This window comes from Vicugna pacos, chromosome 24 (genome assembly GCF_048564905.1).
Source record: "Vicugna pacos chromosome 24, VicPac4, whole genome shotgun sequence".
Classification (NCBI taxonomy): Eukaryota; Metazoa; Chordata; class Mammalia; order Artiodactyla; family Camelidae; genus Vicugna; species Vicugna pacos.
Window position 1 is genome coordinate 6,907,373 of NC_133010.1, and position 72,089 is coordinate 6,979,461.

Here is a 72,089-nt window from a genome sequence, read left to right on the forward strand (position 1 = left end):
TGCTTCCATTTTCACTCACTTCATGAGTGAGATACATTTTTTCCTGGACTTTTAACACATAAAGATAAAATTTAAACCTCAATGCCATTCAATTCAAGATTCTCCTTGGCCTGAAAATCTTGCTCAATATTCCTCAAATTACACCACTGATATCTTGACTAATAATTTGGGTCCCAATTTCCATGGCTCTTTGCAGTGTCACTATAAGGTAGACACGTTCTTTTCAAGGTCAAATTACATTTATTTGATACAATTACCATTCATTCATTCATGTATTCAAATATGACAACTTTTATTGCATACCCAACTACATCCCTGGCAGTATTTTAGGTATTGAGGATTAACAGTGGAAAAAAATAAATTTCTTGCTTATATAGAACTTACCTTCTAGTAGAGTTGATGAGGAAAGACAGATAATAAATAAATAAATAGACAGTAAATCAGATGATGACAAGTGCAATGGAGATAAATGTAGCAGAAAAATGAGCATATGAAGAAGCCAGAGTTGGGGAGATAATATTTTGGGGAAGTTAGTGAAGAAAAGGAAGGGAAAAAGCAATGGACCATTTATGTATCTGGAAGAAGAGTCTTCTTGGCCATGAAAATTGCAAGGGAAAAAGTTTTGAGACAGAAGTGGACTAAGGGCATTTGAAAAATAGCAGAAAAGCCAGTACGGCTTGAGCACATCAAAGAAATAGAAGGAGATAGGAGGCGTGCCCAGTAAGGTAATGGAACCTCAATTATGTGGAGTCCTGCAGGCCATGGCAAGACATGCCTTCTACTTGGGTGAAATAGGAAATAGAAGAATTTGAGACATGGGGGCTTATGGTCAGACTTAAGTCTTTAAAGATTACTTGAGTTTCTTTAGGTAGAAGTATAGAGACCAATTAAAAAGGCATTGCAATGTTCTTGCTAAGGAATGATGGTAACTTGGACTAAACTGTACTCGGAGGTCGAAAAAAAATGGTTATACTCTGTCCCTATTTTGAAAGTGGAGCTAATGGGATCAGCTTGGGGATAGAGAAAAGTTGTGAGTTAAATAGAGGAATGGAGCTTTTAGACCTGAGCACATGGAGAAATAGAACTACCACTTACAAAAATGGAGAAGGCGGCAGGAGGAGCAGATTTGGGGTGAAATCAAGAGTATCACTTTATACAAGTAAAGTCTATTGCCTATCAGACATCCAATTAGAGATGCTGAGACGGTCGTTGGTTATAAGATTATGGTGTTGAGTAGAGAGGTCTGGGATGCAAACCAACAGCATTTAGACAGTATTTAAGGCCACAGGGCTGGATGCAATGACTCAGAGCATGTGCACACATGAAGAAGGTATCTAAAGTGTAAGTCTTGGAGCAGCCCAATGTGTAGAGTTTGGGAAAATAGGAGAAGATAGAAAAGGAATCTGAGAAGCAGTAGCCAGTATGCGAAGAGGTAAAATAAAAGAACAGTGACTGAAAGGCCAAAGGAAGGAAGGACTCCTAGGAAGAGGCAGTAAGTAGTTGTGTCAAATGCTGCTGCCAGGAGGGGCCAAATGAGAACTTAAAGTTTCATCATTGAATTAGCAATGTAATGGTCATTGGTGACTGACAAGAATCATTTCAGTGGGATATCAGAGGTTTCCAAAGTTGAATTCCCATTTGTAAAAATAAAAATTTCGCTGTCTTAGACAGCTAAGTGAAGAAGATGACTTCTTCTGGGTCTTTCAACCTTGGATTTTACTGCTGGCTCTTCTGATACGTTGATTGTTTATAAGGGATTTGGGTTTTTGTGTTTAGTAAGAGAAATGAACTAACTTACTTGATCGTGGAAAATGGACGACGTCGACAAAAATACGTTGAAAAGTTAAGATGCAATCAACTTGTTGGTTGATCTGTATTATTCCAAATAACTGAACTGCAATTTACCCTCAATAATCATTCACAGTGGCACGACCCAGACTCAAAGTGAAGGCCTGAGAGACGAGGTTTCTAAATCTAAAGGTTTGAAGTTACTCAAAATTTTCTGAACACTTAGATAAGAAAGGGAGAAGCCATGTGGAAGACCATCACTGCAGAGCTGGGAGTTTGCCCACATGCATGATTAATTCTGGACACTTTGACTGTGGTAATGGAGACAGGCTCCAATGTTAGCCAGGCTTGAGGTACAGGTGAAACTTTGGTGCTGGGACATGGAGCATCCTTCCCGAGAGATGCTATCATGGTGTCGCTGGGATTCATCTTGGTTTGGAGGAAAGTCTGTGTGATCCAATAGTCTGTGCTCCTAACCATACAGCGTCTTCCTTTCTGTGTGTGTGTAGGATGATAAGTGTCAAATAATGGTTTCTCTCAAACCATCTGAACTGAGCAAGCAGATCTCTGAATCAAAGACTGATTTCCCTTTGGTTTGACCCCTGTCTCCCCTCCGCCTTGTCCCCCACACTCAGGATGGCCCTGCACTTTGTTCCTCCATGGAGGCAGCTGTTCCTGTTCATTTGATTTAAGTTTCCCTTAACCCAGAATTTCCATGTTAGAAGGAGTCATTTAACTTTTCTTGACCTTAGTTTCAGCTTTTTAAAATGGAAGTTTGGGTTAGCTGATCCACACGGTCCCTTCAGGTGCTGAAAAATTACACATTTTATGGGCATATGTTAATAAACATGAAATCACGCTATTAGATAGGAGTAGTGACTCGAACTGCTTTTTTCCCACAAGGGCAAGAATAGCTCGATGATGGTGCTCAGTCACATTAGAAAAGGAGGAGAAAAGGTTACACAGTATCTCATAATCCTGAGATGGGGTGTGTAATTATCCATTTGCAAGAGGCTTCCTTTATGTTCTGTTTCACTGGGAAAGTTACAGCAAAGTGGAAATAAAGTCCTGCAATTATGGAATCTGCTCACTTGGCTTTTTCTGCTCTTCAAAGTGAATTCGGTGTTAATCGAGAAAAGTTAGTTAGTGTAGCAGGCCCCTAATTTGTTACCATTGCAATTATTTTTTTTTCAGACCCATTAACATTTGTGAATGAATTTAATGCTCAGTAAAACGACAATCTCAGCTGTGGTCTGATCCAGACGTGGCAGCAGCCTGCTGGGATGAGAACCTTTTAAATTGCTTCCAACATACCTAACTTTCACTTAAAGAGTGTCCTCCTTTAAAGCTTTGGAGATGTGCTTACCTGAGATTAAATGCTCTGGATGTCACCAAGTGATCATTCAATGTTTATTAAGCACTTTGTGTGTATGTTTTTCTAAGCATTCGGGATAAAGCAGGGCACAAGTCAGACCTTCTGGTCCTTTGAGAAGGACAGCTATTTAAAAACATTACTATGAAGTGTGGTGCATATTATGATGGAAGAAATAGGATGCTATGGAAACCAGGTGAGGGAAACTCTTGAGGAAGTGGGATTTAAGCTGAAATCTGAAGGTGGATTGGTGCTAGCTACCTGAAGGATGTGTATCTGTATTGTCCCTACAATAAAGATTCAAACAGGGAAACAGCATGGGCAAAGGGAATAAAACATGGCATAGGCAGGGATCCAGCAGAACCCACTATGAATGGAATATTAAGATGGGCAGTACAAAGGGAAAGAAAATTGGTAGGAAATAAGGCTGGGGATATGAGTAGGGGGAGAGTGGGAAAAAAACAAAAACCTTTGTAACATATTAAGCAGCTTTGTATTTAATCCTAAGAGCAATGGTAAGAGGAAAACACAATTAGATGTAAATTAAAGAACAATCATTTAGGTTCTCATGTGCATCCTGGATTGAGGGGAGATGCTAACGTTAAGGAGACTAGTTAAGACACTGGCACTGTGGTTCAGGGCATAATGACATCTTGGACTAGGTCACTGGCAGTGAATCTTGAGAAAAATAAACATGTTTTAAAGCTATTTAAGAGGCAACATCACCAGGAATTGATTGAATGGAAGGAGTGTAGAAGAGGGAAGATGCCAGAAAGACTCACAGATTTCTGGCTTGAATAACTGGGTAGCTGGGGTTGCTATGGTGTTGCCATTTACTAAGGTGGGAAACTGAGATGTGTCGCTGAGATGAGAAACTCAGGAGGACAACTGGGGACGAAAGATGCAGGAAGTGGGGGGGGCAGTGATAAATTCAGTTCTGGACTTTGGTTATGGAAGAGAGCAGAAGACATCCAGGTGGAGAAGCCAGCAGGCAGCTGGGTGGATGAGTCTGGAACGCAGGAGCTGAGACTGGATGAGATTTGATGGTCTCGTGCAGGTGCTGGCAGTCCACCACGCGCTGTGATTGCCCCTCCATCATGGTGCTCACTGTACTTTGGGTTTAGGTGTCTGTGAGTATTTCTCAACCCCTCACTCTAGAGAGGGTTCCTTGAAGGCAGAACCGGCATAACTTGCTTATTTTCATATCGCTCCCTGCACAGCATCTTGCATAGTGCCTCATGCAGTCATTGTGCTCAGTGGCTGGCTGGAGCTGTCTTCTACGATCATCTGACTTCCTTTGCAGTCGAGCTGGTCATGGCCATGCATCTTGGTTCTTCTCCTGCACTGAAGGAGCTCTCTTCTGTCCTTTCCTAGTTTAAACACTGCTTTCTTCTCAGAGGCTAGTTCTTCACAGTCTAAATGAGAGAGCAAAATGTACAAAAGGGCACTAAACTAGAGGGGGGCGCATGGGACAGTAGCAGGAATGCTGCTTCTGAGCTGGGCGATCTTGAGCACATCACATTATTCCTCTGAGCCCCCACTTACCCATCTGAGAAAGAAGTGGTGTCTACGGTCCCTTACAAGTAAAACTTTAACATTTCCCTCTTTTCACCTAATTTGTCTTTTGTTTATTCTCTTGTGTTTTGAACTGTGCCTGTTGGTGCTTATATCCTGAAATGTGTAGTTATTCGTGTATGTTGTGGATTTTTTCTGCTCATACATCATTCAAAGCTCATTTATTATCTGGTACTCAACACAGCCTGCCTTCCGATGCCATGGTAACCGTAACATGATGTTCAGTAGAGACTTGTTGAATGCAGTGGGGTAGGAGAAGCATCTGAAACATGCATATGATCATTCTGTCTTTTTGGTTCTAACTTTGCCTCATGCAGCCCCAAGTTAACAGGGTGAAATAGAACAGGAGTTAAATTCTGCTGTTTTTTCCCACACTTGCTTAAGGGAAAATTAAATGAAAATCTCTTGGGGATGTTAAAGGGAGATTTTTTATTTTTTTACCCTTAAGTAGTGGAGAATTTTTTTCAAACAATAACCTCATCTATAATCTCACAAAATATTTATAAATTAGAGTGGATCTGGGTTGAAACTGTAGTGGAATATTTCTCTATTGTGCACTCCCTTTCTGGACATTGGGGCAGACATTTCTCTCAGATTTCTGAGAAAATTAGGTGGTCTTTAAGCTTCTGACTATTTAACCCTATAATTCTAATTACCAGTCAATGGCTTGTTTCTCTTCTCTTGCACTCTGGCTCATGCCAGTTGCTGTGGGGCTTTTAGAGATGAAGAAAATGTGAGCCCTGTCATCATTTAGAAAGATGATCTGCCCCACGTGCACGAGTCAAGTAAAGGACCCCATATTATAGCATATTACTGCATATTTTTCTGTCTATGGAGGAGTTGTAGCAGGCCATCCTCACAGCCACTTCCAGTTTTCACATTCTATGATTCTAAGTGTTAATGATGTGGCCACGTGCGCTAAGTGCTTTGAGCTCAGGAGTAATGCACTACATAAATTCAAGGACCATTACGTGCATAATCACAGCTGCTAGGCAGGGACAAATTCCCTGTTTGCATGATCTCCTCAAGAAATCCCAAGGGAAACCCTGTTTGGGACCAAAACCCTGGTACCTTTTTTTCCTAAAGGTTAAAAAAAAAAGAAAAAAGAAAGAATGAAAGTAATGAAATGCTGGCCCCCACTGCTCCCCAAACTTCCTCAACATGTCATTCGTTGCAAACAAATCACTTAGTTGTCATTTAGGAAAATATCCCAAATAACATTCCCCCTGATTCACATAAAACTTCCAGTGCTGGGCGGTGCTGGTTGCCAGAAGTGTGTCTGGGTTAATTGCACACCTGCATTTTATTTCAAGTAAATTGCATGGAGCAAACCCCCCCTTCTGTGCCCCTCACAAAGCAGGAGTCCACCTGTCTGGGGGCTCTTTGGGCAATGAAGGGCTGCAGGAAAAAAAAATTAGTCATCCTCTTTTCTTCCCTGTGACTTCTTTGACCTTGAGACTTCTAATGGCATCTCAGACAAAATGAACATAATCTAATGGACAGCGGGGAAGAGGGAACGGCTGGGTACATCTGTCGTGTTACTGGGCTGTCTGAACAGTCAATGAAGCAGGGCCAAACCATAAGAGGCCTGTTCAGTTTAGCTCCAGGGTCTGCAGAGAAGGAGCACAATCATTTATCTTTATTTACTGAACTCTGCTTTCTGTTTAAGAAAAAAAAAATTGACAGGTTGACAAAAACCCGTGTTGGCGCTGCCCGCTGCCCAGAGATAAATGCTATTTGTGCTCCGGAGAGTCAAGGACAGCTCGCGATGCCCTTTAGCTGGTTTCAGTAGGTACCTATTATATGGAAACAAGAAATGCCAAGGCACCTGGAGGTCCTCTTCCCCACCAGCCCCTCCGCATCTTCCTACAGGGGGATTCAGGAGATGGAGCTGCAAAGAAAGAAGAAAGAATGGGAACCGTGATTCCCCCCAAGGAAGCAATCTGAATGGGAAGAATGTGGGCAAGAGAACCAGGGGACACAGATGACTGGGAAATGTTGCCTATCCTGACGATTTCTCTATGATGTTGTGGTGAGACACCTACCATGGTATCCAGAACAAGTGCATTCTGACTTCTGCCAGTAAAGGGAGACACAAACGGTGCACATCCCAGCTGCAGAGACAACTTTTACTCTGAGCTGTAGAGTAGGAATTTAAAAACAGGATTTGTAAGTCCTGTCCTTGCTGGATGGTGCTGGTCAGGTCACTGATGCATTCAATGTAACATCTCCAACTCGCTATACTTTTCGTAAAATAGCCGTGGCCATAGTGGGGTTGTCATTCTTCAGGGAGTATATAAAACTCCGTACTGGGAGTGGAGGAAATATGAGGGCTTATTTAGTTTTTCCTTCTCTCTTTCTTTCATCTTTAAACATTTCTATTTGTGGTCGATGTGTTACAATATTCATAATGTATTCATGTAATAGTATACAGGTATAATTTGTAAATATGAAAAAGAGGAGATGTGTGCTCAACAACCTTTTACAGATGGGGAACACAACTAAACAAATCTGAGACCGTCTTTAAGAATGTACCATGTATTATGCCCACGGAGGGTCATCCCCCATGCTAATTGCCTAGACTCAAGGTGCCCTACCGTACATGAGACATTTTTCCAGAACGGTCACCTCATCACCTCTCCTTGTTCTTGAAATAAATAACGCTGCACATTGCAATTGGCATAATGTCACTCTTTTTCTCTCTGCCAGGACAGTTCATGTGCAGTTTAATACGATCGTTTCTGCACTTGTCACTGGTCTCATGCTACTTACGTAAAATCTACCAGGTCCCTTATGGGGCAGGATTTGAGCTTGGGGTTGGGGGCCACATGGGGAAAATGTGGAAAAGACTTTGAGGCTGTGGCTTCCTGCCTTTGGGCTCAGGGCAATGTCCAGGACAGCAGCAGAGATCCCGTATGCCCCAGTGAAACTGTTTGCAGCACTGAGAAAGACAGCCTGGAGAAGTCCCATCACTGACTAGCTTTACTGCTGCACGTTCTCAGGGTTTGCTTTGGTTACATCCAGAAGAAGCAAGATGAGTGCCTGTGAAGCGTCCTAGTGTCAGGAGAGGAAGGGGAGGTCCGAGTAGAGGCAGAACCAGGATCCTGGAGCCCAGGCTGGCTGGACAGCTCCCTGCAAGGGGGCTGCAGCGCTGAGAAGCCAAGGCACATCGTGGGAGGGCTGGGATGCTGCAGGCAGGGTGAGGGTGGAATGTAGCGTCAGGGCAGGAAGGCTGGAAGAGACTCTGCTGATAAAAAGCCATGATCTCATTACGCAGATGTTAATGAACCAGATATCGTGGGATAGGGGCAGAGCAAAAAGAGACCACTCGGAGGGTGTGAGTGCAAGGAGGTCAAATGATAGGGACCTGGAATGAGTTAGTTTGGGTTTGCTCCAACTGATGCTTGAATTCTCAGCAGTAGGACTTGGAGAAGGAGTCTGGTACATTCTGCTCAGACAAGACTGGCAGCGTGGAGGCCAACAGAGTGGCGTCGGCTATGTTTCCGAAAGCCACTTAGAAAGTTTGTGAACTGTGGTGTCCGCTGGCTTGTAACACGGCCCTGTGTCAGGTTTTGCCATGTTCAGGGGACTCACCTTGACTGATGCAGCAGGATGGGGCCACCAGGACCCGACACTGCGAACCACAGTCGCTGAAGGAGCGGTTTAATGAACACAGTACCGAGGATGCATGAAGCCCACAAGCCCGGCTTGTCTTACTCCGAGCTGTTTGCTAACATTGTTTACTAGCTACTGTTTTCTACCTTCAGGGAATAAATCACCACCAGGATTTTCTTATTGCATTAACTAAGAAAACAATACATTTATGTAAAGAGTATAGCTTATATATCTTTCATCCATTTACTCAATGATTTACGTAAATAAAAACAATCTGGGGTAATTGTGATGAGTATTTCTGAAAATGTCTCAATTAGTTACCGTTTTCTGTTCACCTTGCTATCATTGAACAATTTGACTCACAACTGTTAAGAATAATTATTTTGAGCTATTAAACATAATCACCAGTTTCTTCTCCATGTTTATTCCTTATATCATTTATGTGGTGATTGTGTACTAGTATCCACGAATGGCTGTGTACTTTTTATTCACTGGTGTCAGTTCAGGAGTTGAGTTTTTGTTTCTATTTAATTTAATAAGCACTGACTATTTCGCCGTCTCCGAGCACTCTGCCAGGCGCTAGAATGGAGGACGTAGTCACTGCAGGCTTTCAACTAGGACGGTCTGGGGCACACTTTGGCGTCAAAAACAAGCGGCACTGTCTCAGGGTTTCACACAGTAACAGATCATCTCTCTTTCATTTCTGAGGCCAGTGCAGGCCCCGGCCATTTTCCTTGCAGACAAGTCCTCCAGTGCTTGTTGGGGTCTAAATTTTTGTCTCAGGATCTTGCCATCTTTGACATAAGGCTCTCAAGGTCTCCGTGGAGGGAAAGGATGCTAGAGAGCTACGCAGGATGGATTTCAGGTGCAGACCTAGAGGTGTTTCATCGCTTCTGCGGACAAGCCATTGACTAGGAACTGATCACCTTTCCGATCCATGTTACTAGCTTGTAAGTTTTCCAACCTCTCACTCCAGTGCAATAAGGCATGTGATCTGCCTTCCAAGTAATATCACAGGTGACATTTCGACCAAGAGTCTTGCATTGCATAATGTGCATAGCCAGCTTTCCAACCTCTTACAGCAGATTTATTGCCTCTCATTGCTCAGTTGCTATGTCAAGGGTGCATGTTTCATGTATTTGTTACAGTGGCATCCATGTCAAGGTACTCACTTTTGTACTTACAACTATAGCTAAGGTATGACTTAGTAATGCCTAAACCCTAGAATTAGACAGAGGGGAGGAGTAAGAGTTAAAACTAGAAGTGTCTGCAGGACCCAGATCACAAGAAAGTGAGAATAAGATGTGGTTCAGGGATCTTAAGCTGACGGGGACCTGTAGGCATGGAATAAGAAGAAACAGAGGCAGAATAATCCTTTAGAAGATGACTGTTATAACTCGATAAAGAACATCAAGGCTCTAAACCAAGGTTGTGTGGAAGAAATAGGAAAAAAAAAAAGAAAAGAAAAGAAAAGAAGCATCCTAGAGGTGCCCTGAAGGAGGAACATCTGGCTTTGTAGAAAAGTAGTCAATCAAAGTCAAAGGCGCTGGTCCTGCTTCCAATTACTCAATACGCTGTCTGCATCAGTTCCTTTAACCCTCTGTTGCCTGACTCTAAGATTGAATGTGATCAAGGCTGGCTTGTTGATTTCTAAAGTTCCTTTTGCAAATCAAATGATATTAAAGGCATGAACATGTTTTGCAAGCTACCAAATGTAATGCAAATGGTACTTAATTCATGAACTGAGAAAGAAATAACAGAAATGGCTCCCAAGCTTTGTGCCTGGGTAACCACGAGAATGCTGCCTTCCTAGCAGAAATGGCAGGAGGCAGGGATCGGTGGGGCACAGTGATATGTTGGCTTTGGCCACGATTAAATTGGAGTTTTCATCCAGATCTTCAGGTGGATACATCCAGCAACAGTGTGTCTTAGCTGAGTGCCCCAGAGGAAGACCCTGAGATGGTGAATTGTGCACAAGAGATTTATTAAGAGGAATCCAATACGGAAGTGGGGGAATCAATTCAGAAAATGGGGGAAAAGCCATGCAAGGCTGGAATTCCAGGTGGGGACCTGTGAAGGGTAACGTCAGCCTGACCCGGGGAAGTTCTGCAGCGTAAGTCATGCCTCAGGTTCACCCCGTCCGCCGAGGGTAGAAGGCTTTCATACTCCCATATTCTTAGGGCTCAGCTGTTGACTAAGGGCCCGGGGACACAAACTTCCAGGCAATTCCTGTGCTTTGCCCGGGCTGCCGATTGACTCTAGGAGCCAAGGGTAGAAACCTGGCTGGAGAATACATGCAGGTTTGGGCAGTTAGAACCAAAAGGTGGAAACAGGAGACAGCAAAAAGCATCCAATGAGACCTAAGGGAGGCTTCAAGAGGGCAGATTTCGATTTTAGGAGAAAGGGTGAAAAGAGAAATCTGTTTGTTTTATTAGCGTACGCTAAGCAGTTAAGGTTAAGGGGTCAACGTGTTCATAGAATTTTTAAGTAACTCTGAACTTTTGATGATTCTCTCTCTTTGCAGAAATGTTCAGTTTGCGGACCCTAATATTACTCCCTACCCCTGCTTTCTTCTCTTATCCCTGAGGATCTGCAATGAAGACCTGGAGCTGGGGAGGTGCTGGAGAAAGGGTACAGACTTGCAACTAGGAGATGGGTAAGTTGTGGAGATCTAAAGCACACCACAGTGGTTATAGTCAACGGTACTGAACTATGTACTTCCAAGCTGCCAAGAGACAAGACCTTGAAAATGATCTCACCACAAAAAAAAAAAAAAAAAAGATGTGTGGTGATAGAGGGGTTGGCTATAAGGTTACAGTGGTCAGCTTACTGTGGTCAGCTTACTGCAATGTGTCAATGTATGAAATCAACATGTTTCCACCTTAAACAATGTCATATGCCAATTATAACTCAATTAAAAAATAAAAGAGACAATGAAAAAGCTGTGACTTAGGCGAAGTTGTTGTCATTGCTTTACCAAACATTTGGAAAGGCCCTACCATCTTCTCAACTATTATGGGGTGTCCCTCTAACCCATGTTCTCTTGCACACCCTGTTTTCTCTATCAGGGGGATTCTAGTCAAGTTCATGGGAAGTCGTATGTGCCTAACAGGGATGATGCTCTTTTTAAGTTTTTTTTCATTTATTTTTAATGGAGGTACAGGGGATTGAACCCAGGACTCATGCGTGCTAGGTACACGCTCTACCACTGAGTTATGCCCTCCCCTGAGATGAAGCTCTTTTTATCCTCTAATTCTCTTCCTCCCTCCCCCTGCCCCTTTGGGGATATTACCATTTGACAACCAACTTATTTCTGACAGTTGAAGTTTAGATAATATCAAAAGACAACTGAGTAGATTTCAAAAATTCTTCCGTTTTTATTAGTTTACAACTTTTTACAGAACACCAGGACGGAAAGAGGTTTAGCTTATCTCATGCCATGCCCATTTGATTTTGTTTTTTATACATTTGATACTCATTTCTGAACAGTTTAGTTTTAGGGAATATTTTTTTGTACCCTCCCCTACCACTTAGGACCATGGAACACTAAGTGAAGAGTCTAGGGAATTCTGAGGTTAAATATGAGGATGATGAGAAAGAGGGTACAGGGCTGGGCGTGCAAAGTGAGCGTGACTTTGCAGGCATGCTGGTTTCCTCACTCATGCACAGACTTCTTAGGTGTGTCTTGCAGGCGAACCTTCTCCAGGCTGCTCCCTGGGCTCTCCGATGAGGTTAAAAACTTTCCTTTTTCCCCTCCCTGGGAAGTGAGGATTTATGTGGCAGAATTTTTACTTAGTAATTAATTTGGCCCCCAACAGCGTGGAGATGGTGAGAAAGGGACCCTATTAAGACTTGACATTAAGTTAATAGCAGGTGACAGTGACTTCATCAAAACCCCCTGTGCAAGACATCAAGTAGATGGAAATTTCAGTTCGGGTACATTACTCGGCTGAGCATCCTCAGACCTGCTTACAAGGGCCATAAAGATTATTTGTACATTAAAGAAGGGCCTGTCCATCAAGCTCAGTGTGAAAGAGAGGCAGGGAAATTACCGTTGCATAAAACACAAAGACTATCAGTGCAATTCCACTAATGAAGCACTCAGTACGCTGGGAAATTCTTACTGGCTGGTTTTCATTATTTCTTTAGACACACACACACACTCTTGCCATAAGAATGAGTGAAAGAGATATGATCATCTTACCTCTCCATGAAAACCACCACAGGGAGATGGGAGAAGACCTCAGGGAACAGGCCGTTGTGGTTTAGAGAAAACTTGCTAGCTACATAGATGGCAAGTGTCACCTGATGAAATGGAAAGGCTGGGACAAATATAAAGTCACAGCATCTTTGGAATATTAACCTCTCTGTTTTATCATCATATACGGTCATCACATGTAGGTCAGGGACCGATAAACAAAGCAACAACAGAAAAATTTTTTAATGCAGTCATCACCAAATGGCAGCACTGCCCAGCACATAAAGTACCAAAAAAATTATTCAATTATGTGTTCTGATGCTCAGGAATCTGGGAGGTCACAGGACACCCATTTCATTTCAAATGCTTTGAGCAGTCAGTGAGTGAAGAGGCTGGGCCATCTTCTACTCCGGAAGGATCCAGGTGTTGCATTTAGCAACACTTCTGTGCATTCTGAACAGGAAGCTCGGAAGTTTTGTGCAAATGGTTTGCAGCAGGAATGTCTTTATTTCTTACCTCTGTCCCTTGGTACCTTCTATAAGCCAAAAGGACATTTCTGATTAATACGGTAATTAGATAGTTATTAAAAACAGTAATCATCTAGAAATTATTCGGTGCCATAAACATCCCACACGGAGAAAATATTTGAACATTTAAATGTTGAACATTACGACTGGCTTCATATGGAAGAAGCCAAAGGAGACATAAAGAATTTTTAAGTTCCCAAGAAAGCACTCACATTAAGAACAAGTTGTCTCCTTGATCAGGTTGGAAGTTAGTGCCGCACATCCAATAGATTCCCCTTGTGGCCAGTCGCAATGAACCAATTTCTATTAATGAAGAGCTCATGTTTACGGCTAATATAGAAGAAAATGTACTGAAGGGGGGAGCTCGGTCATTCACTGGAGATAGCTTAATTCTGGTAATTTCCAATTTCCAAGCTTGTTTTAATTTGTTATCAAAGTAATCACTCATTCTGGCTGGAGTCAGAAATAGCTTTTTGTCGTCTGGAGCCTGACAGATTATTCAGACGAAATCCCATTTTTTAAAGCTCACCTGCTCAGCATATGTGATACGCTCATAAGTTCCAAGAGGTACAGTTCTCAGCATCAGAGCCAGGCTGACAAGAACTGAGGCTGCTTCGCTGCAGTCTTCTGAGCCAGGGGGTATATTCCATGACTCCAAATCCTGATTGAAACTCACTCATACAAAGAGCAGACCGTGGTGGGGAGCAGAGACGGGAGAGTGGGAAACACACTGGACTTCCTCTTCTGTGCCAACCGAGTTCTACAAGCCTCCTTGTCCACCTCGCCTCAGGGAACGTTTCTCTGGATTTTGCTTCAGGTGTGAGAACACTCTGGTGGGGTCGCCCTTGGTTTTTCTGGTACTGGTCCTTATTTCCTTTGACCCACTGTGTTCATTTATCCACAGTGTCCAGGGAGTGTCCAGCCAAGTGTGCCTGGCCAGCTGCAGAGAAGCTTTAGCAGATGATACTGTGCAAATACTAAACACTATTTAGAAATCGAACTTGGAGGTCCGCACCAGATTACGCAATTTACAGAGAAGATTCTACCACCAGAAGCTCGGATGTTATTTCGCATTGTTTTATCAGGGATAAAACAATGAAATGAATGTTCCTACTCAGGGCCCTACTTGCTGATAAAACTATGGAGACAGAGTGCACCCAGGAAGCATATGGGATTTTATTTTCATATTCTAAAGAGGGGCTGTAAAGACCTCAGGGCCACTTCTGTCAGAGCAGGCAGATAGCTAGATGTGAGCAGAGAAAGGGGGTCACAGATCAAATGGCAGGAATTGGGCAGAAAAGAGGGGCACAGGCCAAATGCAGGAAACCACACATCATGGAAGCACCAGGGGTCCCTGGCAGAGAAGGAAAAGCAGGGACCTCTGGGCTGAAAAGTGGTCACAACTTTGGGGGTGATGAGTGGCCCAGAGGCCAAGAAAGAAAGGCAAAAAAAAAGCAGGAATCTCCGGTGTCCGAATGTAACCTTTTGCTCATTATGCCTTCATTTCTATAAAATTAGCCCTGCAGATCAGAAGTACCCATCCTGCACCAACCCCATGACAATTCCCATCCAGACTAAGTAAGGACAGAAATCCCTTCTCCCTTTGGGAAGTCGGAGTTGGGAGGAAAATCAGGGGATATGACCCCAAACCCTTCCCTCCCCAATGCACATTCCACCCATTTATTTTTACACCCTATGCAACTAACTTGACAAAGAAACTCAGGGCAGCTGCTCACCTGAGCCTGCCCGCCCTCCCCTTGAGAGTGTACTATCCATCTCTTAATACACTTTCACTTTACTTTTTTAACCACTACGTCTTGTCTCTGAATTCTGTCTGGGACGGGACAAGAACCTGGAACCCCGGTTACATTCCCACAGGAGGTGGAAATGTAGCTTTGCTGTATTGACTTAACCACACTTACACAATTTGGTAAGGTAATAATGAGGACTAGAACCCAGACTCTTAACCAGGGTTTCCTTTATATCTGAAGAAAAATAATAGTTGAAACAGAAATGAGGTGGGGGAGGGAGAGGACACAATGAATAGAAGGTTATCAGGGATGTGGTGGGAATTAAAGAGGAAGAGGGAACCGAGGGAGAGGACACCCTTGTCTCAAAGACCTTCCTTCTCAAGTTTGTCACCTTTGTTGATCTCATGAAAATGCCAATGTTTTAAAGCAAAGGAGGGGAGGAAGATGGTTAAAGGACATTAAACTGATTGCCACGAAAACCACAACTTCAGGACACGTGTTCTGAATATTTACAGGAACACAAACAATCCCAAACTGCAGTTCCTTCATTGTCCCTGAGTAGCTTCCAGGGAAGATAATGAAGAATTGTCTCTTCTTTATTGCTTTGGCTGAAGCTGGAGTCTGTGGCGCCAAGAATCTGGATCTCCCAGAGCCAGGCAGTGGAAAAACAATACATTAGCATTAAATAATGGGATCTCTGGTGCCCAGATTGCAACAGAGGAAGGGTTAACCGAGCTGGGGCTTTGTAGAGTGGGAGCCTCCATCTATAATCTCTTGTTTTTCTAGGCTGGGAGGAGGAGAAAGGAGCCTAGGGGGAGGAAAACACAGAGTGCCCTAATCTTATGATAAAAATAATATGATTCTTATACTTGCTATCTCTCCCCACCAGGTTTCTGTCCCTTTGCAGAGCTCTAGTAATGCCATAAATGTCGGTTAAAATAAAAATTTCTGTTCCATTAAACATATGAAAAATATGTTGCATTGAATACAGTTGGTTTGGGAAATCTGTTTTTAGCCCTCCTAACCAATCGTCCATGCCGACGGCAGCTGCCACAGGTGGCCGTGGCAGGGGTGGGGCTGGCTCTGCGGCCGGGCCACGTGGACCATCCGCACACCGAGTCCAGGGTGAGCGTGTGGCTCTCACCCCGGACTGACTCCCCCTGCCCCCGCAGTTCTAGGGTACACAGTCTGATCAGCCTGCTCTGAGGATTTAGATGGGTTCATGCTCTGGAGGGAAGCACGGTCACCTTTTGTTTGTGTTCTGAGAAGCTCGAACCACGGCGGAGCTCCCGAAGCCAGGGTGGGGCTCTCCCAGCACATACCCTGGGGCGTCAGGGTCAGTCTGTGCTGGTTTCTGGTCCAGGTGGCAACAGCTGGCTGTGCTAATTCGCATGAGTGTCGCCAGTGATGCGGGGACCTTTGTCTACCAACTGTTTAAGAACCATTTCTTGTCTGCCCACCACGTGCAGAGGTCTGCCCCGGGATGCTGCTCTGTTAGGAAGCATCCTCCACGTGAGGCATTATCTTTCCCTCCACTTTTACAGCAAGGAATCTGAGTCAGAAAGGATCCCTGGCTGAGGTCATATCCTTTAATAAATGACGTCTTTCTCATCGAACTCCTCATCCCACCCCTCTCTCTCAGCATGGCCTTTCAGCCCTGGCAGTTCCACTAACCTATTTGTCTCTCTTCCCTGTAGACAAGGAGCTTCCTGTCCATGGAACTTTCCACGTGCTTCTTCTTCCCATGTCCTTAACTGCAATTCACTGTTCCAGAGACCGAGGTAGGAAGGAGACTTAGTTTATTCAGACCTTTGCAAGAGAGAGAACATTCCAGATCTGAAGACCGATGTGTCTCAGCAGAGTCTTTGCCTTAGACTTTTAGAGAAAAGAGTGGACAAGGGACAGGTGGGGTGATGTTTACAGTTGGGGCTGTTTGTGAAATCAGAAGTCTCAGTCGACGGAACAAGAAATGCATCTAGCTACTTTCAGTTACTAATTCATGAACAAAGGATGGGGCTCTGTGTTTGGCTTTCCAGCAGATTCAGGCAAAGAGGCAAGGTTTGAGTGTGGTCTCGCTACATGTGAAGGAGGGAGTCATGCTCAGGTCATATGGGCAGCTGTGAGAAACGGTGAGCTGGCCGGTCTTATCCAAGCCACGGGGAGGCACGATCTTCATGGTAAGTCACCTCCCAGAATACAAAAAGTGGGAGAGTTCCTTAAGCATCTCCATTTTCATGACACATTGTCACATTTCAGGAATTATCACCGCGTGCTCCAGTCTGGATGAGGGGTTTCCTCTCTTTACCCCCAAAAGACCCTGGACCTGCGTCTGTCCTCACACTCATTATGTTAGATGTCCTTATGTGTTCACTTGACTGGCTTTCAAGTTAACCATCAGCTTGAAGACAATGATTGTCTCCTTGTGTTTGTCTCCACACCCAGCGCCAGCTCCATACCTGGCTTGCAGGAGCGCTCACGTCACTGACTGTGGACAAAGAATGGGTAGATGCCGCCTGGGGCTGGGGTGGGGGAGGCGTTCCAAGGTGGGGATGTCTGAACAATGACACAGTGAGTAAACCTGACTGGAGCAGAGGGGACAGCTGAAAAGATACGACTGGAGACGAGATGAGCCCTGAACCCCACCAAACCACAGTTTCCATGAGGACCTCTCCTCCCATCCTGGGCTGGGCAGGCAAGGCCCTTCAACACCCTTTGCGGTTTTTCCTGAAGCGCAGTCTTCAGTGATCCCGGGCTGTCACTGTCACCCTTTCCCCAGTGGCTGATTTCTCGGCGGTTCCGATAACACTGCTGTCGGAAGGCTTTCCCAGCAGTTCGGCAAAGGGAAACAGAAGGTATGTCCACAGTATATGAGTCCCCTCTCTTCTCACTGCTCCCGCCCTGCAAATATGTACAGATATCATGATGCCTCCCTTAGCTGTCATTTATTCAGGCGGGAGCAGTGTTAGTCTTTCCATCTTGCCTCATAAATCAACCCCTCCAGCCCCTGCAATCATCTCCCTGCTCCTCTCTGAACTCTCCAGGGTCTGTCGGCATCTTAATAAGGTTCCCCCAGCAGAAGGCTCCTCTCTGCCAGGGAACGGAAGCAACTACCTGCCCGTGGGGAGGATGCCGCATTCTAATAAGACACTTTGGACTGTGGATGCCACGGCGGGGCCCAAGCTCACTTCTCACATGTGGCCACTTCTCCCCTTCAGAGTGTTTTCTGTGCCATTGCTGCCCCCTGGCCCCTTCCCTCCCTGTGTTCTGTGCCAGACGGAGGTCGGGCTGAGGCAGGATTTGCTCCCAGCCTCTCCCCCTCGGCGTCAGGACTCTCCCTTCTAGATTTTATCTTCGCTTTCTCTGGGCTTTTATGATGGCCCATCTCAGGTCTTCATTATGGTATTCTGGCTCAGACCCCAGGCTTTTCCCTCTCCCTGGCCCCCCTATCAAAGCATATCAACTGGGCTTTAAGTTTGGGCAGACCTGTGTCCAAATCCCAGGTCTCATACACTGGCTCAGTAGGTGACTTTAGGCAAGTGATTTAACTTCCCTGACCCTCAGTTGTCTTATCTGTGAAATAGGGATGCAAATTATACCCAACTCAGGGACTGTTGTGAGAACTGAAGGAAGAGCATGTATTAATAATAATCAGTTAATAGAAGTTTCTCTTCCTTCTCTTGTCCTCCTCCTTTTCCGGGTCCTCCTGTTCCTCTTGCTTATTTCCATCTTAGGGGGCGGGGCTTAGACCAGTGATTGATTGATTGATTTTACTGAAGTCCAGTCAGTTTGCAATGTGTCAGTTTCTGGTGTACAACATAATGTTTCAGTCATACATGTACATACGTATAATTCTTTTCATATTCTTTTTCATTATAGGTTACTACAAGACACTGAATATAGTTCCCTGTGCTGTACAGCAGAAACCTGTTTATCTATTTTATACCTAGTAGTCCGTGTCTGCAAATCTCAAACTCCCAATTTATCCCTCCCCACCCTTATTCCCCTTGGTAACCATAAATTTGTTTCCTGTGTCTGTGAGTCTGTTTCTGTTCTGTAAATAAGTTCATTTATGTCCCTTTTTTTTGATTCGGCATGTAAGTGATGTCATATATTATTTTTCTTTCTCTTTCTGGCTTACTTCACTTAGAATGATGATCTCCAGGTCCAACCATGTTGCTGCAAATGGCTTTATTTTATTCTTGTTTATGCCTGAGTAGTATTTCACTGTATGTATGTATATATACATATATGTATAAATAGAATATATCTACACACATGTATATGTATATAACACACATATATGTGTGTGTGTGTGTGTACATGTGTGCATATACATATATAAGTATATATATGCATCACAACTTCTTTATCCAGTCATCTGTTGATGGACATTTAAGCTGTTTCCATGTCTTGACTATTGTAAATAGTGCTGCTGTGAACATTGGGGTGCATTATCTTTTGGAATTAGAGTCCCCTCTGGATATATGCCCAGGAGTGGAATTGCTGGATCATATGGTAAGCTTAGACCAGTGATTAATAAATCTAAGAGGAAGAAACATATTTGCCTCAATTACTTAGACATTTTAGGAAAAAGGTGGCTTTAAAGGCAGCTTTTATTCATTCTTCCTTTTGTGGAGCATGTGGAGGTGCTCTGTGATGATTTAAAATTGCAGGAAACCCTGCTTGGATTTATTTTTTACTCATTTTCATGATCCTTGTTAAAAACAATCAGGAAGAAAGTGATGGGAAACCCACAGAATACATGTGCTCAAAGAGGAATCGAGTGACAGCCCTTCTGAAGCAGCCATCATACTGTCTAGGAAAACTAAGTGAGAAATAGCATGTATTTGACAGTATTGGGGAACATTCAGCTATATGAATGGAGAAAGGTTACACAAGAGATACTCGTATGGTTATATCCAAATTGAATTAGGAAAACAGAACCTCCACCAGGTTGTTCAGTCGTAGGAATTTATTCTGGGCAACAAGTTAAAAGATCTTGAAAAACATTGCCAAGCCAGATATTAACAACTGAAGGAAGAAGCTTTTACTCCAGGACTGGAGGGACCAGAGGAAATGGGGGTGTTACGAGAGCCCGAGGGCCAAAACTGGCTGTAAAGAATTGAAACTTTGAGAGCTGCAACCGGAAGGGAGAGGCCGCACTCCTCAGGACACTTGGCGAGGGGAGTGAGGAAGGGTGTCCAGGCTCCTCCCACTTGCCTGCTTTCTGATTTCCCATCACTGGCTGAACTTAGCCGGAAACCGGTTGGCAGAAAATGTGAATCAGATCCTATGCTACAAACCAGAGAAGGGCAAGGGCAGGGAATGGATCTGCGAGCAAACAGGCACATCGATAGCACAGCAAGGATCATGAGCACAGTATCTCTAAGGGAAGCCCACAGAAAGCCGAAGGGATTAGAGGCCCAGACTGATGACTGAGGCTGTCTGCCCCTCCAGCTCCATCTCCATCTCCATCTCTGCTTCTACCTCCGTGTCTGCCTCTGTCCCACAGACGAAAGGAAATGTGCTCCCCCCAAAGGGAAAACAAGTCCTTTGTATCAGTCAGGGTCCAGGTTACTAGACAAAAATCATATCCATTATTTTGAACAGGGTAACTTTTCCCCAGTCTTACTGAGATATAATTGACGTACAGCGTTGTATACATTTAAGATACACGACATGAGGATTTGACGTAAGTGTATATGGGTTAAAAGCCATCACTTCACACAGTCATAAATTTCCTTCCTTGTGATGGGAACTGTCAGGATTAACTCTCAGCAACCTTCGAATGCACAACACAGCGTTGCTGAAGGCTCAGTTCAGTGTGAATAGCTGGCGCTAGGTAAAGGGGGGTTAACTACTCAGAGGGGGACGGAAGAGCGGTAGAGAGTGACCGAGGCAGCAATACAGGAAGCATCTACACCCTAAGGCTAAAGAAAACTATCCAAGAAGGAACTCAGAAACACAGAGAAGGGCCCTTGGGGCGGAGGTCCAGCCCCCCAGGCCCAGTTGAAAGGCACAAATGTCATGTGCAGTGTCCCAGCTGGGTATCACGAAGAAGGACCAAAAGAAGTGAGTTTGGAGTCAAGAAGTAATAGATTAATAGCCAGCACACTTACCCAATCTTAGTGATCTGGGTGTTCACTGACCAAGTTGACGACTTTCCATTTTGCCATGTAAGCCATGCAGCCAGGGGTAAAATTCAGGAGAAACTCAAATCCGTATAGTTGATTAAGGTTGGAACTACAGGCGGCCCCAAGTGTGGTTTTGGTTATTCTGTATGAATCTTGAAAGCCTCCACCAGGTGTGGCCCTCTGTGCTGAAAGGCTGCTAAGCATGGAGTCTGTCTTGATTGAATCAGCTCCCTGCCTGTGGGCAGACTGCTCCAGTAGGAAATGGCTTCCTTCTCCTCTCTGCTTATCTAAATCAGAGCCTTACTTTAAGGTTCAATTGAAATCCCATGCCCCTCCCCAATCTGACACCATCTTTCCCTCCACACAACTCTTTTTTACGGTAACTTTTTCTTTTTTCTGTACCATTCCTTTGGAAAAAACAAACAAATGGACAAACTAGTCGTGTGTGTGTGTGTGTGTGTGTGTGTGTACACGCACACGTGCGCATTTCTGTGTGTGTGTGTGATGGTGGTGAGGTGGGTCTCATTTCTAAACAATGAGAGCAGAGTGCGTGATGGGGGATGTAGGAACTGAATCTACGGGGCTGGAGATCAGCAAACCAAGATGGGAAGCAGATGGGAGAGCGTGAGGCCACAACCAAGCACTGGAGAAACATCCCGACTTCCATCCCCAGATCCTTGGCATATTTAATTCGGAAGTGCACACAGTGCCCCCTTTGATTAGCAGTGACCTCCGCGTGGGAAATTCTCCTCATCCCAGCATCCAGAGGAAACATCTGTCCTTTGCTGAACGCATGTGAGACATGGGAGATCGAGCAGGACTCCTCTTCGCCGTCTTTTCAGAGTCGCATTGTTCCCAGCATAATACAATCTCTTTCTTTGCCTTTGGTCCATTCCGGTTTTGGATTTCGAGAGCAGACGCTGCCTGCATGCAGTTGGACAGTTTATCCCCAACTAATGAAACTCAGCCTCGGGACCTGTTTCTTTGGACTCACGCAGAGTTTCAGTCTTGAGTTTCCTGAGACTGGTTGTACTGAAATGTGCTTTCTCCAGTGACATTCATTATCTTTCCTATTTTGGTTTTTGCCCAGGAATGTGTTTCGGAAGGGCAGATGGCAGCGAGTGCCCCAGGCGCTGTGTTCCAGCACCCAAACCACTGTGATTTAGGGACACAGTGTGTTTAAAAACGAAATAAGAGAAAGCCAAGAGCCCCGCTTAGACGTGCCTGCTTTCCTGTGTTTCCCCAGTCCGCATTGTAAAATGAATTGAATGCCCCGTCCCCGTCTTCCTTCCTTCTTACCCCCCCAAATGTTTTCAGTGTTATTATTATGTGACATTTATCCAAGAAACAAAGGTAGCAAATTCAACCCTAAGCCTTGGGGAAACAGGGACTGTCATTTACTGAATACCTTCCTTTTGCCTGGAACTTCTTACATGTTAACTCCATTTTCACAAAAACTGAACCAAACAGGAATTACCCTCATTCTAAAGATCGAGCTCAGGGAAGTAAAATGGTTGGCGCATGACCACAACGACTGTGAGTGGATAAGCACCTGGTCTTGGTCGGGAGATATGTGCTGGAGGGAAGGGCACGTCGGGACGACACCCAGGAAGGAGGTGGGCTCTGAATCCCTTTCTCCTTCAAGACTCTTCTTGGTGGAAGAGATTGTAAAGAGAGTTGTCCAATGGGGGCTGAGCAGCTGGTTACAAACAGATGCAGGGTTATCGTTTGGAGGAAGGGTAGGCCCTTTCCCTGCATTTCCAGGGGCCAGACGGGAGCAAAGAATGCGTCAGATGAGATTGATATTGACATGGAACCAGGAAGCTCGCTGGCTAATTAGATCGGCTCTAAAAAGGAACTGACATGCGAGGCACGCCCAGCTCCCAGCCCCTAGGAGTGCCGAGCAGAGCACACACCCCTCTGCCCCTGCCAGCTCTCAGACCCTGCGATAAATAATTTCCTGTTCTCTCTCCAGCTCCACAGTTCAGCGCTCGATGGGCAGCAATCACTCCTTTTCGTCATCATTTATTTCTTTTAGCTTATGCTTGAAGCTGAGAGAGTGGAAACTCTAGGAGCCTCAATTGCTAGATAGGTTTTGTAGAGCCTGATTTAAGAAAATCGAGCTGCTAGCGTGTGTTCTCAGTAGAGCAAATGTGCAGGAAAGCATTACCGATCTAACTTTGTTAAATGAGTTGCTAGTGTGTTTCTGGTCGTGTTTGTGTCGAGTGGATAAAGAAATTCTGCAGGGGAAGCCATTGTAAGCACTGCAAATGGGCTAACACCTAAGGCTGCCTCTAAAGTAATATTTGCGGTTAAAGAAAAAAGAAAGTAGTTTGTCAGGTAATCCCAAGCATCTTGAAATTTGGTATTAATTTTTTTTAAATCACTATTTTACTCTGTTGTCTTAACTTGAATTCAAATTTCAATTAGTTTACAAATACCGAATTATTATAGCCAATCTAGAACTTGATTCTAAAAGTTTTGTCCACAAAGAAACAGAATCCTGATGGAAGATTCTAGAGAGACACTTTTCCTTACCATTGCTGAGGCAAAATTCTTTTTATTATTACTATTGGCTTTTGGTTATTTCTGATGGAAATAAATTTAACTAACTTAGGCTTAAAAGACTGAAAAAAAATGTGGTCATTTATTCCTTAAATTAACCCACCACTCTTCCCAGATTCCTTTCAACTCCATTTTCTGGGGAGTAGCCAAGGATTTATTCAAAATCATGCAATGCCTAAAATGACCATTATTCCCTCTGTTACAGGTAGCGTTATATCCGGGACCCTCTCCCTTACAGGCACGTCTGTCAAAAGGACCATTTTTCAGGCTCACAGTTCCCAAGACTCTGTCACTTTCTTACTTACAGAGGCCCAAAATGGAAACTATTTTTCTTTTCATTATGAGCTGTCACTTTTTCATCTTGGCACTGCAATGATAGACTTTCATTCATCTTCTGTATTACCTTTCCTGAAACCTCTGACACAGACTGACACAATGCAAAATGCAGGAGATCTCGGAGCATACGCTGGCAATTTTGAGGGAAGGCAGCAGCCTGTCTCGCTCCGTTATTTTAAATATATATTGAAAACGCTGAGATTCCCCCGATGTGGTAGGCTGGAAATGCTAATGTGCCAAGCTCTGTTTTTACCTGTCCTTATAACGCCTGCTCTCTGGCCCCAAGTCAACGTGAAGGGTTGGCGGAGGACGGTAGAGCTGCCAATGCTTTACCAGAGTGGAGGGCGGGAGAGTAGAAAGTTTGCTCTAAATCCATGAGGGCGTGAGGAAAATCATCTTACATTCTCGATAGTCACATTTCTAAGAGGGCATGGGGCTGGCTATCAGTGAAACCATGAAAAAGACAGAGTTCTGTATTCCCTGATACACTTCCGGTTGAGCCTAGATATTTCGTGGATCAGAGTGCTCATTGCTGAGTCCATTTCTGTAGCAAAATGAGGAGGATAGGGCCCCTGATCAGGAGTGAGACAACGTCGTCACGGTGCATCGTTGGTGAAGTGGATCTGAGCCTGCTCTTTAATTCTACGCTCCGCTGGGCCAAGCCCCACTTACATAAAACCCTGTCAAGTGGCATCTCGTCTGGGAGTCTCGTTTCACTTTCTCAGAAAGATGTTTTGTCCTCCAGGTAGATTACAAACTATTTTTAATTAGTTAGGTGATGTTTAACATTACATCCCCAATGCTTGATATATTTCTTCCTTAATAAATGTCTGCTGATCGAATGAGTTGAATGGTAAAAGTTTCCGACCAGAGTCATTGCCCTTTTATTTCCAATTCTGACCTCAGCCGGGAGCCCTTAGAGGTGTCTGCTTTTCACCAGGGGAGCACTTTGAAACTGTGAGCTGGGAGCGCCCTTTTCAATTCTCCACAGCCCTTTTCCTGGGCTTGGCGTTACCTGTTGGACTCAACTGAGCTTGAAGTTTGGGATCCTTCCATTCCACCCTGGAATAATATTCTAACATTCCCCCTTTGATAGTGTGTTTTGATCTCCTCTTGCAACTTCTACTTTGGGTACTTTGTGCTGAGCCTGACAAAGACCAGGGACACTCTCTCACTGACATGAGGTGACAATCAGTGTAGGCTTCCCCTTAGCTGCCATTCAGCCACATGGAGAAAACCTAGCCCACTCCATCCTTGAATGAGCAACCATCCTCTGTGTGCTTCTAAACCCAGCTCTTAGGGCTGAATATTGGAACAATATGGATGTGAAGACAAGAGAGATAAATAGAAGGGCGAGGAAAAATTGAGGAAAGTCAAGTTTTACCTGGAAAACTAAATAACAGAAAGCCTGTTTTAACAGGTAAGAGAATTTAATAAGATGGCTGAATACCAAAATAATATACAGGAATTAATAACTCGCATATTTGACCAACTATACTTATAACATCAAGTTAGAACACATAATGGAAGAAAAGCATATATAATAGTAATTTCTAAAACAATCTTAATAAGGTATAATTGGCATACAATTAACTACACATTTAAAGTGCATAATTATATGTTTGACATATGTGTACATGCATGAAATCATTTCTACAATCTAAATAATGAACATATCCATCATTTCCAAAAGTTTTACCATGAAAACATTTATAATATAATATAACAAAATGGACTTCTACATAAAAACATTAGATATTTATAGGGAAAAAGACAACCTAACTAAAAAAATCAATTTACATGATAGATGAAAAGGTATATTATTTAATATATAAAGAGTTTCTACAGATCAATAAGAAAAAAAGACAAGTAATCCAAGAGAGAACACGGGGAAAGAGATCAATATACAGTTTATAAAGAAAGTAATGGCTTTTTAACAAATGTGCTCAGTCTCCCTGAAATAAATGAAGGACAAATTAAGCTATACTGCTTACCATTTTCCATCTCATAAACAAAAAAATGTGAAAAGGTAGCCCAGCATATTAGTTATTGTGAAGAAAAAGCACTCTGATTTCATTATGGTTTGACTTAGGGCTTTTATGGAAGATCTTTTGGAAATATCATTTAATTAAAAAAATCACTTTTCATTTAAGCCAAGATGGAATTTTTTTAGTGTTTATTCTACAGATACACTAGTCCATGTGCTAAATGATCTACATGCAAGGGTATTTTTTGCAACATTGTTCTAGTAACAAAAGGTTAAAACTCAATGCCCCATATATGGGACTGGTTATTTAAATAATGCTATGTCAGAAATGTAATTCCATGTATCTATTAGCATAGGCTAATGCATGCAGACAGTACGAAATTAAAAAAAAAAAGAATATACAGTATAAAGGAAGTCTCTCTTCTGCCTGCTAAAATTACACAGTTCCCCTTTCAAGGTGATTATATCCATTATAAAGAATATAATGAGATACTAAGCAACTATTCAAACAAATGATGTGGTTCTATATAAAATCATAACAAAAAATTCCAACATAAAAACAAGGCGCAGAACACTGTCTGTGGTATGCTATCATATATGTAAATGCACAGAAAACGTCACACCTGAAGCTAGCAACCACTCACATCCACACTTCACATAGGTCCCCAGTGTTGAGACCACAGTTAGATTTCATCACCAGCCAGAACCACTCCTCTTTACAGAGCATACACGCTGAATGGTCTCTTGGTCTCTTCCTTGCTGACACCTTCACTTAAATAAAACCTGTTCTTCATGGTCATGACTTCAATTTCTTCAGAATTCAACTCTAGTTTTATGGAATACGGCCCTCCCAGTAGGATGCTTGAACTTAGTTATTGTGACATTGGATTTTAACCCACATCATCCTGAACTGGACCATTGGTTCTCAATCTTGAGCATCGGAACCACTTGGAGGCTTGTCGAACCACAGATTGCTGGCCTCATCCCCAGAGTTTCTGATTCAGTACGTGTATCTGGTTGAGGTGTATGTGAATTTGTTACCAAGTTTCAGCTAATGCTGAAGACATTGGTTTGAGGGTCATAGTTTGACAACCACTGGCCTTGAGCACTGAATAATGGTAGAACCCATTTCATACCCAGCCTCAGTTTAAATTTGGGTTCTTCATATGTAACCATCTTTGCATCTTCAACCCACTATAAACCTATTTATGACTAATGGCTTCACCCAGATGGGAAAATTTAACATTTAGAAAAATCTCATGTTATTTAGAGCAGCCCTCTTTTCAAGGGGAGAGGAATAAATTCCCTTCAGGGCCATGTCTAAAATGCCCAAAGTCAGCAGGGCATTAAATTCCCCAGATTCGACTCTTTGCTTAATGTTAGAGATGTGCATTTGTGACATTTTTCTTTCCTTTACAGTTGAAAGAGACATTTGGAATTATCTAGGCAGCAGCCCACATGAGGTGGATATTTGGCAGCTCTACTTTTTTCTGGACCTAGAAAGGTTCATTAGCATAGATGTGAATAGGGTAGACCTATGCCTTTATATAACTGAATAGAAAGCCCTTTTCTGCTCTACTTTCCTTTTTGCTCCTTGTAACAGCCCAGCTCAGGACATGTCAGCAACAGAGCCAAGGCTGCAGATACAGAATTTTGGCTTACCACAATCCAACCAAAACACCTTATGGACTAGAGGCAATGGAAGAATTTTTATGAGATTCTTTCCTTCTTTGATGCCCCACCCTTTTATTAGGGTTTATTTTCAATCTTACTTGCCTTGCCCCACGCTGTTCTAGGCGAAGGATGAGCCAAAAATAAAACCATATCGGAGACTGCAAAATGGAGAGACGGTGGCTGGAGTCTTAGAGTTGCAACTGGTGTGTTGACCAAGAAAGTGTGCTACTAAGATCTCACTTTAAGACAAGATTCTCTTTTCAGGGGCAAGGGGGGCAGTTATCGGACATCATTCAGCTGCAGCCCCTTCAGGACCTGCCTCAGCTTTTGAACCATGGCCACACTCTTCGTAGGTGGCACCCAGAAAAGGACTGAGGGTTCTAGAGTCTGGCTAATTTTTTCCCCAATGAAGAGTTCCTCTAATGGGCCACCTTTGCTCTGAGTTCTCCATCGGGATAGCTGAGAATCTGTGATCTGAAGTTCTCTCTGCCCAGTCCTGCTTCCTTTACTCTTGTCCTTCAATAGTGACAGAGTCAAGGCTGCCTGACTGTGTCTTCTCTCCTCACTTTTTAAATCTTTCATAAGAGTTTTTCAATAAAATCATTTGCACTCCTAACCCCATCTAAGTGTCTACTTACCTAAAGATCCTATTGATACATCTGGAAATTAGGAACATATGATTGTTCAAAGGAATGAGACGTGATTTCCCAATGGCAGCTGAGAAATGGGAGGAAAAGGTGACATAAATGAGAGGGAAATTTCACAGTGCAGATGACAGCCACATTGACTACGGCAGTTTCCTCTTCAGTCCTGCCAGTGGCTCACCATTGCCCACAGGATGGGTCTAAGCCCTGGTAAGTCTCCTCTATTTTCTCTTTCCATTTTTCTTTCTAAAATTTCTCTTCCACTCTCCTGTGTACAAAGCAGCTGCAATATCGACTTTACAATGTAGACACAGACACAGAATTTTAGACTGGGGGAATCATAGTTCACACTGTGTCCTTCCTCATTTTATAGGTGAGAAGATGGATTTATAGAAAGCCAACTGGCCAAACTCTCCACTCTCTCAACACACACACACACACACACACACACGCACACGCAATGTATTTTCAAGAGTTTGAACCAGTGCTGTCTAATGGAGACTTCTATGTTCTACATCTGCTCAGTCCAGGGTGGTCGCCACCAGCCACATGTGAGCACTTGAGTGGCCAGTGAATTCGCCGTGTGTCACTCGCGGATATGATACTGAACAGTGAAGACCAAAAATTTTGCTTATCTTTTTTCATCTGTGATAACAATTCTGATGCCTTTTTGTCTTTCTAAATTCAACCCATTAAAAGATGGTTCTGTATGACAGAAGCCTTGCATTGTACACCAGAAAGTGACACAACATTGTAAACTGATTATGCCTCAATAAAACAGCAATAACAGAAAAATCTGTTCTTCTTAAATCTAAGTGTTTTTCCGTAATGAGTCCTCCCTTGACCATTTCAGCTTACTTAGAAGTTGACAGCCTCTGTACTATTATGTTTGTTGGTATTGTTCATCATTCAACACGTGTGTAATGAGTACATACTGAGTTCAAAGCCTTATACATGATGCCTTAAAAAAAACAGATTGCCTGTTTAATCTATGATGTAATTTAACTTATGACTCATAGCTTGTTACTGAGTTTTATTTTGATTTGTAAAATGTCTCATAGCTATTCGCCTTTCTTAACACCAACTTTAAATCCCTTGAAGGCGGAGCTTGTGTGATTTGCGCAAAAGCAGGCACTGGATAACTAGGTTAGTTGATCTGGTAGATAAGTTGTGCCCATGGATACTAGTAACTGATTATAAAGTAATACGGGTTATTATTTCTTGAAGAACCAAGACTCTATATTAAAACACCATCCTTTTTGCCATCTTCTTAACCAGGTAGGGAGGAGGGGGTCACTTCACCATGAACTAGGATAGAGGAAAGAAATAAAATATCCACCCACGTGTGGGTTTCGAGTTAAAATTCTACAGTGAATGGTCCGGAAGTCTAAATTGCTAAATGATGTTCCAAAGGATCTTGGAAATATTGAAATATGTGCTTCTTTAAAGTAAATTATCACAGTTCCCTACCGTTGTTGAAGAGAAGGAATTTCATTTAACTTCCTATTTGTAGTTTCTATCTATCTTAGAATTACTAGGGAAATAGGATTTTTCTTATTGACTGTACAGTGTACAAATCATGGCTTCCCTAGTGGAAAGCAATGGACGGTTTGGATTCCATAAAATGTCTGGGATCCAGTTAACTTAGTTCTTGTGCCTTGCTTTCGTTCATATTCCTTCCCTTTTCAAGTCTGAGCTCAATTATTACAGTCTGATGAGTTTTAAGTGTTCAGCTCTATTTTTAAATTTAACACATGATTTGGCAGTTTGCACAGGGATTGACAGATGCTTTAAATATATCAATAAAAATCTATTATTTTTTTTAAAAGAAATGGATTAATTTGTCTGCAGGAAAAAAAAATCGTTTCTGCAGTATTGAAAGCCACTGGGAGATTGGGAATAAGTGGTGATATAATTTATCTGTTCACTGACAGGAGCTAAATAGTCAGGATGCTTTAAATAAAAGAGGTCGGCAGCTGCTTTTCTCATTTTCTAGCCTAATTGGAAGAGAATGAATTCTGAGAGAAGCTCCTGTTTGGTAGGAACAACTTTCTTTTCCTTGCTGCATATTCTTCCTTTAAGGCTACTCACGTCTCACTTCTCCAGGAATCTTTGCTTGGTTAGTCACCTCTTGCCAATGCTCTGTCTCTGAGTTCCTATATTATATATGATCCTCTCTATAAAATCGGGTACCACATTAATTTCCTTTTCCTCTTCCCACTCTCCCCCTTTTCCTTCCTTCCTTCCCTCCTCCCTCCCTTCTTCCTTTCTCCCACCCTCTTCTCCTTCCCTCCCCTCCCTCCTTCCCTCCTTCCTCTGCTGTGTCTGAACTCCCAGTTTAGATGGCTTGTTCTTAAAGCAGCAGGAAACCACGCGTCTTTGGTCTAAAAGGGGATTAGGTAGAAAAGAGGAACTTGAACATTTTGTATTGATTTACTGAACTGATTTTCCTTAGAACCCTCGCAAATCTCTTGACCGTTCTATGCCACCCCCTTCCCCACGCACGCGCATAACTTCAAGCCAAAACTCCCCCTCTGGTGGGCACGCTCACCACACAGACTAGACTCACAGGTGAGCAGCTGGCGGCAGTTGCTTCCAGGTGTTTACCAGCGGCAATCACAGCCTGTCAGTAAGCCGGTGACAGAGCAGGGCTAATTTCTCAGGAGTAATTAACTCTCAGGAAGCTTGGTGATGCATTTTAGGAGAATAAATCATTCTCTTCACTGTCTCCTGTAATAATGTCGGCCTCTGCACAAACACGCACACTAACACAAACCCACACCTTTTCAGGGCCTCTTTGTTGGTAAGTATATTCATTATTCAGGGTCACTGGCGGAAATAATACATATGCAAAGATTCACTGGCAGAAACCAGATCATCTGCACTTTAAAATAATAAAAGAAAAACATAAATAAATAAAATAGAGCGATAAGGGTTGCATGCAGCCCCTCATTCGGATGGATCAAGAGAATCCAATATTCTCTTACAATGGATTTTGATCATACCTTGGGATTTTTTTCATAGGCGAGCGCATGTATTGTCTTCTATGAGAATGCCCAGTTTGGAGAAACCCCAGGACTAGAAAGAGAGGAGGGGACGTTAATACCCCTCCAGCTAAATCAGTTGAACCAGCCCCAGTGTTCATGCAGTGACCCATGGAATAGCCTCAGTTCCTGGTGCTTTAACCAGAGTTAAGTCACTAAGAATTAACTTAGAGTGAGATAATAATATTAGCGATGCTTTTCATTTATAAAAACCAATGAGCGTTTTCCCTGGAAAACCCTCACTGATGCCTGCTGCATCCACTGTGTTGGCAGGTGAGGGTCTGGGTGGCAGACATCTTATCCTCCTGAATAAGCCACCAGCACAAGTGGATGAATTAATGTAACTGCAACTTAATTCACTGCATATTCCCACTGCAATGTAAATAACAACATTTTGCTGTGTTTGGATTTGTGGTGAGAGATTGCTTATATGTTCAGGGATTCAGAAATTGGTCTATGGCTGTGATCCTCAAATATTAGCATGCATTAGAATCACCTGGCGGGTCCGAGAACCACAGAAAGATGGGCCACAGCCCTGGAGTCTCGGATTCTGTACGTCTGGGCTGGAGCCTGGGGATCAGCATTTCTAACAAGGTCCCCTGGATGACGCTGATGCTTCTGTTAAAGGGACTCCACTTTGGACCAAAATTCATCTGTGACCATCCCTCCCATATGATGAAAGTCATGAAGTGTCCATTAAATATTCATTGACCACTTAGTAATTCCAAAGCAGAGGTAGTCCAGTGTGTTTTCTGTTCTTAATGGCCTCATAATCTAATTGAGAAGACACACGTTTTTAAATGTGAGTTTTTTTAAAAAATCAGAAATTAAATTGCATGGTGCACATACTTTTGCTATAAATAAGAGCATGGAGTTCTCAGAGGCCAGGAATCAGAGTGGAGACAGCACCTTAGTAATAAATGAAGACCAACTGGTCATTCTCACTGCCCGGCAAAGCCTCCGAATGAATGAGTGAGTGAATTTCCTGGTGGATGAGGGCAAACACCTGCTGGTCCCAGCTTGCTCATGCCTGTGGTTAGGAGGGGAAAATATGTGAGCATGGAGGTCAGCAGAACTCAACACAGAAGGGTCACCTGTTGTTTCAGTCTTCAACTGTAACAGGCAAGCAACGGTTTCCCAGAAAAGAACATTAAAAGGAAAAGAACATGGGTGGTTATTTATTTATTTCCAGAATACTAGAAATGAAAGAAACCTTAGAGATGAGCTAGGTTAACAACTTCCTTTTGCAGATTAGGAAAACAGAGATGCAAGGAAGTGAATGACTCGTCAAAGGTGGTGCAACTCATCCGTGGTCCGAGTTGGGTTCTGACCGGTCCCTGGAGTCTCGAAACCAACTCCAGGGCAAACTCTCTTCCAGCCGCATGTGAGTCTCATTCACTTACAACTGAGAAGAAAATGAGGGGCTTTGTAGAGCCGAACAATGAACTGTTCCATTTACATAATTAAGCTTAACTGTAATTCTTTCAAACACCTTTTGGAAGAGTTCAGCTGAGAAAGGCGCTGTTGGTCAGCTGCTTTTGATGTTGAACATGGACTCAGGAGGCTCAAAGCACAAACTTCTTGCTGAAGGCTCCTGGAGCTATTACCTGGCATGTTCGAGCAGAAGAATACTCTGGGTCGCCAAGGCTCCCTGCGTGTTTATAGCTCCATCTCCCGCAGACCGAGTCCTTGTAAATGTCACAGGAGATCATAATTGCAACGGAAAAGAAAGAGAATGTTAGGAGCTTATGAGAAAAGACCGAACCGTTCCCAGTCGCAGGACTGGAGAGGTCAAGAAAACATCCCTAAGAGCAAGAGAGGTGAAATTTCCACATAGTCAAGAAATTAATGCTGACACCTAGTCAGCTAAGTAAAGTGCAGAGCGGAAAGAGCTGGTCTGGCTGCGCTTCGGCGTATGGATAGAGCTGTGTGTGTCCAGCCCAAAGAGAATCAAGTGTAAAGATCATCTTGTCACTGTAAATAAAAATCACCCTGGTGCCCAGGGGACCCAGAGCTCATTCCCGTCTGGTCGGTCCCAGCCAGCCCATCACTGTGCCGTTACTGATGGTAATACAGGAAGAGGGTCATTCTTGCTGTGGAACGGGAGGCGGTGGCTGGGCCACGAATGTCCAGTTACATTAACGAACATGAAATTTGGCTCTGTGAGGGCATTTCTTCCCATGCGCGAAATCTGACTTTAGAGGGTAAAATAAAAGATGATAAAATTTTTTTTTCTTCAGCACCTTTTTTCTTTGGCTATAGTTGTAGGAGGATGTGTGACGGGAACATAAGAATTCTAGTTTACCATGCAGCTCATACGCACTAAATCCGAGTGTTCATCACAAGGCGGAAATTCTGAAAGGACTGAAGGTCACTTTTATTGCTGTCTTTCTCACATGGAATAATTCAGAATGTGTTTACCTGAATTTGGGCGGCTTCTGGAAGCCTGGGTGAAGAACTGCCCAGCTGGGCTCTAAAGAAGGGAAAATCTCTGAAAAGTGTAAGCCTGGACCACGCGATCAATGTCCTCTTTCAAGTGTCCTCAGAGTATTTCCCTCACAAGGTAAGCAACTCCGCCCCTTGGTGAGAGTTATTTCAAAACCAGTGTGACATCTCTGAGGTCTGGTAACAATGCCGGGCTGGGGAAAGAAAAAAACAGAAAACAAAACAACCAAACTGTGTAGTAGGCAGAATAATGGCCTTTATAGATGTTCATATATCTTATTTCTTTTAACAAACATTAATCTATTAAAAGGCAGTAAAGAAAACTAGTGAATTCCTGGAATATTTGACTCTATTACAATATAGTATAATTACATTACATTATATTACAAAATTGATTTTGTTCTTTGTAGACATGATTAAATTAAGGATCTCGAGACAAGGAGATTATGCTGGATTATCTGATGGACACACTTAAAAGAATTCTTATAAAGGAAAGAGGGAAGTGGGAGAGCCTGAGAAGACGTGATGCTGGAAGCAGAGGTTGGATGGATGTGATCATCATCTTTGAAGATGGAAGAGGACTATGAGCCATGGAACACGGGCAGCTTCTAGAAGACGGAAAAGGCAAGTAACAAGTTCTCCCCTCGAGCCTCCAGAAGAAATGCTAGACTCTGCCTCCATCTTCATTTTAGCCCAGTGAGACTTCTGACCCTCTGAACTGTAAAATAATGAATCCATAATGTTTCAGCTACTACGTTTGTGGTACTTCGTTAGAGAAACCGTGGGAAACTAATATACAAATGCTTGTGGAAGGAATGTGTGTCTAAACTTGTGGCATCACTTTGTCACCATTTCACATAATCTCACCTAAGGTAATCCTAAAACTTTATGTTAATGCCTCCCTAAAAACTCGTTTCTCTCCAGTGGACCCAGAAAAAGAAAGCAAGAGTAGGGGAAAGGTTGGCTCATTCATTCCTTTGACTCTATTAAAAGTTGGCAATGTGTATGTATGACTGAAACATTTCGTACCAGAAATCGACACATTGTAACTAACTTTAAGACAGGAAGGAAAGGGGACAGGGCACAGCCATTCAAGAAAGGGAGCAGCAGCAGTTAACACCAAAGTGGTAGAAGATTCAACTCCCAGGAGACCTTGATGCTCAAGATGGTGGGAGATTTGACTCCCAGTAGACCTTGAGCTTCATTGTGCACTCACTGTAGTACATTAGCATAATAAATAACATGCCCACAGGTGCCCTGACAGCTTCTGGGCTGATCATAAAAGTCAAAGAGTAGATGATGGCCCAATTCCTGGGAATCCCAGCCCCTTCCCCAGGGTAGTTGGAATGGTCCTCCCACTTGTTGGTGTGTGAAGCTACCAATCACATAAAAACTGGCAACCTCGTGACCACCTCTCTAGCTCCCTTGTCTTCAGAAACGGTCCACACTGTTTATGGAGTGTGTACCTACTTTTACTTTAACCTGAGCACGTAACCCCCACACCTCGTGGCCTTTCTCTTGCCTTCTGAAAATAGCCTGTGTATTTCTCTGAATAAATCTACCTTTACTCAACTGTGGCTCCCTCTTGAATTCTTTCCTGTGCCAAGCCAAGGACCCACACTGGGCGGGGCACGTCCCAGGGGCTCCACCATGACCTGGGACATGGCCCTCCTCAAACCCCACATTCATTTTTCCCGTATCAACTCTATGTCAATAACAAAAACAGCAACAAAAGTTGACAAAAGGTAAGTCATCCCACTGATGAAGTAGCTATAGATGGGTGTATCTGGAATGATACTGAGCCTGGCTCTGTGGGCTGAGGAAATGTGAGACAGACAGCTGTTCAGCAACAGCTTAAAGGAAAGCACATATGACCACTGCTTAGAAAGGAACATGAGGTCACACACACACACACACACACACATACACACACACACAGAGATTCACTGCGTACTTTAATGTTTACAGAACCTCATCCACAGCACCTCATTTGAGTATCACCACCACCCTATCATGTGGATGCTCTTGTCTCCATAGTAGAGATGAAGAAATAGGATTAGAGCTTTTGGAATGCCTTGAACACAGCCTCTCAGCCACTCAGAGCTGGGGGTGGGTTGGGTATGGGGTCAAAGCTCTCTTCCCTTTACCACACTGCCTCAGGGTCTTCTGATGCCCCATACAGTGGACTCTGAATGGCTCATAATAAACACTCAGTAAGTACTTCCAGACAGGACTAGATTGATACTCCTTTTCAGAAACCTTAGAGTCGTGTCTTCCTAGAAGAATTTTAGGCATTTATATTATTTGTAAAAAGAGCAGAAATGAACCTCTAAGATGAGAATGACTTTTGGAACTTCTACGTTCCAATGAAGATGTCTTTATAATTTCAAAGAGCAGATCATTGCTTTTCCCTTCCTTGGCTCGTGCAGACCAACCTTAAATCACAGCCCCCTCCCCACCTTCCCTGGCTCCTCAACTAATTGCAAAATAATCATATTATCCTGGTGCAAGCAAACCTTCTGATTCTGTGTGTGGAAGTAGAGGCAATTTCACATCCCTCTCAAGGACTCCCATGGGCTCTGATCCACCTTCCTTTCCACACAGGCCATTTCAGGATTCTCCCATGCCTCTCACAGCCCCACAGCACCAAACACGTGTACCGTACTCCAGCCATCATGATGGGTGGTCAGCTCTTGGTGACTGCCACCTGGCAATAGAAGCTGGGAGCCAGTTTTGCACATCTTGTGAGATTCAATGACAAAACACAACAAAACAACAACACAACACATTCTCCAGCTGAGAGCAGGGACCTGACCCAAATCAGCATGGAGAATGTCACCACCAAGGCTGCGACTAAGCCCAGTGAGCTGTGTCTCATTTCACCTGTCAATCTAATCACGAGAGAAAGAGTATAATGTGTTGTTTTTCGGGGTGTGAAGTTCTTCATTTACTTACTTAATTGCTGTTTATTTGTTGAGAAGCAGTCGAGAAAACTAGTTCAGACTTGGGCTGATGCCTTTGTTCTGTTATCAAAACCTGTGAGAGTTTAAGTTTGTAACTTAAATGTTACATCCCAGTTACCTCATCCATAGAATGGAGATAATTATGTCCAAAATCTCATCGAGTGGCAGTGAGGCTAAAATGAGCTTTTATATGTCAAGTGTTTAGAACAGAGTGAGGCACATAGTAAGTGCTCAGTTAGTGCAAGCCATAAATGGCACTTTTTACTGGAACTCCATGAAGTGCACGAGTCCCTACTGGGAATTAAAGGGAAATAAATAAAAGAGACAAGAAACTGACATCTCAGTGCTTCTCCTCTGCATACACAACTTCTTTGAATGGCTTCCCGTTGACCCTCACATTTAGTCTAATCCCCCAGAGCCCAGGCTTCATCTCCCAGGATTCTCTTGGAACCTCACGCTTTACTCAAATTAGACAAATCCACATGCTTGATAACAAACTTTCTTATTTCTAGAGCTCTGTACATGCAGTTTGCTTTAATGGAAAAGTACCCACTAACTTCTCCTATTAAAATATGACCAGACTGTGTGGTCCATTTCGAAAACTACTTCCGGTTAACCATTATATATAAAAATAAATTTAAAAAAAACACGTATTTCTTCTGTATGGCACAGGGAACTATATTCAATATATTGTAATAACCTTTAATGAAAAAGAATAGAAAACGAATATATGTATACATATGCGTAACTGGGACATTATGCTGTACACTGAATGTTGATACATTGTAACTGACTGTACTTCAATTTAAAAAGCACAAAAACTGCTTCCTCCATAAAGCATTTCTGGACATTTCCCCCATGAGCCCTTACAATTAATCTCCCCCCTTTTCAGACTCCCTTGGCACTTTTTCTTTGCCTCCTTGTGGTATGTGTCACTTTCTATTTGGAAGTCAGGGTTTTGAGTCCTTGGTTTATCTCTGCCTCTGGTTTACAAGCTGCTTAGGGGAGAGTCTATGACTAATTTTTCTTTAGCTCCCATAGCATCTAATTCATGGCCTGGTACATCATAGGTGCTCAATAAATATTTAATGAGTAAGTATTTGTTGAAATGATGAGTGGTGGAAATATTTGTGTTGCCAAGCTCCCTCTCCATATGTGAGCACGTGCGCACTAACTCTAAATGATATGATGGATTTTTGGTGTATGTTGTATGTAAATCACACAAATGCACGCACACACACACACACTCCTCCATGGACAGACTATATTTGAACAATGGCTACACACCACCTGCATAACTATATTTGCATAACATAGAAACAACGTTAATGGTTTGCTAGCGTCTTCAGCTCCAACCAGCCTCTTGGTGGCCTATACCTGTTCAAATGGTGATGGTTCTTACAGCTCGCAGAATAGAGATTTGTGCAGGTGAAAAGATCCCTCTGTGACTGAACACCACCAGGTTCTATGGATCTGTATCTCTTTCAGAGAGTAGGAAAGAGGAAAAATAATCCAATTTGGAAAACCTGAAGTGTGAGGTGGGGAAAAGAAGAAGTTAAATCCGTCCGTGGTGTAAATCGACAGATAAATTAAAAGCAATGACTAGATTGACAAGGGGCAGTGAAGCTGGTAGTCTCTGCGTGTCCCCAGCCTATGCCAGGTGCCTGAGTTATTTTGTTTTGTTTATTCTTCGACCATCGTCAAGGTGCCAGGTTCTCCTCCTCAGTGGAAATAATTTCAGAAGATGAAATCTGTCCCCAAGCCCTGTTTCTGACACAGTTACCATAGAGTAATCAGCAAATACTGCAGTCTTTTGCAGCAACTTGGAATATTACTCATGTCACCGTAATGTCTCCACTTAGCCAGGATGGCAATTCATTTTAATACTTTTGTCCCAAAAGAAAAATGATTTCGATTTTTCTGATCACACATGAGTTCCACTACCTATTGATTTATTTTTAAGTTTTATATTTGTAGTCCTGATTTAAGCGCAAACATAAAATCAAAGAAAGAAAAAAAATATCCAAGCAAAAGAGCAAAGTGGCAGATAGAGGCAGAAATAAAAAGTTCACATTTGAAACAGCTTATTTTAGAGTTGGAGTGAATGCTCGGGTACTGTAGTGAATGATTAAATGCTAACACTTGTACTCATTGCTTTATGAATACCCCCATGTTCTTTAATTCTGTTTTTATTGTTATTGCTGTTATTGGATTTCTTTTCCCTCCCTCTCTTTAGGATAGGGTAGAAACTTACGAAGAGGAAATAAAATAAATCTGGAGGAAGGCAGCTCAGAACTGGACTGTTGGGTCCGTGAAGTTGACAGAGCCTTCCAAGTCATCACTCCGCTTTTCAGAGAGACCAAAGAAGGACCTCGTGGGCTCTCATGATTGGATCAGTTTGCCCTCATCTTTGCAGATAATTATTTCACTCATTCCCCATTACTTTGTCGAATCGACCCTTTGATCATTATGGCATATTCCTCTAATGCTAATGGTAATCTGGGCTGCAAGTCTACTTTGACTGATATTAATGTAACAAAATTTGTTTTCTTATGCTTATTGTTTTCATGGTTTATCTTTTGTTCATCCTTTTACTTTCGGCCTCTCTGGGCTTTTTATTTTAAGTTCACCTTTTCTAGACGGTACATGCGTGGCCATGCTTTGTTTACCTAGTCTGACAATCGCAACCTTTTCAATCGAGCGTTTAAGTTCTTAGACTTGCTAACATATTTTATTAAATACTGAGTAAACAAAAAGGGTTACTTATAATATGCCTACAGTACAAATATGCCTACAGTTCATTTAAAAATGAAAACATCACAATTAAATTTGAGACATTCTGTGTGCCCTGCCTTCGTCCCCTTCCCTTCCCACCTGCCCCAAAACCACTCGTCTGAATCGTGTGCTTATTTCTCTCATGTTTCTCTTTATTGTTTTATAATAATTGTAGATACTACTGAACAATGTATTGTTTAGTTTTCTATATTTTTTATTTTTTAACTGTAATAATATACTTTTATGATTTGCTGTTTTTACTCAGGTGTTCAGAAGTTTCATACATGTTTTTGCATGTATCTTTAGGGTTAGGAAATGTTTTTTGCCATGTGTTAATCAATATAATGAAAATGTTTTTCTACTTTACTGTTGGGGCACTTCTGTTGCTTAGATTTTTACTTTTGCAAGCAGTGTTGCTATAAGCATTTAAAAAATTTTATTGCAATATAATTGACATAAAATAAATATTCATTGTGCACATTTAAAGTATGAAATTTGATATTTTTTGATATAACTATACATCCATGAAAACATCATCACAATCAAGATTAGGAAGTACCACACTCAAAAGTTTTCTTGTGCCCCTTGGCAGTCCTTCCCTGTAAAGTCCCTATTACCAGGCAAGCTCTGGTATGATCTCTGTCACTATAGATTAGTTGGAATTTTCTAGAATTTTGTATAAATGGGATCATACAGTACATACTCTTTTGTATCAATAGTTTATTCCTTTTTTATTGCCGAGTAGTGTTCCATTAGTGTAAGTCACAATTTGTTTACCTATTCACCTTTGATGGACATTTGAGTCATTTCCAGTTTGGGTTATCACACATAAAACTATGCACACGTGTGTGCAAGTCTTTCTATGAACACGTGTGTTCATTTTCTCTTGCGGTAAATACCTAGGAGTGAAATGGTGGGGTCATATGATGGTGTATGTTTAACTTCTTAATGGCCAAACTCTTTCCAAGACAGTTGTATCATTTTACATTCTCATCAGAAGTATTTTGCAGTTGCTCTGCACTTTTGCTATGGGAAATATTTCTAATCACAAACATTCTAATAGAGATGAAGTGCTATCTCATGGCGGTTTGAATTTGTGTTTCCCTAATAACTAACATTGCTGAGTATCATTTCATATGATTTTATTTTTTGCCATCAATATATCTTTGGTGAAATATTTGTTGAAATCATCTACCCCTTCCTTTTATTGGATTGTATTTCTTATCATTGAATTTCAAGAGTTCTTTTAGCATTCTGGATTTAAATCTTTTATCAGATTTGTGATGGCAAATATTCTCTGCCAGTTTGTAGCTTGTCTTTTCATTTTTTTAATAGCATCTTTCAAAAAGGAGAAGTTCTGAACTTCGATAAAGTCAAGCTAATCCATTTTTTCCCCTTTCTTTAACAAATAGTGTATTTGGTGTTGTAAACAAAGAAATCATTGTTTAAACCAAGGTCATATAGATTTTGTCTTAAGCTTTCTTGTAGATGTTTTATAGTTTTAGGTTTTATATTTAGGTTCATGATTTATTAGGTCCATGATTCATTTCCAGTTAATTTTTGTACATGGTGTGAGATTCCTTATTTATTTATCAGTTATTATTTAATATTTATTTTTAATTTTTTGCACATGGATATCCAATTGTCTCAATATCATTTGTTAAGTTTCCCTGGAAGCGTCTTTGAGACTGTCAAGAATTGGTTAAACATGCGTGAGAGAGACTAACCCACTACACTCCACGTAGCCACTGCTCTGGTTTGACTGTTTTCTATCTATCCAATGCATTGTGTTTTTTCTTTGATTCCTTCTTTCCTGCCTTGTTTTAAGCCAATAGAATATAATTATTGTACTTCTTCTCAAGTTATTTATTTGCTTTTTAGTTATACCTCTTTGCATATCTTTTTAAATGATTGATGGGGATTACATTATGTTTCCTTAATTTGTCGCAGTCTGCTTAGAATTAATTTTGTACCACTTGAAGTAAAATGTAGGAATCTTAAAGTAGTACTGTTTTATTTAGTCCCTTCCCCCACCCCATGCTTCATGGTATTACTGTCAAATATTTCAAATCGACATGCATTCTAAACCTCACAGTGAAACACTATTACTTTCACTGTAAACAGTCAGTTATCCTTTAAATTGAGGACAGAAAAATTGATAACATTTTGTATTTACCCACATGTTTACCATTTCCACTCTATTCTGTAAATCTGCGTTTCCATCTGATGTCAATTGCCTTCATGAAGAATAACTCTTTTGCATTTCTTGTTGTGCAGGTGTGCTGACAACAAGTTCTTTTAGCTTTTATATATCTGAAGATGTCTCTATTTCATCCGTATTTTTAATAGATATTTTCAGTGAGAATACAATTCTAGGTGGATTTTTCTGTTTTGTTTTTAAAGCACTTTAAGGACATCATTTTATTATCATCTGGGTTTCATTGTTTTTGGTAATAAGTTAGCCATCATTTTGTATGTATGCAATGCACCTTTTTAAATTGGCTGCTTTGATCATTTTCAGCTTCCAGCCGTTTGACTCCAATGTGCCTAGATGCCATTCTCTTTATATTTATTCTGCATGACATTCACATAGATTCTTACATCAGTAAGTTGATGTTTTTCACCAATTTTGCTGTTATTTCTTCAAACACTTTTCAGCTCCATTCTCTGTTTCTCTGTTTTTCAGTGCTTTTGGTTATATATAAGTTCGATCTCTTGATACTGACACAGATTTCTGATAACTCTTTTCATTTGAAAATATTTTTGCCTCTGATTTTCAGATGTTCAAATTTTTCAAATTGTTAGTGTTTTAAATTGAAGTACAGTTGGTTTATAATATTTGATTTTTAGGTTTGATAATTTCTATTGGTCTTTCTTCAGGTTTTCTAATTCTTTGCTTTGCATGCCTCCAATGCACTGTTAAACCCATCCAGTGATGCTATCATTTGATAACTTGTATTTACCAGTTCCAGAATCACCATTTTATTTTCCATTCCCCATTTATTCCCTTGAGATGACTATCTTTTCTTCTAATTCCTTAAACATGTTTACAATAGCTGCTTCCCTCCCCCAGCTTTACTGAGGTATAATTGACAAATAAATTTATGAGATGTTTGAAGTGTACATGTGATGATTTGATGGATGCATAGATTGTGAAATTACCCACCACCTCATCAAGTTAATTAATACATCCATCACTTCACCTACTTACTTCTTTTGGTAAGAATATTTAAGTTCTACTCTCCTAAATTTCAATTATACAGCACAATATAATCAACTATGGTCACCATGGTACATCTTAGATCCTCAAAACTTGCTCATCTTATACCTGAAAGTTTGGTACCTTTTACCAATCTTACAGCTGCCTTTAAATTCCTCCTCTACTAATTCCACTATGTGTGTTGTCTTGGGGTCTATTTCTACTCATTTTTTTTCTTAATTATAGGTTTCACTTTTCTGCTTCTTTGTCCGTCTGAAAATGTTTCAGTTTTCTGCTAGATGTAAGGAGTGAGAACTTGTTGGGAATCTGAGTTATGTTGTTTGACTCCAAAGAGTGTTGATGTTTTTTTTCCAGTGGGCAGTCCCTCGTGAATACTTTTGATTCTGTCAGGTTTGACTTTCTTCTTTGTTAAGGCTCATCTTTTTTTTTGACCTCACTTCTATGGTGTTGCCCTTATCTTAGAGCATGTTTCTTACTCCTAAAGCATGGTCTTTCTCGGGTTTTAACTGAATGTCTGAGGTGCTCAGTGAGGCCCTTTAATTGGACCTCCAGCACCTCTCAGCTCAGTGTGATGTGTGATGTCTCCACTTAGTTCCCAGCCCCAGAGCAGGTGATTTCTGCTGTGAGGTACTTTGCAAAGTCTTGTCCTAGGCACACAACACCTTACCCAGCCAGGGACCTGTGGAGAACTCCATTCAGAGTCTGGGGGCTTCCTCTCTTCTCAGCTACATCTTCTCTAGTAATGAGCCCAGTAAATCCTGGGTCCTTTCAAAGCTCTGAACTGTCTTCTTAGCTTAGCAAGATGGCCATCTTGCTTGAGATCTTCCTCCCCACACTGCAGCAGAGAACATACTCACAGTTCCAGAATGCTGGCGAACGTAGGGCTCATCTCATGAGATGATGTAGGACTCTTTCTCTGATGGGTCACCATCTGCCTTTTCTTTTATCCATCACTTGAAAACAGTGGACTTACCTATTTTGACCAGCTTTAGAATAGCTTGTGATAGGCAGACACACTTTCATTTTTAAGGTACATTTAGCTGAAGGCTAGAAAAAACACTGTAATAAATTATATTTAAGGATTTTGGGGTGGGAGATAGTTTATTCTAGAAATTTCTTTGCATAAAATTAAGAAGATGATTGTTTAAGGGTGGCTGCTGGCATAAAAATGTTACAAATAATTAAATGATAACTACCCATGGCTATTTGGCTGTGAAATTCTAAAAGGGGGGAAGGGTGGAAAAACTAGGGGTGGGTGATTCATATAATTATGGCTTTAGTAATGAGATGGGGTGACAGTGCAGAAAGGAAACAACAGGAGTCAGGAAACCTGGCTTGTAGTCCCTGTTGACCTAATAACTTGGAGTGAGGCAATTAACTTCCCTAAGTCTTGTTCACCAACACTCAGGTGGGTGGAGTCATACTTACATATATGCCATCAAGGATTGTACAAGAGTCAAATGAGGTGTGGAACGTGGATATAGTGCAATTCTGAAGTTGTACAAAGGTAAATTCTTACCTTTATTATTAATAACCTCTGCTGAAGTTGCCACCCCTCGATTTTTCCACTGGTTTCACTTTCATATGGATATTATCACTACTATATGGATTATTAAAGGATTAGGAATAGTTTGTCCTTCAGAGCCCTAGGAATACACAGAGTTCTTGTTATAAATGGAAGACTGTTTAGGGTTATCTGTTTGAACTTTGTTTTGGACCACTTTTGACTTTGGAGGAATTTATTTTTATCTATCTATCTATCTATCTATCTATCTTGAAATGCCTTTTAACTCTAGGTTCATGTAGAAATCACACTATTTTTCCATGTGTGGGAACATTTTAGAAAATCAGATTTTGCCTGCATCAGACCTAGCAAACATGGGAAATAGAATGTTTACTCAATGATCTACCTGATAATTACTGGTTTGATCATTTATTTGTCCTAGACTTCCTGTTTGAGGTATATTGAGAAGATGCTTTATCTCAAATATGTGTAGACAAGAGACAAAAGCCAGGAGCTAGATCCCTGGTTTGTAACATTGGGTGGTGGCCAATAGAGACCCAGGGTGTAGATGATACAGGCTGGATGCCTGTCGCTTCACTTTTTCATCAAGATGTGACTTGCTGAATCCTCACATTGGGTTTATGTATTTCCTTTATCTTTTGTTCTGCTAACTTTGAGGCAAGGGCAGAGAGTTGTTCCTTTGCATAAGAAAATATATATCATGAGTTGCCACTAAACCCTTAGAAAGAAAGATAAAAATGTTAATACTTATTTTAAAAAGGAGGATTGTCTCACCCACAGCACATGACAAATGAGCTCTCTTAGCAACATGTCTTGCATACAGTTGGGGTTCAAAACATATTTCGTGACTGAGATAGGTTAAGCTCATGTTGTCTATAAAACAAGTTTAGAATCATATTTTTTCATCATCTTGACAGAAAAATATTTGGCAGAAATTAAGTAACTAATGCCTAAATAACATAATGCATGATAGGAACATTGTCACATTCACACAAAAGGTGAACATTTATTTCCTTGTGTATGGCAGTAAGGTTAAGACTAGGCGGGCCGCGGTGAGATCTGGATGTGAGGGCAGGTCACGCCTGATCGCCCACTCGCAGTCCTTACTGTAGCCATCTCTTTCCACAAGTTGGTATCCTCGAGGGCTTGTGTTTGGGGGTTGAGGAGGAGGCTAGAATGGGAAGCACTGTCTTCTCCATTTCCAGGCAAAAGATGCTTGAGACCTGGGGTCTCAAGTCCCAAGATGCTTTGCCGCCTGGGTGCAGAGGTGAGGGAAGGCTAGTTGACTCAGGAAGGAACGTTCTTTTCCATGTTTTCAAGGGACAAAAGACACGGCCAAGTTAGGGGGACCTGGGGAGGGGTGAGGTGGCAGGGCAAGGAGGCAGCGCTCTATCAGAAGACCTCACCCTCAGTTGTGGAGGTGGAGAGACGCTGCGGTGAATGTCCTCTTCAGGGGACTCCTTCCAAGAGCTGAGAGAGACAAGACGCTGTGCATTTAGTCTTGCACAATCATAAGCTGAGACTCACCCTGGGGCTTCCTAGAAATAACTGAGATGATCGAAGACCTTGGGGTGCGGGCCAGAGAACTAAAGAATGGGAATCCATAGTTCTTTAGGTGTGGCTGCAGGCCAGAAAATTTTTATTATTAATATTAATGTGACCTCGTTTTACCTGCAGTCTGCTGAGACTGGGAAATCCAGGTTACATATAGCATATTTATTTCCAAAGCACTTGTTTTCTCATTAAATTCTTAGGTGAGCCTTGTAAATTGGGCCATCCCTTGGGTGTATGGATCCGAGGCTAGATCTCACTATGTTAGTCCTGTGTCCTCTTCACTCTCAAGAGGAACCAGGTGATAGTGGATATCAAGAGAACCCTTGAGAATGAAAGTCATGACAGGCATATTCTGGGAGAGGTGAGCGCTCACTCTTCCCCTCACCTTGCTTGGATGGTGCCCATGAGGGAGGAGGAGGGTCAAAGTGTGTGGGCAGCAGAGGCTTAGCTGGAGGGGCAGCTGTGTGCACGCCTGGGTTCAGGCATGTGGGGTGTGATGGAAAAACCCTGGAGGTGTCCTCCAGGGAGTTCGTTTTTATGAGGGTCGTTTCCACCCCTAGAATCTTCTTCCATGATACAAGCTGAATTGTATCTCTCCCATATTCACATGTGGAGGTCCCAAACCCAGCATCTCATTCTATAACAATATTTGGATGTTAGGTCTTTAAAGAGGCAATTGGGGGGAAGATATAGCTCAGGTGGTAACGTGCATGCTTAGGATGCATAAGGCCCAGTGCCACCTCTAAAAGTAAGTAAATATATAAACCTAATTACCCCCAACCACCAAAAATTTTTTAAAAAGAAAAAAAAAATTTCAAAAAGAGAAATATTTTTGAAAAGAGAAAAAATTTTAAAAAAAAGGGAAAAAGAGAGACAATTAAGTTAAGATGAGACCATTAGGGTGGGGCCCTGATCCAATGTGCCTGATGTCCTTCTAAGAAGAGGAAGAGACACCAGGTGTTTAGGTGCAGCAGAGAGATGGCCAGGTGATGAGGTAAGAAGAGATTGTCACATGCAAGAGAGAAAGTGAGGCTTCAGAGGAAACTGTCCCTACTACCTTGATCTTGGACTTGCAGGCTCTGGGACTGGGAAAGAATGAATTTCCGTTCTTTAAGCCACCCGATCCATGGTGTTTTGTTATGGTAGCCCAAGCAAACCAATGCATTCCATAATAAAAGAGATGTTCTCTGCTGTTTCCCAGCACCTACAAAGGTTCCTGGCACACAGGAAGCACTCAGAAGCCCTCTGCTGAGTGAATGAATGAAAGACTGGATGAGACGCCTGCTAGGAAATCTTTCATACTGAGGACATATTAGTTCCAGGATGAAGGGCGTATCTTGAGTGCCCATGTCTCTTACTTTCTTCTCGCCCAAAACCAAAATTTATACTCCCCAATTCAAAACCTTCCATGGCCAGAATTTCCACTTACACAGTGTTAATTTCCAACGTTCCTCTCGCTAAGCCCTTCTCATCAGTGGTTTGCCTACAGATTATTCCCAGCACAGAGTGACGGCCACATCATTGCCAGGTCACTCTCAATCTCCCGCACACCTGCCCATGCCCCTCCCAGCTCCTGCTCCACCAGCTGCCTGGCATCTTGGTGTCTCCTCTGACTACCCCATTGCCACTCTGGAATCCTGTGGCACTTAGACCACTTACGTTATTCACCGGAGGCTGTTTCTCATGACATCACTCTGCCTCTTGATATGCACAAGACCTCGCATAATCAGCATGCAGATTCAGAAGTAATCATGATGATGTTAGATTCTGAAGCAATCATGGTGCTGGTGGTGTGACAACCAAGAGGGTCTCCTGACACTGTTCTGAGCCAGAGAACAAAATAGTCCTGACCACGCCATTCCACCATGTCAGCTGCAATAGGAGGTTGAGCTGAATTTTTCAGTAGTAGCAACCGTGGCCATATTGTACAGCAGATTTCATTATCTGCGTCTGTATCAGCCCCGCATGCTGATACGGCATCGCTAACCATCTCCAGGCATCCTAAAGGAGTCAGACAATGATTTTTCCATTGAGAAGGCTCCCAAAAGTACTAAACTGGGAGCTCAGGGGGAAATGGACCTCTGCCTGGCACTAAACCAACAGTGAATATACAAAACAGGACTTGTAGGCTATTAGGATGATAATTGCTTATAGAATTGTTGGAGCCTGACATATTTTCAGACGAGCGTACCTGAGAAATTCAGCTCCAGTACACCCAAGGAGTGACTGAAATAAATTAGGAGATGGGAAAGATTCAGCACTGCATCACGCTTAGACGAGTCAGGGGAAGTGAATCAGATAAATACATTAACACACACACACGGTGACGGATGAGGCAGATGACATTTTATGCTCCTTTAAACTGACTGATGAAGATCAGACAAATTAGAAATAGCTGTGGACAAGTTCAAGAACGTCTTTCTAGTGTGTACTGAAAAGGAATCTTAAGAAGCAGAGATGTGAAGTAGCTCCAGAAAATGGAAAATGGGGTGATGGAAAGAATCTTCCAAGAGTCACATCCCTGTGCCCAACTGTTAAAAACTTTTAAGAAGATAGTTTTAGATGTAATGTCTTGAAATAGGATATTATATTTTGAAGGCTGTCAGGGCAAGAAAAAAAGTAAAATTAAAAACTAAGACATTTCTGTATAACATGAACATTGTAGATACTAAGTCTATAAACTTTTCCTATTCTCAGTCTAATCATAGGATACGCAGTTATTAATTTAAGCCATAATTCAGATCATGAACACCATCTCATAGATATTAAGTTGGCTCTGCTCTCAGTCTATATTTTCAGTGTGGCTAATGATTATTAGATGTCAATATATTCATAAAAATAAAAGACTACATTATTTATTTAGATTTTGATTATATTTAGATCATAAAGGGCTTCTGATTCTAGATTCCTGGCTTTCTTTTTCCTCCATGCAGGCATGGCTGAGTGTATGTCCTCATGATGTCTGCTTTATCTCATCCTGGAAGTCTGGGAAGCTGAGAAATGGAATGTGGTAGCCAACAAGGGAAAAAGTGAATTGAAATTTGTGACCGATGGCAGTATACATTTTGAAGGTGCATTTATTTTGAGACGCTAATGGCAAAGTAAGTTAACCTCCAAATGGAGAAGAAACAACTGCTAAGGTCAGAGGTTGTTGGCATTTCCATCTCCCTGATGGTTATGCTGTGATAGGGAAACCCTTCACGTTGCTTGGTCATGATGAGCTTCACCCTTATGGATGGTCGGACGAAGCAGAGTCATTAGCTAATGAACATGCACCCGGTCCATGCCTAAACGTCACATACAGGTGGGAAAGCGGATCTGAAGGTCAAAGATAGACAAAAGAGGAGTCACGAATCACCACAAGTGTAGTGCTGTGTTGATGTGAAAGTACGCGGAGACAATACGTGGAATCAACAGAAGCAACCATGTTTCTGCTTTCCAGATTTCCCATCACCATTTTCCAACACAAGCCCTCTGTTCAGTTAGATTCATTGAAACCCTAAGCTCATCTCCCCCAGTTACACCGTTGCTCAAAAAAACTACCAGGGGATGCTTTGGGACGTGTGACGATGTCATCCTTCCATTTGCAGCGTTCAGTTTCCTTTGTATCTCTCCCAGCTGCATTCATCGTTCATACATCACCCACTTGGCTCTTCACGCATGCCACTTTATAATGCGATCATTAATGGGGATTCCACCTTGGCTCGACTGTGAGATTTTTGAGGGTATACCCCAGGCATTTTGGATCTGAGTTCTGTCATTTTTGTGCAAAAAGAAATTTATTAGACGGATTAAATAATTGTTCAATGATTGTCCATCTAGATTTTTTTTCTTCTACTTTTAAGCAACTCTTTCTACAAACTGTGACCTGAGAAAATCTATTTAGAGTTTGATGTTCAGGAAGACTTTTGCTAAGGGGGTTTATGTCTTGATTTATACATGCATATGATATAGAAAATTCAACTTCATACAAAAAAAAGTTTTGGTGTTTCTTAATGAAAATTTCATGGCGTTATGTTTTCATTTTGTTTGGTAAGGAACCATAAATCAGAAAATGCCCTGTGCGTTGCCCCTGCTTATCTGGAACAAACTCAGATTGTACCAGATTGAAGGGAGGGCTCAGCGTGGCAGAGACATAAGATGTCGCATGTTCAGTATGGAAGGTACTTGGAGTTGTTACGAGTGTTGGGGGAATAGTGGATGACATGCAGTTTGGTGTCCCTGCTACACAAAGGTAGTGTCAGGGAAACTTGAGCCATGAGACCGGGGTGGTGGGAGTCAGATCCTGGGGGCCAGGGGGCCCCACTGGGCAGCAAATCCACAGTAGCATGCAGTGAAGGGGGTCAGGGCCAGATTTGTATTTTATTAAGACTACCACCCTCTGTAGGGGAGTTTTGAGTCTTGTTTTCTCAGTGAGGTGCGTGGCCATGACACCACAGTCAGTTATGGATTCATTTAGGGACAAACTCCACCCACCTAGGCTGTTAGGACTTGTTAGTGCCACACGTCCCGGAGAGAATGACTGCTACACGGTGAAAGGTGGCACATTCTCAAATCATACAAGGAGACTGAACAATGACTGTCGATCATCTTGATGTTTTCTCCATCACAGCTGGGAGAAAAGAAATAGGTCTGTCCAGGTGGGAGAACTGGTAAAACTATAAAAGAAACTAGTATCTCGAATGCATTTGAGGCTCTGTTTTGAAGATGGAGAGAGAATGGGTGATGTGACAAGGAGAAGAACAGAAACTCCCCCCTTTTTTGCGTTCATTATCAAATAAATAGATTAAATAAATAGATAGATCAATCAACAATCAGCCCTCATTGCTTTTCTAATTAGAAGTTAATTTTGATTTCCCTAAATCCCTATCCGTGTTCTCTAGGCAGGAGGGGTGTGGAAGAAATTTAAAATATTGACCAGCAAAGGAAGATGTGGCAGCTGGCTTGGAAATAAACCAATTAAATCTTCATAATTGCATAGCCGGTGGCACCTGTCCTAAACCACCTCCATCCTCTGGATGTCAAAGAGGGAGATTGAAAGAAATAGTTGTCCAATTTACTACAGGAGTTTCCTTTCATTGGCTGTCCAGAAAATGTACGGTGTCACTATGTGATGCTAATGATTATAAAGTGTTTGGGAAAACAGAAAAGTACCAGAGAGGTTTGGGACGCAGTAAACCCGATTCAGACCCATGAGTTGGAATCTGGGAGAATCTACCGAGTGTAGCTGTGACTTTGCTCAAATATCACATTGACAGTTTGGAGATTCAGCAACTGGGGAGGTGATTAGATGCTCCCTTTATTGCAACATTCTCTTTTAGGTGTGCAGTAGATGACCAGCTGTACAAAATGGAGACGATTGGTCATATTGCTGAAATACAGTCCTGGGAACAGGAGCTGTCGCTTACCTACTGACCATCAGGATTGGTAATTGCTTCCAGAGGGGCCTCTTCTTCTCCAGTGAGATGGAAGGTGGCGACGCCATTACACATCTACCGCTTGTGTTCAAAGGTCTGGGAAACCACGCTATCCAGACCAGTGTCCAGTGCTTTGATGATGGATGAACCCTTGTATCGGGAAGTGACTTGGTGGCTAGGATACAAGGTGGAAATCAGAGCTATCCCAAACCCAGATTCCTGCATGATAATAACCAAAGGGGCCACTTCGGCATCATAGCCTGCTTGCCAGATACTGCACAGTATTATGTTTATGTCTCAGCATGGACACAACCAAACGCTGATTGACAGGTCTCATGTTATGGGAGGAGGGGCGATGGCGGAACAGTCTAAGACAGGGATCAGGTTTCAAACATCAAATTCCCTAAATTGCCTAGCTGGTGTAAATAGAGCAAGGGTCAAACTATTTGTGATACATTCATTCATTCATTCATTCATCCGTGCACCTACTCCTTCATTTCGGCTGGTGGCTTTGTTTCCCTGGCATTCACATGGCTGAATTTAAAAAGCCATAATTACAAGTCAAAAACATCATAGGAATAAGAGATTGGACAGCCAACTTCTATTCTTCTTGTCAGCCTGTTTTGTGTTATTTATGTCTATTCTGATTTTGAGATTATTTCTATTTAACATGTAAAGATTTACTGCTAAGTAGGAATGCCTCTTTAACTGGTGACATGCCACACAACTTCCCTGTCTTACTTATTTCTCTCACCATTTTTTTGGAGAGTGGTGGGAGTTAAAGAGGAAAAAGCTCTAAGACAAAAATAAGTTTTGAGCCTTTTAAGTGTCATAATGCCAAAGACTTAGAATGGTGTATTTCAGCTGACATTTAAATTTTTTTTCCCCTGAAAGATTTTTAAGAATCTGTTGGTTACTTCATTACAGGTAGTGACAGTGCACACTTGTCCCAATATTGGCCAAAATATATGTAGATAGAGGCAGAGGGTATAGCTCAAGTGGTAGAGCACATGCTTAGCACGCACGAGGTCCTGGGTTCAATCCCCAGTACCTCCTCCAAATACAAATAGATGAATAAAACTAATTACCTCCTCCTCATAAAAGCAAAAAAAAAAAACCAAAATATATTTATATAGATTCTCCAGGAGGGTGCATACCCTTCTTAATACCTTCTTGCTTCTGAGAACATTGAAGATGAGATGTGCACATCCTGCTCCCAGCTGGCTCTCTGGGATGGGTGCAGCCCACTGAGGTCTGATTGGAGATGCTGTTCACTCTTTCTTTCCCTCTCCTATTTATTTTTCTCTTTCCCTCTCTCTCCCTCTCCTATGTTTGGTGTAAGATGGCTATATACATTTTTGTAGAAATGGTGAGTGCAAGAAATAAACGTTTACTTCTCCGTAGAAATGGGTGTGTGGACACTTTTCTGTCCTCTCTGTATGATTTCATGAAGCTGTCCGAGGGAGCCTTTCACAGCTCCTCCTGTTTGAACTCCATGCTGCATCTACCTTACATTGATAAGTGATGACAAGTAGTATATATAAAAAAAAACTCCCAAATATTTCAACAGAAAAATGCAACCGTTATTTTCCTTGGTTTCACTGCTGATTTCAGGAGCCTTGCCTGTCGACGTTTCATTTCAGGTTTGTTTTTGTTAACTCTTAACATCGTTGTTTCATTTCTGTCTTAGTCTATTTGGCCATCCGCTTTCTGCCTGAGTTCAACCTGTTTGTCAAATGTGATAATGGGCAGAAAGACGCAGCACACAGAGTTAGCCTTCACGTCTTTCAGCATCTGCCCCTGGATGTGACTTTCCTAATATGAATGCAACTGTACATTTGACTCACAAATTCCAAAGTCCTTCAGAGGGGGCAATTGCATCTTCATCATGAGCACGTCGTCTCTTTCTGTGGTTCCAGTAATCTTCACTTTACGGGCTCAGGCTCATTCTCAAGATGCAGCGCTGAGAAAAGCTTGGCCACCTGATTTCTGAGAGGAGACACTCGTCTGCCATTTTTGACCGTTGCTGCTAACCTCCAGCTGCCCTGGGATGAGCCTGGGCCTTGTCTTGGTTGCTTCTGAGGGACGGAGCTGGGTCACTTCGCATCTCTCAGACCATCCCCTTTTGCATTGCTGTTTCTAGCATCTCTCTCCCTGGCATTGTCACCCGTCACCTTCATCCTCTCTTCTCCAATTTTCACAAGTCAAACTTTCTTTAAGGCGTGGGGGTCGCCCAGGGTGGGAGGACACGCGTGCGGTACCCGAGGCTCCAGGCCCTTCCTGTGTCTGGCAGACACCCTCTTTGGCCTTGTGCAGGTCATTCCCGCTCTCTCCACTTCTGCTTTCCCATCTGTTAAAATGTGGATAATAATATTTGCCTCGCTGGGGTGTATTTATGCTTAATTACTGTAATTGCTTGTAAACAATTTGCTATCCTGGGATAAAACATACGACTGAAAAGCAAAAATTAGAGGAGACAATTTAATATCTCTTTATTTATCTTTAAAATTTATTACACGATTGCCTTTTCCCAGGCAGCTTATTTCAACCCTGTGCACAGCAACCTCTCAAGGCAGAGGATAATGTGATAACGTGAAAAAACACCTGGTTCTGGAAGTCAGGTTTTTTTTTTTTTCTCTACTTTCAGTCCTAAATCGCTGTGTGATTTTTAAGCCTCTCTGGGCTTAGGACAGTTATTTCAAAAGGGATAGTAACTAACCTGCCCAATTTATCTTACAGAAGGTGTTATCAGGCAACAAGTGACGTGAAGAATGATTTAGGAAATTAAAAGGCCTGTAGAAAGTGCTTTTACTCAACCACTTAATAAGTCGCAAGACAAAGGCAGTTACGGAAAAACTGGGTGTTGGGCATACGTGGGGTGTTTCATACAAAAGTATTATATACACAGTTGGCCCTCCATATCGTGGGCTCCACATTCACAGATTCCACATTCACACATTCAACCAATTTCAGGTCGAAAATAATTTGAAAAAAAAAGTTCCAGAAAGTTCCATAACACTTGAACTTGCCCTGCACAGGCAACTATTCCCACGGCATTTACACTGTTCTCACAACTACTCGCATAGAATTTCCATTGTATTAGGTATTATAAGTAATTTAGAGATGATTGAAAGTATATGGGAGGATGTGCTTAGGTTATATGCAAATACAACACCATTTTATTTAAGGAACTTGAGCATCGCTGGGTTTCAATATCCGCAGAGGAGTCCTGTGAACAGAGAATGACGACTGTGTGTATAAATATTTCCCTAAAAGTTAGCGCAGTGCCCAACACGTGGTAAGTCCTCAACAAAAATTAGCCGTTATTACTTCTCGGTCACCCAGAAGGCGTCACATATGCATTGGATCCAGTGGTGCCATTAGCTGTGGATATGATTCCCTTGACTTTACCTCTCCCACTTGGATAGGACAAATTCTACTCAGAAAAAAACAAGACACAGGATGTTAAAAGATGCCTGAAAGCCGTCAGACCTCTGATACCCCCCATTCACCTTGAGTTTTTCAGGACACCCCACCCTTACAGGTTTGCTCCTCTCAGTATCCTCACAAGAGGAAATTAACCCCAAAAAGTTCATTTCAGTTACTATCAACTTTCAGACTCCTAACCCCAGGGGGCAGGAATGGTCTGGAATGCATGGAGATCCACATGGGAAGTTCTAGGGAAGGATGAGGGAGAGAAAATCCCAAAGGGGAGGTGGAAGTAGGCTGAGATTGGGAAGGATATTGTGATGCAAAAGGAATAGAGTGTGGTAGAGAGGAGAGCCCTGCAAAGGAGGTGGGGCATATTCTAACATTAAAACCTGTGATGATAGATAGACAGACAGACAGACAGATGGATAGACAGACAGACAGATAGATGCATAGATAGATTAATAGACAGAGAGATAGATGATAGATAGATAGACAGACAGACAGATGCATAGATTAACAGACAGAGAGCTAGATGATAGATTGATAGATAGATAGATAGATAGATAGATAGATAGATAGATAGATAGATTTTTTCACTGTATACTGTTCTTGCTAGAGTCAGTGGGGTTTAACTCAATTTATAAAATCACTTTAAGATCATGTCTGAGAAGTGGGCAGATGGTAGTTCGGGGAACAAATCCATCCATACACATTAAAAGCTTGCTCTGTGTAGGAACCCCTTAAGCCAGGGACTGCATATTGGTAAGTACAGACATAATACAGAAGCTAAAATTTTCTTTCTCAGCTCTCAAAGGGGAGGAATTAGACCCCACTGGATCCAGAAATCCTACTTCTGTTCCAGTGAAGTTGCCTCCATTTAGGCCCAGAATTGGAAGAATGCATTGACATAATGCTGTTGGCTGCTAGAGGTGGCTTCTTCATGGAAGTGAGTTTGTGGTTAGGAGGACAAAGAACTTGGAAGGTGACCCTGAAAAGGCTCAGACTCTGTGTCCAGGAGGGGAATGCAAGGTCTCAAGGAGCAGAAGAGGACTGTAGCATACCTGGGGCTGTGTGTGAGGTCTGCACATGCAAGAGGTGTTCCAAAATCTCTGCCTCATGGACAGGAGGAGGCACGGAGACAGTGTGAGCACAGCCAGAGGAGTTGTGTGGAAGCCAAGAGGGGTGAGTGGAGGGAATATGCGTGGAGTTCATCTCCTGTCCCTATTGTGTTTTTATTGTGTGACTGAAATCTCCTGGAGAGGCCCAGACAAAGCCCTGTATTGATTCTTCACTCCCCTTCAAGATTCTGCATGCTCTTCCCCAAGACCATTACCTAAAACACCATCTGCAATTAATCTTCAAGGCAGCGTGGGATCAGCCAAGGGCTACAAGACTGGGGTTTCAAACAGCCCCAAATGCTGAGGTCTGGGGCATAGGGTAGGGGAGACTTGGTAGAGAGTTAGCTGAATGGTCCAGCCTTCGTTGGGCCAAGGGGATTATCAAGCGTGATGCGTTGGGACTGGAACACACGAGGACGGAGGATATGAGTGAATGTATTTCTCCGTAATGTATCTGTCCGTGGAGGCGGGGGAAGGAGGAGGGGCCTGGAAGGTGTAAGCGGCCAGATGCTGGCGCGCAGTAAGGCATTCCTGGCTGTTAGTTCCAGTAGGTCATTACTGCATTAATTTGGTGTTTAATTAAATGCCTGTGCAACAGACCATTTATTTGTTATCTAATATTAGCTTTAGTTCTTATCAATTAAATGCTAGCTGAGGGCTTGATTCACTTACATTCTATGTCCCCTTACACTCTTTTTAGAAACAACAGCCCGAACCCAACAAGGTCTCACTGTGCCTGCAAGGATTTATACATGCAGATTTCAGTGGGTGGTGATGGGGGTGCAGTATGCTGGTGTCTTAGGTGAGGGGAAGGGAAACAAACAGAAGATGTCGTTTCATTCTGAGAAAGCAATTACCCAAACACATGGGCTGTGGTCTTCCTGCCCCCCAGCCCCATCTTCTGTGCAAGTGGAGATAGTAAGGGGGAGGGGGAGGCTCCAAGGGACATACATTCTCCACCCTGTGTCGACATGTTTCTTCCCCCGTTCCCATTCCGCCTTCTTCTCTGCTGAAGGCAAAGGATGCTGGGTTCCCCCCACCTCGGGCTCACTTCTCATTCCTTTGTGTGCACCGGAGCTTTTAGGGGTACTTGTAGCACTGCCAGGAAATGCACGAACGCTAGGGGTTTGCGTACTTACTGCCAAGTCAATCAAGGCGCGCTTCAACTGAAATATTCTTTTGGACAAAAGGAGAGCGAAAAGGCCAAAAAAGGTGAGTGAGAGAAATCCCGCAAGACGGTGGAAATGTTGGGAATGTGACCCAAGCCAGTGTTCGGTCCCATTCTGTTATTTACACATCACCATCAGTATTTCTCTCATGCTGACTGCCGCACACCACCCATCTATCATTTATTTAAAATTTCCTTCAAACCTATGCATTTTTTTTTAAAATTAAAAGCTTGATTTTAAAAGAAAACTTGACTACACTACCTCAAATACATGACTGATGTTACTTTCCATAAGAGGGCAATAAGGATGAAAATAACTATAATATAATTAAATAGCATTATTAATTTATGGGAACACAATATTGCCTGTCAAAAAGCTCTGAGTTTCAAGTCTGTACTTTCTTGCTAAAAAAAAAAAAGGGAGAAAAGAAAGTGTTTGAGATGTGTTAAAAATGTGCAGTTTCAGACTGAGAATTTACCCTTGGCATCATGGAAGGATGAAAAGAGAATTGAAAAGGGAATAACTTTCTTACTGTGTGATTTAATTTCGTTTGCCAAACTCGTGCACCACCTAAAATCGTCTGTAGCATTTCACAGTTGAGGAAATGCTGCTCAGTCACAAGAGTTCAGTTCTGAACTTTTCAGAAGTTCTAGGGAAAACTCAAGAATGATTTGGCATGGAGCAATCAGAGGGGATACAGAGGAGAATTTCGAGAGCAGTAGTCTTTTCTGTTTCTGGGAGCTTGTCAGGCAGTGAGGCTGCAGACTGAAGTTCCTCCTGTTTACAGTCATTCCCATGACAGCCACGGCTGCCGCCCATCCACAGTCTTCCTCCCCCAGGCCCTCTTGCCCCATCTCAGGGGCTCAGCATCATCCATGTAGTTGCTCCTTTGTCATCAATCGACAGCCTTCGGTGCCTGGCAAAATGCCCCATTTATATGACATTCCTTTCAGTGTTCTTTGTGTGAGAAGTTGTCAAGTATCTTTAAGATCAGTGGGACATCAAACCACAACGAGTTGTAAATTTTACCATTTGCAGCTGGATGAGGGCATGTGTGATAACAGAGCCGGTGCATTCTGAAGAAGGAACACGTTAGGGCATAAAGGAGCAGTCTGGAGAGCTTCGGCATTGGGTGCATCTCAGGCAGCCCCCCGTAGGGCTCTGGGCCTGTCTTGTCTGTCTGCACCTGCAGGACAGCTTCCTGAGGCTCCGTGTGCATGGACCCCTAATGGTATTCTGTCAAGTCTTTGCTATTTCTCTCCCGTGGTCCAACCTACTCTGTGGCACGTCGTCATCAAGGTACAACTGAAATGCGAGTTACCTTCTAATCAGCCGTTCTGGGCCATGGCCTCTAATTTTCAAATCACAGGACAAAGCTCGAGTTCAGAAGTCCAGGACGAGCAGAAGGAGGCAGGGCCAGAAACCAGGTCCCCACTTCCCATTTAGGTTAAATACATGCTAGTGAGAATGACTCTTCTGTAGGTTCAGTGAGTAAACTAGATACCACAGGAACACGGCAACAGGTTCTAATCCAGGTGTGACATCCCCTTTGGAGAGATTAAGATCTCCCAGCAGACAGGAAGAATGCAACTTCAGAGACGGACAAGCCGATGACATAAAATTTGGGTGGACTAACTGGTTGGCGAGCAGCCAGCATCGGGAGGGCATTTCTTAGCCCTTGGGCTGGGGTTTCACAGGGCCACTGCTGGGAGCAAAAGAGACTCTCCAGAAGCCATGGTCCTAAAGGAGTCAGAGGAATGGACATGATCATGATCTGGTCAAGACTGGGGTCCATGGGTCAGACCCAGGCATTAGACTTGAGAGCAAAAGCCAAACAGGATTGGAATTATCACTAGATCCGGGAGCAGGATGTGTCTATGGGGAAGGACAGTAAAGAGAGGAGAGTGTCAAGGCTGAGAAGAGGCATGACCCTTGGACCAATCCTCCCACCCAGTCCTGTGTGAACACGGGTCTGTTATCACGGTCTTGGGAGGCTGCAAGAACACGTGTTTAGCAGAACCAGGACTGGGAGGGAGGGGGAATGGCATCCATAAGGATGTGGTTGGTTACTTAGGGTCCGGGCAGGAGGAGTAAACTCTAAGGAAAGTCAGAAAGGAAGACAGCTAAGCCAGTGCACCGCCATCCCCTCCTTTCCCACAATGCGTGGCTCCAGTAACAGTGATGCCCTTTGTCTCTCGTTATGAAATCCTTTCTCCTGTTCTTTTCCTTTCTCCCTTGCAAGAGTCATATGGTAGCTATTTTTTTTAATTGAAGTATAGTCAGTTTACAATGTTGTGCCAATTTCCCATGTGCAGCATTATGCTTCAGTCATGCATAAATACACATTTATTTGTTTCTATTTTCTTTTTCATTATAGGTTACTGCAAGATATTGAATTCCTATGTAGCTAAATTGCAGCCATCCCTGTCCTCTTCTTGCTGCTTCACAGTGAACATCCACCTTTCCTCACCGCATCTTTGGCATGAGTTCTCCCCACTGACTCACTGACTCCATTGCTTATCCGGAGTTACACCCCACAGCCTGGCCACTTCGAGTGGCAGGGGCTACAGAAAGCATGCTCTCCACATGGGAGCAAACAGGCATCATTGTGCCAATGTGTGGTCTTACAGGCTGCTCTGAAGATCCAGCAAAATGCAGGTGGGAAAGCACCCCATAGAATTAAAAGGGCTTTATGACTCCAAGGGTGTTCCTCCTTTGGGATTATTTAGTTAATTGTCAAGTGTCTGCTTTGCTCTGCATGTGTGGACCTCACAGTGGACCTGGTTTGCTCTGGCCCCGGGCTGGTGATGGTGGTTGCAGGAGGGAGAGGGGTGTAGTTTCTCAGCTGCTCTGGAAGGAGGCTGTCCCCTCCTGGAACTAGCTGACAGGACCTCAACTCCATGGTGGTAGCAGGTGGTGCTCTGATAACGTCGGCTCCAGCTGAAGTACAGAAAAACCGAGCAGCTGAAGGCTGAAATCTGAGAGATAACAGGAAATGAAAAATGAGGCGAAGTTATATCTTCTGTTCCCTCATAAAGGCTCCTGTGACAAATGGAATCACAGGCATCACACAAACTGCCTTGCTCAGCCACTGAAGGCCCCAGCTATCTTGACGGCACATATCCGTTCTCTGGTGATCTGTGGGAAAATACTAAACAAATGGTGAATGGGGGGAGCGCGGCGCGGAGAGGGCAGAGAGAGAGAGAGAAAGAGAGATTTGCAGTTAATCAACAAAAAATGGCCATCTATACCTCTGTGGTGACATTTAAATATTTAACCAACATTTGTGGTCTTGTTAAAATAGTGCTACTAATGCAAGCAGTATTTGCCACGCTGGTTTTTTAAAACAAAATGCAGAAGTGTGAATTCAACCATGAGGGGCCATACAAACACACTTACGTTTCATGATATCCATGGTCAAGGCCAGCACTTAAGAGGCTGACTTTTAGCCTTCTGAATAGTGGCATGAACTCAGCATCATTCATCCATTTTATAGTGAATACTGGGGTTTGAAATTCATCTTTTGCATCCACGTGATACAGATACGAATGCCGAGATACGCAGCCAGGAAAAAACAAAACGAAACAAAACAATCTCTTTGGCTTTCAGTTAATTTAAGAGTAAATCATGATGCAATTTTCTGCCTGACAGATACTAGATGTTCAATAAATATTTGTTAAATAAAGGAACGAATGTAATCCTAGAAGGACGTGGTACTGAAGTAAATGCCCCTTGCCAGGTTTGTATCCAGAAAAATTATGCCAAAATGAATATATAGAAGTTTGAAAGAGATGGTTTACAGGATGCTGCCATGTGTAAGCAGGGCTGTTCTGGAGGGAGGTAGAGGGGAGGTGGAGAAAGCCCTTCCACGTCTTTGCCAGGGGAGCAAGGAGGGTTCGCATCGGATGTCTTCAAGCATCATTTAGTAAACGGCTTACCCAGCTGGATGCGCACCTGAATCACCACACAGGAATCTGGGTTATGGAATACTTCCAAAATAGCCTATGTGATGCATTGATCTGCTATATTGTGTAGGCGGAACATACCTGGGTCTCTCCAGGGGTAACGTCACCTGAGCTCTGTGATGGGATGAAAACACATAGCTATTCCAATGTACTGTCTCCACGATTGTCTGCATTGGGGGCTTATGAGCAGCAAAACCATTGGAAGGGCTGGAAAAACAGATTGCAAGAATTTGGAACATAAAATCTTCAGGTTGAATCAAATTCTGACAACTTTGGAAAGATGTAACAAACTTTGGAGAGTCTCCTCTCCAGTCTAGTTCGTCTCTGATTTGTCTGCAGCCGTTAGAAAGAAAACCAAAACACTTATTACCTTATTTTATGTTTTTAACTTCCAAGTGTCCTTTTTTGCTCTTTGAAAGTAGGTACACAATGTATTTTAAAGATGCTCGTTCAGTACTTTGCCTTAGATAAGATCAAACCTCCACTTCATTTTTCAGGAAAAGAAAAAGTGGTTACTCCAGGAAACAAATATTAGGATAATATTTCCCATGGCTTAATTGGACCACTGTAAGTTTCTCAAAGACAAACACTTGAAAAGGCATTTGAGGCTATGTCCAGTTACATAAGCAAATATGAGAATGTATTTGGCTGAATGATTCAGGCACTATCCTGTACTTAATAGCGCAAAATGTATCCTTGCGGGCCATTGGAAGCTGTGCCCTTCTATCTTATAGAAGAAACTGAGCAAGTCTTCAGTGTGTCCCCAAAGAACCAAAGTCTTGCGGGTGCCTGAAAGACGGGAGCCTTTTGGGGTTCTGATCAGTACCCAAATCTTTGCTTATTGGAGAGTAAGCTAGAACCTTTAGGCAGTAATGGTTTTCGAGCAAACGATTGGACATCATGTCTAGAAATCTCTGTTTGATTCTGACTCGGGTTTTTCTCTTGAGCACTGTCCACAAAAGGTAGATTATCACCAGGGTATGGTTATCATGCGCAAATCTGATGCCAGATAACTATGAAATTAGGATCTTTGGGTGTCAGGTCCAACCATCAAGACTTTAAACAAGTTCCCCAGATGAACGTTAAGTGCAATGTAGTATGAGAACCACTTCTCTAATAGCTTCAGAAAGTGAATCTGGGTTTGGTAGGGTGGGCAATTATTTCCAGCAATGTGGACAGCTTAGGGAAAGTAGTGTAGTGCCTCACTGAAAGCCAGTCCTTTGTAAGGCAGAAGGACTTCCCCTTCTAGTGGGCTGAACGGTGACCTCCAAAAAGATGTGTCCTGTTCTAATGTCCAGAATCTGTGGACAGTACCACATATGACCAAAGATGTAATTAAGTTAAGGATCTTGAGATGACAATATTCCTTGGATTATGCGGATGGGCCCTAAATGCCATCACAGGTGTCCTTAGAGAGTGAAGAACAATAAAACAGATTTGGAAATGGAACAAACTGGTGATTCCTGATTTTCTCTATAGAGTATAGAATCCAATTATCAGCTGAAAGCAGTGAGGGGAGGAGAAAGAAAATGAAGTATGAAGTAGTCTTTGATGAGAATGAAAAAGTGAGCCTTGCAGGGAAATTCAGTGAGATTGTCAGGTGAGGCTGGATGTCTGTTTGACACTGGATATCGTGAACTCATAATGATGTGTCCTCCAGGTTACGAGAGCCCATAATCTATGAGAGTAACTCATGATGAAGAGGAGATCAGGAAGATGACGGGGTTCTTCCAGGGTTGGAGTACTGACAGGAAAGTGTGAAGGAGAGGAAAAAAGGAGTCATAGAGCTGAGGATGTTTGCAAGGAGGTAAGCAGGATGAGGAACCATGGAATCTGTAAAAGTTTAGGAGCAAAGTTGAGACAGGTGAGGGTGATGGTTAGAAGGAACACCAAGACAGCTGAAGAAAGCAGACTGATTGTTGTTGAGGAACACTGGCAAATGAGCCAGTTGGACAGGAGGCTGGAGCTAGAGGGTGGGACATTCCAGTTCGTGATTTTGAAGGCTGTTGCAACTTTTGCTAATGGCCAGGTCCATGGACAGACCATGAGAGTGTGTGGAGTAAGGGGAAAGGGCACCGGAGATCAAGGATCTGAGAGCCAGAGTTGGATGGTCTTACACGAGGACATTGCCGCTGTAGAGAATACTGCAGGACTTGGGACAGAGAGGAAGACCATTGCCCAGTACTAAGGTCACTCTTTAATGAGGGGCAGTGACCAGGAAAGGGTAGGTGACAATAATGGGAAAGTAAAAGGACTGTGCACCTGGGTGTTGTAACCCATTCTGACAATGAGGAGCAGTCATTAACCAGAGTAGAATTCACTCCTCAGACGTCTCCCCTCCTGACTCTGAGGATTGGGTGTAACCTAAGGAGGTTAATGTGTTAATGTCCTTAGTTTCCAGAAGCATTAGAAGCGGTCTTGGTAGAGCGGTCCTGAAGAGTTTACACAGCGTGATAGAAAAAAGGCACATTGGCTTCAGGTGCTGTTTGATCTAGTCAGGCAGAGAAGCAGTGGGCTCGGCCCTGGAGGTGGGGGTGGGAGTATGTTTGATAAATCTCCTTGGATCAGAGGGGTAGGCTGAGTGGCACATGCAATTTTAGAAACCCTCTGATCCATGCATTTCCTACTGGCACTCTTTTCATCAGACTCAGGACAGAGCATCTGGATGTAACGAGGGCTGGGGAGAGCCTGGCTAAGATGCTGCTTCTGGCTGTTTGGTTTTGGAGCAGACTTTGGTGAAAATTTTGGTGGGATTATCCAGAGCCCTTGAGATGAGATGGTTAAGGAGACTGGCTTCAGATTGGAAAGTCTGTGGCTTGTCTCTGCTGCTCTGCATGGTATTCTCGATTACTCCCCTTCTCCTCAAGTTCAAGGGCATTGCAACCCGAGTGAGCCAGAAGCCAGGCTACCTGGTTCTAATCCCGTCCTGCTGCTTCCTAGTTGTGCAAGCTGTGGGAAGTTGCTCCCCATATAAGAAGCTTCAGTAAAAGGGGATAATATTATCTACTTCCTAGAAAATTCATGACACTTAAATTACCATACGTGAAAAACTTATAACAGTGCATGGCATGGAGTGAGTACCATGTAAATATTTATTGTGACCATTGTTTTCTCAGATTCACTCTGGGACTGAAGCAGACACTATTCTCTGGATGCAATTACATAAGTGGTTTCCTAACTAAATTTCTTAAAAGCTGAAGAAAGTCTCTAAATGTTTAATTAAAATATATATTAAATCTATCTTAACTGCTTTTTAAAACTTGCAATAAAATAAATGTAAACTCACATGCCCAAATATATTGCACTTTATGTATTAGTGCATTTATTATTTTTAGCTGCCAGATTAACTTATTTTCGTGTAGATCTTGAAATAAATTCTTTCCATCATCTCTTTTTAATTAAAAATCATGTCTTGGGGTTACAAGGTAAATTATTAAAACCCATTATATTTTATCTATATGAAACAGGGTTTCTTTGATTCAATGCATTTGAAACAAATACAAAAAAATTAGGTGAGGCTAATGTAAGACTGCAATCATATTTCATATTTTTGTGGCATTAGAGTAGTTTTCATTAACTGACTCTTAAGAAAATGTTATACATTTATAATTATAAAACAAAATAACACTAATACACTACTTTATTCATTTTCAGTTTTTGGTTTCAATAAAAGACTGTATTTGAGCAAAAAGTTCCACTGCTAAAACAAGCAAAAAGGGTTTGAAGCCATTAAGCCATTGTTACAGTCACCATCTTAGGGGACTGAAAGTATTGATATAAATGCTGGATTTATGCTTAAAATGCAAGCTTCTAGCAAAATTCAGCTGCAAGGGATCGCTGTGAGGTGTCTGATTTATTTTCTTGTTCTGGGATTTGGTTTTCAAATTTGCATCTTGGTAGCAGGTAGAAAGAACTTTCCGGATGAGAAGAATAAACATGGCTTGATATTAGTCTCCCTACCCAGGAGATTAAACAGTACGGCTTCCACTTACCAGGACAACTTGGAATGAGCATGAACAGCCTGAAGCCCTTGAGCAAAAAGCTTGCATTCTGGGTGTTCTTCCTATGATTGTGCTGGCTTTTCTAAGGGCGTACCAGGAGCTCCCAAGCGCAGTGGCTGAGAGGATTCTTTCTGCCGCTCACTAACCCTGTGACTTTAGCAACTCTTTTAGGTCTTTGAGCCTTCATCTTTTCAAATCTGCAGAAGGAGGACAATTAATAGGAGCTAAGGTATCATGTTGTTTACTGCATCAAATGAAATACTCTGTATAAATGATTTAGCCCAGGGCACGGTACCTAAGTGCCCGATCCGTGCTGGGTAGGATTATTACCATGTGCGTGACTTAGGGGCTTAGAGCACTTGTTTGTGTCTGAATTTGAATCCTGCTCCAGCCACTTAGTATCTGAAAGATCTGGGAAAGGCACCTGTCCTCTCCAAGCCTCAGTACCTATATTATAAGGTTATTGTCAACATAAAGTGAATTAATGCATATATGAAATCCAGCATCGCATTTGGCCCCTAATAACCACTCAGCAAGGGCTGGTTACCGTCATCACCTTCATCATCAAAGTCCTCTGTCATCAAGGACCATCATCTGGTCCTCGCTCCTCATGACGTATCTGTTGCCGATTCCTTTGATCTTTGTTTTCTCGTCTGTTAAATGGCGACAATGACTAGGATCTACCTCAATGATTAGGCTTTTATATATTTTTTTTTCTGTTCAACTGCCATAATAACTATAACCAGACATTAAACAATTTTTTAAAATAACACCAATATACTGTACTGCTCCCACTTAATAACACTTATGCCTTTTAAATACAGGAATGCCTTTCCGCCATTTCACTTGATCATTTACATAAACTATGATATAGATTTCAGTCTTTCATTACAGAAAATTTCAAACATATACAAAAGTAGTGAGAATAGGATAATGGACCCCATGTATCCATCATTCAGTTCCAACAATTGTTAACACATGTCTGATCTGTTTCATCTTCACACACACCCATCCCTTACTTTTGGATTATTTTGGAAAGGTAGTGTTATTACCAAAAACAGCAATTATTTTTAGTGCAAAAATAAGCCTCAGTTTTAGACTTTATCTCAAATATTATGGTTTCTACTCTTAGCCATCGAGGTCTTGCTGACAAAAGAATCATTCTCCCAGAGGAGAATTTTGTTGTTGGATAATAAACCACTTTTCCTAAGGCCCCATGACTCTTTTACTGCTGCCTCCTGTAGATGCTGCCAGGTGTTCAGGGGTGCACGGGACATCTACAGCCTCCAAGAAGCCCAGTCAGAACTCACCACGCAACCGCCAAAGGATGACTCACAGGGCCACCTGATCAGGAGAATATCCCAGACTCACTGTCTTGGGAAAATGCAAAGGGCAGCTGATAAGCAGTCAACAGTCGATAGGGATCGTCTTGCAGAAAGTCTGGCCAAGCAAAAAAATCGATGTTGATGGCCACCTTCCTCCACCCTCACACAGGTGCATCTCTGATCAGTGGGGCAATGCTGGAGGTGCGTAGGCTTTGGGACAGTGATGGTGGTGCACTGTCATCGTGTTCTCTGCTTCTGGCCCTGTGTTTATTAGAATGGGATTTCACAGATGGCCCCAGAAATATCCTGCCAAAGTCTTTCCCTCACAATGCCCTGGCCTTTCTCTTATTTCTCTGGCTCCCAAGTCATGCTCTCTACATCCAAGGGTAGAGATGGAAGTTGTAGACATTTTTAGGAAAGAGCCTGATTATCCTGCCCCCACATTTCCTCTTCACTCATTCAGAAGCAACCCACGTCTCAGGGCTGAGTTCTAGTCAGTTACATCAGAGAGGGAGAAGGGTGGGTTCTAGGCAGAGGGAACATCCTGAATGAAGCAGAGAGGTGAGAATGGGCAGATTTCATCTGAAAAACTAAAGGAATTTCAGAAGGTTGTGGTTTCACATGGGGGAGGTTTGTGACAAAGGTCTAGTGTTAGTCCAAGGAGATTGGCTAGGGGCACATTTTGCAGGTATATGGGGATGTGGGGGCATCTCATAAACCTTACAGAGATGTGTACTTTACTCCAAGGGTGACTGAAAGCCCCCAGTTTCCTTCCTAAACATTATAGGGAAATGTGAGAAAGGATTGCCTCATGATGTTGCTTTATACTTTTGCCTTTTGAGAAGGGCAGCTCAAAAAACCGAAATAGAACTTTGACCCATTTGTATAAATATCCTTCCCTTCCTCTCACCCTCCCTCCCTTCCTTCTTTCCAATTCCTTTCCCTCCTCTTGCTACTTCCTTCCTCCCCTTTCTTCCTCCCTCCGGCTCTCCCTTTCTCTCTTCCTTTCTTTACTTCTTTCTCCTCCAGCTCATCACCCTTTTCCTTTCATTATTTTCCACCACCAGCTACTGAACAAGCACCCTCTCCTGCCTCCCTGGGGATTGTGTGCCCCTCCTCCCCGCCACTCTGGGGCCTCAGTGTCCATTCCTCTTTCCCTGCAGACCCACGTTGAATTTTTATCAGCCCTGCAATTTTTGAAAAAGAGGCCACGAAGATGGAGATAACAAGCTCCAAGCCCCAGGCTGCAGGGAAGCTTGGCCTTGTCAATGAGAGATTAAAAGACAGCTGGGGCCTTGGCAACACTGGCTGCAGTCAACTTTAGAGTCCAGATGAGACCATGTGAGCTTTTCTTCTATAGTGTTAAGGTTTGTTTTTTCTTTTTTGGTCGGGGGAGAGGTTTTTTTTTTTCTTTTATTACTTTAATCCTCTGTGAAGACTTGAATTTCCTTCATTAAGTTTTATGGTTTGGAAAGAAAAGGGAAAACAGTAGGCACATGGTTCTCAACTCCAGTGTTTAATCAGCCGAGAGTCCCCTTTGAGGTCACCAGATTACAATTAGTTTGCACTTTGTCAAAAGCAAATAGAATGGTTGTATACTAGAGTTCAAAACCTGTAAGAGCTTCCTGTTCCCCAGTTTTCTTCCAGGGCCTTGAGAGAGAAGCCCGCACCACTGGCCGCCTTCCCCACTGTGAATTTAAACGTCGCCAGAGCACCAGACCTCTGAATTAGCACTTTTCTACTCAACTGCTCACTCTCTGGATGAGTGAATGCCACCTCCTTTTAAAAGTGCCATGTCCCTCACGATTATGCAAGTGTTTAGAGGATGGCAAAGCCCCAAACACATCTATTTCCTCAAGGATTTTCGCTCCTTTCCTGAATTCTGAAAGCTACAGGCTATGGAAGGAGACTGTTGCATTATTATTTTTTTCATTGAATATAGTTGATTTACAATATTGTATGAGTTTCAGGTATACAGCATAGTGATTCAGTTTTTTGCTTCTGGGTTTTTTTTTTTTTTTCAGATTATATTCCATTACAGTTCATTACAATACATTGGATACAATTCCCTGGCTATATGGCAAATCCTTGTTGCTTATCTATTTTACGTATAGTAGTTTGTATCTGTTAATCCCATACACTTAATTTGTCCACTGCTCCTTTCCTTGTCCCCTTTGGTAGCATTCCCGTGAGTAAAAGCTCTAATTTCCTATCTCATGGTTCTTCAGGCTACTGTGACACATCTTCCACTGTTGTTCTGCTTTCATAGAGCAATAGCCATTGGCATCATCTAGAAACCAATGTCACAGCCCAGGCTCATCTTGTCAGGCCTGCGATGGAGCATGGGAGGCTGTGTCTTGAAAAAACTCCCCACGTGATTTTTGCTGCATCCCTCCTGAGGCAAAGGACAACTTTCAGTGTCCAAAACATACCTTCCTGTTTTCTTGGAGAGAGAGATTGTGGGTTTGGAGCTTCTGACAATCAGAAACATAAATACAAAACAGAAACAGACTCATAGACATAGAATACAAACTTGTGGTTGCCAAGGGGGAGGGGGGTGGGAAGGGACAGCAGGGAGTTCAAAATTTGTAAATACTGGCAGGCATATGTAACATAGATAAACAAGATTATACTGTACAGCACAGGGAAATAGATACAAGATCTTGTGGTAGCTCACAGTGAAAAATGTGACAACGAATATATGTATGTTCATGTACAACTGAAAAATTGTGCTCTACATTGGAATTTGACACAACATTATAAAATGACTATAACTCAATTAAAAAAATGTAAAAAAAAAAAGTACTGACTTTAGTGTCTGATGGCTCCAACATCTTCCTAACTTGAACAAGTTACCTACTTGCTCTGTGCCTCAGCTTCCCCTTCTATAAAGTGAGTTGAAATGTTCCTCACAGGATTCCACAGAGGCTCAAATGAGTGGAGGCATAGGATGCTTATAGCACAGGACTGGTATCTACCAAGCACCTCACTGATACTGTGATTAAGACTTTACCAGTCTGTGTGTTATCAAGTCCCAGCCCCTAAAGTTTCCCCTTCCCTTGATCTTTCTCTCTGTTCCACCCTGAGCTCCATTTCGATGCCACGTCTTCCTTTCCCTGCCGGTTATGAAGCCTGAAATTATGTGTTCCGCATGGTGTAACTGATTACCCCAGAGAGGGAGCTGGACTTCGGGGATCAGAAAGATCCGCCAGGATTAGATGCTCTGAATTAAGCGGCTGATAGGCAGAGGGAAAGGTTCAGGGGAGAAATACCCTTGCTAAAACATCAGATCAAGGGAATGAAATGCCAGATCTGACAAATTCGCTAGTAAAGTTTTGGGGTCAGTTCAAATTGAAGGGAAGCATATGGAGCCACGTCGCAGGTCAGGATCCCAGACGGGGGAGCTGGGTGGACCCAGCAGGCTTCCTCTAATCCCATGGCCATGCTGTAGCTGGATCACACCTGGAGAGTCTCGGGGGAGCAGACGCATGGCTTGCTGCCTGGTTCCAACCAACCTGGTCAACTGTACCCTGGAGACTTGTTCAGCGACTGGTAACTGGTCAGATAATGGCTTCGAAAGTTGACCATTTACATTGCACGAAAGTACAGTTCGCACTGTCTCCCATGACACACGGGCTGTGCCAGGAAGGCCTTGCTCATCTCCTGACATGCTGCTTCTTCACTGACTGCACTTGGGGACAGCTCTGTTTGGAGCCCGCCAGCCTCATTGCCGCCTCCAAGCCATGACGCATGCGTCCCTCAGCTGCAACTCACCTCTCCCTCTTCACCACATCCGGGGCCTCTGTTAAAACCTCTAAAGTTAAGTGAAACCCCTCACCTGCCTCTGCCAAATCATTCTATTTCAACACCTTCCTTTCTTCCATTAAGCAAATTACACCCCTATTTGTAAATATAAATTTTTTTCATTTGTCTCCACATTTTTTTTTTCTGTTACCACGCTGGAATTAGAAACTCTATAATCACAAGTGTAAGATCCAACTTATTCACCATTGTATCCCCAGGGTCTAGCGGGACACCCTGAACTCATTTTTTAGTGAAAGAATAAATGAATAAATAATTTTCTTTTTTTTTTTTTAAATCAGGAACCTGGAAATACAGGCACTATGTCAGCTGGGAAGTTGCAAAGGCACCATTTTGCTCTCACATCTTAACTGCTTTGCTTCTGCTTCTTGCTGGCTTGATCGCCATGCACAAGGTCAGTTAGCTGAGGTTATTGCTTTGTTTAAGGGAACACATCCAAGCGAGGCAGAATGCAAAGGGTATTTCTCTTAAGAAAAAAAAAAAAAGCCCAAGAATAAAATAAATATTTTTGAGGAAATGGCAGCAAATGATCTAGATTTTCAACTTGAATTCCCTAGTTCCCCAAAGATCTTTCCCTCTTTGTTAATGGATTAACTCTAATGGCCCGCCATAATGTGATAGCAGCAAACTTGTTGGTGGTAAATAACCAACCTTCTTTTCAAAAGACATCAGGGGACAGAAATTATGCTTTGAGATGGAGCCGGCAGTCACACTTGCCAGGCTGAGTTACAAGGGCCATCAGGCCTCCTGCTTCAGGGCAAAAGTTGGTCACCAGCTGGGCTCAGAAGAAATTGCTCCAAGCCCCCTGCCCTGACATTGTACAATTAGGTACATTTCAGTAAGGATTTTTGCCTTTTTTTCATACCATTCCACACTGGCGACTCTCAGAGGCAAGATCCTGGGCTGGATGGACCATTGGTCTGGCTCCACTGGGGCAGCTCCTTGCTTTGATGGTCTTAAACAACCTCGCTGAGAGATAAATGGGATTCTAAGAGGATTTTGAGATAAATTCCCACAGCTATGAAGAGAAAAACATTTGACTCCGGTTTTGATATAAGCAACAGACCCAAATATTTAAAGTCGTTTGCTTCATTTATTTTCTCAACTGTCTCGGCACACACCGAAGGAGGCAGTTTGTTCTGCCTGGAGTAATGTCTCCACTTGGTCCTCAGGGATTCCTCACTTGGGCTTCTGCAAGCAGATTCGTCTGTACAAGTGGTCGTAGGTGAATTTTCTTCTTTGGGATGCTTGTTCCATCTGTGACTCTACTCCTGCCTCCAAATTGTACTATGTATTTAAGTTCACATATTTCTCTCAGCACATGATTTTCAGTATGTGCTATTTAATAATGTGAAAACTAGCTTGGAAAACCAGCTCTTTACTAAGTGATTTTTGTTTGGCAGTTAAGGTCTAAGTGACACTAGAATTTTCAGACAAATCATACAAAGGTCGTTGGTTCTGATTAACCTTGTTTTGAGATCCTAGGTTAGTTAATTCAATCCCCAAATGGATTGGGTACATACTGTGTGCTGGTGCTATCAGTGTCTGCTCTCCCAGAGATGAGAGCATAAGACTGTCATGCACTCCTATGTCTATACGTCATTTCAAGAGAAATGAAAACATACATCTAGACAAAAATCTGTAAACAGATGTCCATAGCAGCATTATGAGAAATAGCCTCTCTCCCAGCCAGAATAGAAACAATGGATAAACAAAATGTGGTATATCCATACAATGGAGTATTATTTGGCAAAGAAAAGGAATTAAGTATGGTTGACCCTTGAACCATCCCAGTTTGAACTGCTTGGGCCCGCTTATATGCAAATTTTTTTAATAGTAGATACTACAGTAATGCACAATTTGCAGTTAGTTGACTCTGTAAATGTGGAACCAAAGACGCAGAGAAATTGCATACGTGGAGTGTCCGCTATAAGTTATATGCAGATATTTTACCATTCTGGGAGTTGGCAACCCCAAATCCCATGTTTTTCAAGAGTCAACTGCACTGATATATATTAAAAGCTGATGAATTTTGAAAAGATTGTGCTAAGTGAAAGAAGTCAAACGCAAAGTCATATGTATGATCTATTTATATGAGATGTCAAGAGTGGTCAAATCTACAAATCTGTGGTAGGGACAGAAAGTAGG